This window comes from Rhea pennata, chromosome 9 (genome assembly GCF_028389875.1).
Source record: "Rhea pennata isolate bPtePen1 chromosome 9, bPtePen1.pri, whole genome shotgun sequence".
Classification (NCBI taxonomy): Eukaryota; Metazoa; Chordata; class Aves; order Rheiformes; family Rheidae; genus Rhea; species Rhea pennata.
Window position 1 is genome coordinate 4,159,509 of NC_084671.1, and position 72,089 is coordinate 4,231,597.

Sequence of the window (72,089 nt, forward strand, 5' to 3'; positions counted from 1 at the left end):
CGTGTCACTGGAAATGTAATTTCCTCTAGATTTGTGGAAGAGTTACAGACCTGACCTCAATCAGGCCCATCTCAGGCTGGCCTGTGGCCTTGCTGTCGTGCTGATGTGGGGGTCCGGAGCACAGCTCAGACCTTCACGGCTGTGCTGGTAAAAAGCTGCGGCACGAGCCACCGGCACAGCAGTAACGGTGTGCAATTTTCTAACAGCGATCATCAGGTAGCACCTGAAAAGCCGTCCTCTGGAGAGGTGTTCAGTGGGCATTTCCTCCCGATGTGCCACGCAGCACTCACATTTATTTATGTTTTAGAGGTATGTTATTCAAAACATGAAAACTAAATCCAGAGAGAGCTGAAGAGCCACCATTAACTTTTAAGTGCAATTGCTGTACTTTGCTAAGTTTTTTTCTTGCTCTTTCTACTGTATTCAAACATGCATGCCATTAAATTGCCGCATGCCAGTAATGGATCTTGCTGTCCCCATCCTTTCTAGCTCTCATCGGTCCAGGGCTCTCACCGTTAGCCATTAGAGAGAGGCTGAATGGGTATAATCATTCCACATACACCTTTAATACGCATGGAGAGTAATATGGAATATATAAATATAGGAGAATATATTTAGGGGAGAAAGAACATCATAACTTTTTTTTTTTTACAAAACACTCTAATTGTAAAAGGGAGAGGTAATGAAAAAATTCACTGATGGAGGCAACCTTTCTGCGTAGCAATGTAGCTTCAACCCCATGTCGATAGGCATTTAACGATGTTTGCTAAAACCGTGAACATAATTAGGAAATGATTATGCTTTAGATGATCGGAGTTACTTACATGCATGAACGTCTGCCGGAGGGAAACCTAAAATGAAAATGCAGTCCAGGGAAAAGGGAGACAAGGTTTTGTAGTCAACATGAGAAATCCCCAGGCTTTACATACAGATTAGTGCCTACTCAGAGCAAGCACCAGGCGTGTAACAAAAGAGGCTGAACGGAGGCTGAAAATGGGGAAATACAGTGATGGAATTCATTGACTTCTTTTTTCTTCTTTTTTTTTTAAATCTTCTTTCCACTTTGGCAGGCTAGCTTGTACATCCACATTGTCTTATTTACCATTCTAAATTCATGGTTTCTGCATGTACTACAAGATAACTACCAAAATTATACAGATAACTGCTGTACCATAATTGTGCACAAGCAGTTTTCCAAGTTCTTTGCATGGCAAGGTCAAAGAAATCTCAAGTCCAAAGTATTTATTTGTATAGCAGCTACATTCTTCCAAGCACACAACTAAGAGAGACAGTTTTATAAAGTCCATTAAACTGTTACTGGACCTTGATTTAATCTCCAAGCTGTGCTTTTGGTCTGCAGCAACAGATTCAAAGGCCATTTTTGCTCTGGTAAATGAAGCTTACCCATGCTGGGACCTGTGCCAGAGGTATGAGGCTCAAGTATTGAAAAGCAGACCTAATGTTTTAGAAGTAAATCCAGAGCCAACTGAAGCCATCAGAAAGAATCTCATCAGTGTCAGTGAGCTATGGCTTGGCCCTAGGATGAGTGAAAACTTGTACATTTTTTTGAAAACTTATAGTAATTATACTCTTCAGGCCCTCTTTGAATCTGGTTGCTGGTGCATCTTCTCTAGGGATGAGTCCCTCTAGGACTAGGGGGAAAAAAAGTATTGTAGCCCAATGGCCTGTCTCTGACCAAGCTCGGTGGCAGTTCACGAATAGGGTGCTTGTGGAGCAGTATTTTAACTACACCCTCCTAATTTTCAGCAGTCTGTTGGAGGGTTTCTTGACAACCACCGTTTCTCTATTGGCAATTAAAATTTAGTCCTCATATGTTATTCATAGTGTGACTCTAGTATTTTAATACTAGGAATAAGCTGGCAGAAAATTTTAATATACCAAAAAAATTGAGACTTTTAGCAAGTACTGTTTTCTCTCAACTTATTTTTTAAGTGTGCACAGAACAGCAGCTAATAAAGTTTAGAAGAAGGATATTGAAAGCAAAACTTAATATCTCTCAGGGAAAATGCTGTCTTCAGTGAGAATTTCTGCAGAGGAAACTGGTGCAATGGACAGCTGAATTACATCCAATCTCTGGGTGTTGCTATGCTATTTTATCTAAAATAGATTTTTTTTTTCTAAAGGATAGAAGGTCAAACTATCCAGAGAATGATAGTCTTAGTCAAAAATTGATATGCTGAGAGAAAAGTAAATACTTTTGCTAGCAAAGGTAGCAAAAGTATTATTTGTTAACCTGTTTAGGGACTATTAGTTTTATACGAGTCTTGCCCAGTACTGTGTTACTTTACTACATAGTACGGTGGCTTATTAATGCCAACATGCTCACCTTGCTGAAGCAGAGAAGATTTATGGCTCTTCTGCTCAAAGAGAAACAGCTCCTGTTTATCAGCTGCTGTTGTTCGGGATTCATCTCTCGCAAATGAACCGTGACTGAAGCGCTGCTACCAACAAGGACTCGTAGAGGGGTGGCTCTGAACTGCTGCGCGCCTCTGACATTGGGAAAGAGCAGCTCCAGCCACGTAGCATTTGAGTAAGTTCTCTGACTCTCCTCTTCCTCTGTTTCTTCTTAACTAATGAAGAAACTTAACTTATGGTTAAAACCAAGTACAGATAGCATTAACAGATCAGACTTCTGCTCAGTGTGAGAACTAAAAGTGACACCAAAGAAAATCAGGAAGGAGCCCATTCCAAACGGAAGAGGAGAAGGTAGGTCTCCGGTGGCTTCGCCAAGAGTTGTGTTGCTGAACTTCCAGCCACAGGATGCTATGCACACAAAGTTTAATAATTAATAATTAATAGAAAAGAAATCAAATTTCATTTCAAAATCCAAAATATAAATGCAGACCATAGACCCCTAAGCTGAAAATGTTTAGGAAGTGGAAACATTCAAGGAAAGGATCATATCTGCTCGTTCTGTTCTTATAATCATGCCTCGTTGAGGCAGAGACAGCATGCAGACTTGATAGACCTTTGATGGTCTCTGTAATCAGTCTTGAGTGTGCAATCATTCTGAAGTCAATAATTTGGGGTAAAGAACGCTTGTTTTTCCTAGTGAAAAGAAACACATACTTCTGTTTAAAATGTATACAAAAGTTGGTGACTCGTTTTTAAATCCTACAGTTTAAAAATGGAAGCGATCGCTTTTCACCCCAGTTGTACGCGTCCATCCTTGTGGTCCACTCAAAGCAGGCGCTTAGAAATGCTCTCTGGCGTGCAGACACGGGCTGTTACAACTTTTGTTCAGTTTTTGTTCTCATACCAAACCACAGCAGTGACCTCAGAAATACTAACTGTACCAGTGTTACCTCTGCACGGATACAAAGTCATCACAGAAGTTCTGTTTGACAACACAGCTTGGGCAAAGCAGCAGTTTATGTGGCCTTTCAGCAGGAGGTGTAAACAAATACAGTCGTGTCAGACCGGCTTATCAGCCCTGTTATAGAGAGGACAAGATAACAAGAAATGCTAAAGACTTTCCCTTGCGATCTTGAAGCCACAAAGCTAGCACAAGGTCACCGTCTCCTTGTCCTGACTCTGAACCCACACTAGTCTCAGCTTGGCCTGACTCAAGAGCTCAGACCAAAACATCGTGGAACAGTTCTGTAATGTGAAAGAAAAATCTTTAGGTAGTGAAAATAAATGTATTTTTTTTTGCCATGGATTAGAAAGGTCATTTTTGGATTATTCTGTGACTAAAATAGGGGAGGGGGAGAAAATGATGGCATGGAGCAGAAAAACAGTCTTCACCAGGAGCAGAAATGCTCTTGCACGGTCCAGAGACAGATGTCCTCGCTTTGGCTGAAGTAAGACTCACAAAATCATATCCTGAACACATATGTAGTATGTTTTCTGCTGCTCATTTAATTCTGTTGGAAACTGTCCCGCTGCTCCACAAGGCTCACTGGACTGCAATGGGACTGCCCGCAGAGTGAGATGTTACACAGCACGTGTCAGCACCTGACCCAAAGAGAAGAGCTGCGTAAAGAGCCACTGCTCCACCCGAGAAACGCGTCAGCGGGTTCGGTACGCGGCTGCCTTTATCTCCGGCTAAGGACAGTGGTGCTGCATAAATCCTGCATAAAAAGCTGTGGCCCGTGCTCTGCTCAGCTCCACGCCCTTGGACAAAACACGGCACGAAATGCCCGTTCCCTGGGCCCTACGGAGGAGACGCAGCGGGAAGCACCGCCCCGCGGCAGCTGGGGCATGTCTGAAGCTGTGATTTCTTACAGCCTGAACAAGTTCTTCGTAAATTGTTATACTGGGGATTGGGTAAAAAGACCTGCTGATGCCTGTTGGAACGTGGCAGCCAGCTCAGCTGACGTGCTGAGCTTTGTGACAAGGTCTCACAAGGCCAAGAAAATGGAAAGATGAGTTCTCCCAAATAAAACTGCTATTTAAAAAAAAAAAAAAAAAAAAAAAAAAAAAAAGAGGAAAATAAGCTCTTGGAAACCTTCAAATGTGCCAAATATATCCCACACCTCCGTCGGGTGGGCACAAAGGGCTAGGACATAACATAAGGCAGGGTCAAACGGCTCAGTAACCTGCCCGTCCCATCACCGCAGCGATGTGACACCTCCTTGCGCACAGCCAGGCACCGCTAGCACGAGGGGGAAAAGTGTATTGTGTTCCTTTGGACAAAAATATTTTTCATCATGGTGAATTTATACCCTGAATGATCAATCTTTTTCTGGATTTCCAATTCCTCTACTTTATCGTGAAGTTTTAATAAAATCTGCCCTATAATTACGGTGATCCAGCTATAAGATGTTGGCTACTTAGCTGTTTTACTATAAAATTTTAAAGCGGGGAGGAAGCATTTAAATGTTTTTTAAGCACAGTCACTAGGGATTACTACTGCTTCTGACAGGAGTTTATTCCCATCAAATTTAATTGAAAATATGCTTTACCAATCTGTTTGGATCATATGCTGCTCTCCTGGGTTACAAAAAAATCTTTAACATGAATTACTATAATAGTAAGCATACAGCATTTCCTTCAGTGAAATTAAAAACTCAGAGACCAACCTTTATTAGTTAACTTTGAAACTTTAAGTTTAATTTTACAGCTTCTGATCAAAACATTGGAGACCACAAATGCCTGCCTAAGGTCATACAAAAAACTTCAAGTGACCTTTGCAGGTACCATAGGGTTGTATAGATCAACAACAACATTTCATGTTAAATCAGTTATCTGGAAACATTTCCATTTGTCTACCCTTAAATACTTCTCAGTAATAGTAGCTTATATGGCACAATTAAAATCAAGATGGAAGCTAAGTAGGGTAGAATTATGGCCCCAAACACATGCAGTTAATGCCAACTGTAACGTTTTTTTATAAAATTTAACGAGCGTGAAGGCAGCCAGAACTTCTACTTAGGGAAAACACTGCATTTTACATTCAGTTTTTTAGTTTTGAAAGATGAAGTCGTATCAAAGTGTCATAATGTTTAAAGCACAAATTCTGCACTGCATGAAGAGCTTCCAGTTAGCCTTCAACATTACTAAAACATGACTTTTTAACACAAAGTACCTTAATATGAACTAACTATAGCTAACATTTTTATAGTACAAATTACTTTAGGATGTCAAAGAGGCAGTATGAAAATTGACAGCTGGTTTTAAAAACAATGAGAAAATTCAGAGATGTGGCTGATGTTATTTCTCAGGCATCTTAGCTCCATTGCACCGTGTAGTCTTCACCTAATTCAAGTTCAAGATGGGAAATTAACAGGACCTTTGAGAAAAAAACAAACAAAGAAGAAGTGAGTAGCCCTACTCTTCAGGATACACTGCTTTTGTGCACTTGATATCAAATATAGTGGATTCTCATTTTAGATTACAAGCATTTATTCCTCTTTCCCTGGTGATGGTATCTCTACGAACTTCAGGGACATGGCTTTTGGATTTCAGATCATGAGGCTCTGGTCCTTTCCCTTCCCTTGGATTCAGAAGCCCTTTGAGAACTGATGTTCCTTTTATTAAAAATGAATAAATAAATACAATGTGGAATTTTGTGCATTTGGAAAACTGACTTTTGTAGAAAGGGCTGTAAGATCCCAGAAGTAGGTGTTACGAGGCTGGCAGAACTACACGCGCTTCCCCTTTGACGCTGCCGGTGGGATGGGACGGCCAGGGCCACCTGCCCTCCCGGTGCTGCTCACCTGCTTCGTGCTGTTGTAGGACACGCTGTGCCCAGAGGTGATCGCTTCCCCCTTCTGCATTACCGTCACCTGCTGAACGTTCGTGCTCACCCCCAGGACTTTGATGTCCGTAAACATTAAGTTGTTCGGGTCAGCGTAACCACGGTGCACGACGCTGATGTCCAAAATGGTCTGGAAGGACAAGAAAGGAAAGGAAAACCAAGCAGTCAGAGGTTGTCATCAGGCCGCTACCCGGCAGAGTAAGCTTTTCTCAACCCGCTTGAGCTGTACACATTTTTCTGCTCATTCTATTTTTTTTTTTAATATCTGTATGTTGCAATTTATTTGACAAATGTTGAAGGTTTCGAGCCACTTTCCACTGGTAATCTGGCCAGCTCCCTGGCGACGGGGCCGGGAGGGAGGGCAGGGGGCTGCGTGTCAGCACTCGCAACGCAGCCGTGCCGTGCCGTGGGGCTTGCACTGCCCAGCGGTTCGGATGGCTTTTTGCTGAATTTTTTGTATAATTGTCTTTTACTGATGCAAAAAAAAAAAAAAAAAAATCGGAAGGACTGCAAGGGTCTGCCTTTCCGATCTAACCAAATGCAAGTGTGACCTGGAAGAAGCATTTATGGGGCGAGTTGGTGTGGTTTTGGGTCGTTCATGGGCAGTTTCTTTAGGTTGTACCCAATTCTACTAGGTCTCCAGAAGGACAGCAGCGTGCTCAGTCCCCGAAGAGGGGGTTTACTGGTTCAGATCCCCTGTGTGCTTCCATGGAAGTGTGATGCGATATAATTATGCATTTTTAATGCATTAGTAGTCAGGGTATTTATTTTAGTGTGCGCATTTTTCATTATTGCTTGATTCAGGACCTCTCTAATTAGGCTTTTTCTTACCAGCTTTCTGTAAGAGCAGGAAAATGTGTATTTATTTTATAATCTCCTTGCAACTGCTAATAGTGAATATTAGCAAAACAAGTTTGTCTTTCTCAGCAATTAACATCCAATTATTTGACAAAGACAAAATTAGAAAGAAATGAGGTAACACATTATGGCACCCTGGAAAACTGAAGAAACAAAGTGTATTTTCTATTACAATACAAAAAGCCTCTCTTAAATTGATAGTCCATATAATTACAGTCTAATTTAATTCTGAATATTCAGCTGGTCATACTAAAAATTAAAAACCGACATCTTAGAAGAGCCAATGCTTGTAATAAACACTGCTGCTCATCGACTTCAGTGGACATGTTCCAGACTGCCTGAGGAGCAGGAATTCAGGTTTATATCCCCTAGTCCTGAACTTTTAGTTTCTGGTCGATGCGAGGGTATGAGTAGGGCTCTCCTGGAGCAGGTGCAGCTCCCTCCTCCTTGTAGTTTTAGGAAGTCCTTTCCCCCGTGCTTGCCAGCGACCACGTATCCGCCTTCTTCCTCCCCAAACCAGCATTTACGTTTTTAATTGAAAATAAAATACCTAAGCACTGCAGTGAACAGGGGCAAACGGAGCACGAACCCGAGTGCCTCTTATTTTGGCCCCGTGAACTTGCGTCTTTGAGCAGCGACGCGGCTCTCCTCGCCCACCTGAGCGCTCCCGGGCAAAGACAGTTTGCTCGCTTTTAAAGTGCTTTCCCAGATCTAGCCGTGGCTCTAGTCATAGCCCAGATCTGTTTGTTTTTTATATATTAACAGTTTTCTACTCTGTAGTAGTAAACTTTGTGACATATATATGTGTTTAACTGCATAGCTTTAAAATATGCATGAGCTGTTGATCTAGAATATCTTCTTTTAAATAGATACTCGTAAATTTTCTGCAAAAGTGACACTGAATACGCAGCTGGCAAAATAATACCATTAGTCTCATACATAGCTGATTTCTGCATTGATACGTGCTTTCCCTTTATAAAAATCATTTATGAAATAAACTTGTATTTTCAGAATTATGTCAGAAATAATACCATAAATATATACCATACCTAATAATATGCTAAAATAGATATTTCTGGAATCAATTTTAAATTTGTTCTTAATGCAATCATATTAGTTATATTATATTCAGTCATGAACACAAAACACTCTTTCTCAGTTTCCTCATATATACCAGAAAAAATTGCAAATGTAAATATTTAGGATTCTTGTCAGTCAGCCGTTAAGCTGTAGACCTACTGTCATAGCAGGGGGCTACACCCGCCCAGAGAGGCTGACCAACACCTGCCTTGGGGGTTTTGGTCTGGGCCAACTGCTTAATAGGAACATGCACAGCTACGGAAGAACCTTACTGAAATAAATGAAGTTGCCCTGATATACACCAATATGAGTAACGTAAAATGCGTTTGTTCTTCTAGTCTGTGCTAATAGACGTGATGATTGGAATCCCAAAGAAAATTTTAAATCAACAGTTATAGACCCACCACAGTCTTCATTTGCCTGGATGAGGACTGGCCTATCACCAAGAATTAATGTTATGATGGTATTTCTAAACATTAAAAAATCCAAAATTAAAATGCCTGTATTTAAAAATATAGCACTAATCACCCAAAGTGATTATTCAAAATCTGTGAGTTAGTTAGCACTGCATACCTGATTAGCAGTAAATGATGTTAGCAGATATACACCGTCTTCATAGGCATCTGTTAAAAAAGAAAGAATAAAGTAAAATGCATTTACAGCGTGTCTCTATACAAGTAGAGCACAGTGCTGTATTATCCTAAGGCCTGCTTTTAGACATGAAATGCAGTCCTGTCGGACTGTATGCTATTTGTGTGAGAGCAAAGGCTCTAAGAAAGTTTTAGAGGCAAGCTGCAGAAGAAGGCAAGCAAGCAACGTCCGGAAGACCAGGGATGCTAAGATCAGCAAGTGGCACGGGATGATTTCCCCCATCCAGCTCTGTTCATCAGCCGATTACACATTATCGTGATAGATGGTGACGATGCTTTGGAATCACTGTTGTACATTTTATGAATTCCATTATTCAGTACTAAGTGAGCTCCAAATAGTGCTGATAACCAGAGGCATGGTAGGTTCTTGCCTTTCTGCACTGTAGAAAACAGATCACAGAGATCCAGGTGAACAGCACCTTGTAATCTGCGCTGATTTCATTTATCACTCAAACTCCCTAAACACAGCCATCACTTCTAAATCCCTGTGATAACAGGCCATGATGTATGTGAAGCACCTTAAAATACACTAACGGCATCCTGGAAACTTCCTTACACATCATTATGCTAAATAATACAATTTCATGCAATACTTAGAGTAATCTCAGGTGGTAGCTTATAGTTATTATGAGGATAATATGCTCTGGATATAAAGGATAAGAGGCATCTAAGTATGCCTTATCTGAAAACAATTTAAATATATTAATGCTGAGGAAATTAGTTAAAGTGTCCCACATGTAATCTATGGTTATCATTCCCATAGGTTTGGGAACAAATCTTTACCATATATGTTGTCCTAGGTCCAGGGCACAATTTAATTTATGCAAAATATGAATTCTATAAATAATAACATTATGTGGTTTAATATAATGTTAGCCTGAAAGCTTAATTTGAATTTTTTATTTGAAGACCTGTTCAGACACATCCTCCCAAAATGGGATTGCTTTGGCCAGCAGGGTCTGTCATTTCCACCTGCTCCTGATGTTCCTCAAACACCTTGCACTACCCTGGGGACCTCTGAAGGAGAAGCAGCAACCACTGCTTTTTTTTTTTTTTCAAAGAAGTGATGGCTAAGTAATGTGGTTTCTTATAGCTTGGAGTTTCCACACTGAAAAATGTGTTATTATAAGAAAACACAAAAAGTGGAGTAATAGAAAAGCTCCTTAATTAGCTATTTAGCACTATTTGTCTTTCATGAACTACTGCAATTTGTCTCATCTCTTACCAGCTCCTAGTCTTATTTCCTTTGTTTTAACCTGACAGTTTTAAAATTGGACTGTTTCTTCTGAGTGTCAATGTCTATGTGCTGCCACTGACTATAGGATATGTGCAGGGCTTGAAGAACCCTCACAAGAACAGTAGTTGAATCCAGAAGAAGCAGACTGAAGCTCTTTGGAAATAAAATCACAGACCGCGGAGGTCAGAAGGGGCCTCTGGAGATGGCCTGGTCCAACCCTTGGTCCAAGCAGGGTCACCTAGAGCAGGGTGCCCTGGACCGTGTCCTGGGTGTTGACTATCTCCAGGAATGGAGACTCCGTGTCCTCTCTGGGCAACCTGGACCAGGGCGCAAACACCATCACAGCAAAAAAGTTTTCTATGAAAGCAAGAAACATCCATGATACTTACCAATGCGAACCCCGTCATCCCAATAAAGCTGCCCATGTGCAAGCTGACTGTCATTCAAAGCAACAGTAAGTCCCATTGGGTTTTTTCGGCTATAAAAAAATAGATTATTTTTTCCTTAATTTCCTCAGGCAATTGCATTTTAACTTGCTCAAATATTATGATTTATTTTACAAATATTGTTGCAACTCAATTCATGTCTGACACTAGTCTTCCTGACTCCATAGTATTAAATTTAAAGGGGTCTATAAGAATGAAAGCTGAGGTGCTACCATACACATAGTTTTTCTCATGATTGCTAATATTTATATGAAATGGGAGATACTTCTGAGCATGGTGTACATCAAACCAGAGAAATTGCATTTTTCACAGATTGAAGCTAGGAATCCCGAGCCATACTGTCACTGTGTAATTAATATGCCATTTATTCTCCATACCAAGAATTAAAGATCTTCCTTTAAAAGAAATGTAAAGAGGAAAATTGAATTTTAATTTTTTGCTTAATTTTATCATACCTGTAAAAAGTTGTATTAGCAGGGTTTTGCCAAGCAAGGATGTAACCTCCTCGGATATGAAGGTTGATATGTTCCAAAGGAGCTGATAACACACTAAATTGTCCCCTGAAGCCAGTAAGTTCATCCTAATTGTGAAAAAAATAGAGCAAAAAATAGCCGTCTATGGAACTGGTCTCATTTTGCACTTTTTAGAATGCTATACTGAAGTTACAAATATATTCATTACTTTTTGCAAGATCAATTAATGCTTTTATAAAAAGATGTTATTGCAAATCCTTTTTTTGACGCAGGTGTAAGTACATAATACTTTTAAGGTAAAAATGTGAAATTCTGCCTATGTAAAAGAATGACCCAGCCGTAGCTGACAGTGGCTGAACCAAAGGGATCAGCCAGGTGAAATACCAACTAGTGATAAATTAAGTGACTTTCGATGCCTGTTGTTCCTTCTCCCAAGCCTTCTCTTAGTTTCTGTGAAAGGCTGATGCAGCTAAGAGAGTTTTGTCTTTGCCCACCCCACCCTTAGCAAAGAAATTACGTCTACTATTCAAGGGGGAAAAGAGTCAATGGAAGCGCATGGAATCAAAGGTGTTATTCCACCTTTTAATTTACCACCGCTGTGGCCATGTAAAACATTATTACATTAAAAGGAACCAACGACTTTGGTGAGAAGCCGGCTCAGGAGGTGGGATTGGTGCCTCGCGGAGCGCTCGTCCCGCAACGCCGCTCCGCGCACCCTGCTGTCGTCCGAACGGTATGGAAGGATATTTGTAATACTTATTTTCTTAGGTGACTTACTGTGTGGTAATCGTACCAGCGGGCGTTGGGAAAGTAAGCGTTCACCGTTACGGCACCCTGGAATTAAACACAGATGTTTTAGGTATATCAAAGCAAAAACTGAAGTTTAGCAAAAGTGACTTCTAATACTTTTATATGCACTTAAGTATATTAAGACTTACTTGGTCCAGTACAGGGCTGATGAGCAGTGCAGGTCCCCACAGAAACTGTTTATATATTTCCCATGCAGTTCTGTCTTCCACAAACCTGCAAGGTAACAAAGCCACTATTAATATTGACCTTTCCCAAACTGTTCTTTATTTAAGACTTTTTGTCAGTAGCCGAATCGACTATTTCCTCATTTTTATTTCTGCTGCTTTTGCAATATTTACTTTTTCATTCTGAGGGTCTCCAGCACCAGATAGCACTTTGTTGTTGCCTACCTCCAAAGAGGCTAAAGGCGATTTTTATAACTTCCCTAATTACGGAATTTTGATGAAGATTTAGTGGAAATTGGTGTGGCATGGAGAGCAAAGGACTCGCACTTACTCGTGGAGGACGGGGCGGATCACAGTGCTTCCGTGGGCATGGGCTTCGTACATCAGCGTGTAGAAGTAGGGTAACAGGGTGTATCTTATATTCAGTACGTGCCTGGAAAGCTCTTCAAACGTTGAGTTCCAGGAAACAGGGTCTTGCCTCTGGAAGAGAGGAGACTTGTTATTCAAACCGGATATTGTTCTGGAGAGCTGGGGAAAAAACGGGTCAAAGAATTTGCTAGTGTTCATAATAAACTTCACGTTTAGCATCTTTTTTTTTTTCATTTTGTTTTGCTGATAAATTCATACAACCTTTCAGTAGCAGCAATTGTCAAATGGGCATCAAAGTCAACACAGCAGAACATTGCTGAGGAAATCTCTGCAGACTCTTGCAAACTCTGCGTCTTCCCAGAGCACCGTTATTTATTTCTTAATTAAGGACTAAGTGACAGTGAAAACAGTAGGTGTCACTGTCAGCACTAAGCAGGGGAATTAGAAAGGAGGAAGGTGAGAAAGACGTAGGGAGAGTATTGTAAAAAAATGTTTAATGCAAACTCTACCAAAGGTGTGACACATTTGGGTGTACATAATTTATTATCCTTCTTTTCTGCAGGGCAGCACTCAGGACTTGCAAAAAAAGAGAACGAAGCACTAATGACTGATGTCAGGGAGCACGTCCAATCTTTATTAAATGTATCGAACAATACCTTGGCAAATTGGGTAAGACTGGAAGCAACGTGATAACCCTGAATCTGCATTTTTAAAGGCTTTAAAAGTCCTATCGAAACGTGTGCTGCTGCAAGATAAAGCACACTGTTTTTTAAAAGGAGACTTTAATCCATTAGATATATGCCATATAAATAGTTCTACTCTGCTAGACCTGAAGCTCTAACTGGAGTATAAGTGTGGTTTCAATTTTTTTTTTATTTTTCTAGTTATCTTGTTTTACAGCTTTCTATAATATAGTCCTTAGCCAGCACAGCCCTACATTTAGGTAATTATTTTCCTTTATTTTTAAAAGAAATACAATATCTGATGGTGGCAAATGTGCAAAGCACAGAAATTTGAGGTGCTCACTCAAGAACCTAATTACACTGCTCCCTGCGCTGATTTGCCATCTAATTCGGAGCGACGGGGGATGAGAGCACCCGGGCCAGCCCGGCTCCTTCAGGCGCCTCGTGCTGGCTTAGTCCGCTGGGTTTGGGCTGTTTAAATAAAAATGGCACGTCAGGAAAGCAAACTTAGAATACGCTTGCTTGCTGCGGTCTAAGGGCGGGCTTGCAGGGGAGCTAGGCTGCAGGGGAAGGCGAGTATTTCTCGCGTGCCGCGGGGGCCCGGGCGCCAGACAGCGGTGCTCACCCGGGTCCCTTTCTGGTTGTGGTTCCTCGAGTAGGGGTAAAATGCCCCCAGCTGCATCCAGCGAATGCACAACTCGTACTGCGAGTCCTGGAAGAAGCCGCAGATATCTGCTCCGGTCTGAAAATTAAAAAAAAAAAAAAAAAAAGAAAAAAAAAAAGATCCGGTTGGAGTATTGCTAATTCTTGTCAGGGTAAGTAAATATGAGGTGGTAACTTGTTAGCTTACATAAGAGATTCCAAAGAGGCTGAACTCCATCATACCTGCAAGGAAAAAATGATTCAGCATTAGCAACTTCTTTATTTTCCCTCTGGCACGCTCAACGCCGCACGCGAGCACGATAGCAAGCGAGAGGAGAGATTCCACGTTTCTGCAGCGCGTCGCACTTTTCTGCCGCGGAAGGACGGGGAGCTGCGAGGGGACCGGCCGGCCCCGGCCCCGGCCCCGGCCCCGGCGCCGGCGGGAGCGCTGAGCGCCGCAGCCCGTCTCGGCCGGGAGCCGCCAAACCCAGGCGAAGAAGTTACCGCCCGGCACGAAGCTTTTCCCTTCCGCCTACCGATGATGGACTTGGTGAGCTGATCCCAGGCGGCCGTGTTGTCGCCCAGCCAGTGCCCGGCCCACCGCCCGCTGCTGGGGTACGTCGAGCGGGTGATGACGATGCCGCGCTCCTTGGTGACGCTCTGCAGAGCCCTGGCGGCGAAAAACGGCAGGGAAACCCGTCACGGCAGAACCCACACGGTCTACAACAGCCCTTAGGCCAAGCAACCAAAGGAAAACAAAAACAAAAACGAAAACAAAAAACCCCCCCAAAAAACGGAGGCAGGAGGAATCGCTGCTTCCCAACCGCTCCTTTTGGAGGCACGCTGCTGCTCGGCACCGTGTGGCTCAACTAGATGCATCACCGGGCTGATTTCTTGGAAGAACTCCTCTGCAACTGTGCACACACACTGTGAATCATTACAGAGAAATACTAGACTGAAATACTAGTTAAAAAGCTACACTGATTAAATTGCACTGCTCTCTAACGATATCTCCGCAATAATTGCTCTAACAGCTGCTTCAATAAGGCACTATTTATTTATTTTTTTCTGCAGGATTTGCAGCTTAAGTGACACTATAATTACAGCAAAAATACACAAGTCACTTAAATTACCATAGTAATTAAGCTAGACTAATGTACTGTAATTAGTTCTTCCAAGATAAACAGCAAGTTTGCTAGTATCCTTTATTTCTTTGTAATATATTATCAAGCATTTTCAGCCCCTGCTTGGTTTACCCTGCTGAAACGCTGCTTTGGAAACTGCAGCTGACGTTTGAGACGTGCAGAGAGCGTAGGTGCTGCTGCGGGAGTGGGAGCGTGGCCTGAGCGACCTGCTGCCGCGCCGCGGCAGGACCGAGCACGCGGCCAAAGCGGCTCCTTGCACCCCAGCGCCCTGGTTTCTCTCGCTGAACAGCTGCTACCTTCACTTTTAAAGGTTCTGGCTTTCACGCCTGGGCAAAGAGCGACATTAAGCGAATATCAAGGAATTACTTGTTGAATTGGAAATGAAACAACCTATATATATATAGATATATGTATGTATATATACTATCATTGTAGTATATACATTGGATCAGAAGTTGTCTGCAATAGGCTAGGATACTATTCGGTAAGGAACGTATAATAAAGTGTGCCTTGATATTGCAAAAATAAGTCCTTAAAGGGAAAACCACGAGGCTTGTGTGCGTAAGGACACAATTTGCATTTAAAAAGTCACTGTTTTCCCTTTTCAGCACTACTCAATTTAATTTAACAATGGTAATTTATGAATGTCTGCATTGTATCCTGTATTTAAAAACTGTATCCTAAAACTCTTGGTGTGTGGCTAAAACAATATCTCCACTGCAAATAAAACAGGTTATCAGCGCAACACCTGGAAGCAAAAAGTATTTTGTGTGTTAATTACAGTGATTACTGAGAGTATCGTTAAGTAATTTTCGTAAGAGCTGATCAAGTGTTCGGCGCCGTTCTCCCTCCCGCGGCGCGCCTGCGGAGCCGAGCGGCTTCCTTCCGTGGAGCAGCGGTGTTTGCAGGCAGAGCGGCCTGGCTTGCTGCCTCCTAACGGAAATCACTGCAGAAAATGTGCTGGGACAACAAAACAGCCCACGGCACGTAATTAGCTCCAAATTAAACCGCGTTAGAGATAGCGCCGTGACCGTCTCGCCTCATCCCGTCGCGCCCGCGGGGCGGCGGGCAGCAGGACGAGACGGCAGAGTCACGGGCAAGCTCAACGGAGCGATGGAAGTTTTGGTCCTCAAGCATAGAGAAACGGGGTATTCGTCAGCAGCACGTTTTGGAAATAACGAGCAAGTGTGAAAATCCAGCTTACTCGAGGGTAGGTCTTGTTTGGGACCATCCGTACAGGCTGTGGACATCGTAGTGTCTCACCGGCGTGTCGTCCGGAAGATGTTGCTGCCCTTCCATGCACGGAGTTTTGAAAATTAATCCCTCTGACCGGTATCCTAAATCTAGTGGGAAGGGAACGAAAACACTTGTATCTGAATAATGAATATATTCAATAATAATTTAAATGAGTAACTTTTTGTTAGTTCTCATAATCTCTTTTGGCATTCTTCTTCTTTTGTGCACGCATACAGCCACTTGCTTATTATTATAAAATAATATGCCAAGCCTTCTGAAGGGGATTTTTCCTAATATTCCCATGTAGATATTTGGGTCTGCAAGTGCATTTATAGACGTGTGTATGTCTATCTACCTACATGCATCTATACATCTCCATAGATATACATATACATGCATAACTCAGTTATGGATGCTCCTACTGAAGAGCCTCAAAGAGTAAACAGGGCACATCCGAGCCCAGCCGAGCTCTGTGAACGTTGCCATATCATCCGTACAAACAGAAAACTGGGAGGAAAGAGGCTATCACTGAATATCAACTTCCTGACAAATCCTAGGAAAGGACTCACAGGAACTGAAGACAGAATTAAGCAACAGGAGTGCTCTAATGAAGCGTTAACGAGTCATTACCAGTTAGTACTGCCGCGCACCCGCACTTAAGCAAAGCCGAACCAAAAAAGCTAAGTATTTCAAGGGTATTCCTCAAATTAGGCCTTATATTTTTACACATAGATAACTGCTAATGAGAGGAACTGCTAATGGTACAGGAGATTCTGTGAATTTTTAATCATTGATTACATTATTCAGCTGAGAGAACCCTGGAAAGCGCTGAAAGCTATGGTCTTTATTTACCAAGCCTAAAGCCAAGTATCTACACAGGCATCAAAATCCATATGCAGGCAACCAGCTAAAGATGGTAACTTTGTAGTCACTATTCCTCCTGAAATAGGGGGAAGTGTGCTCGTAAGGGCTGAAAAGGGTCACTTTTAGTTAGGAGTTCAGTTATTTCTTTCTAAACTTTAGGCATTTATGCCACCTACACCATGAAAGAAATGATAGATTAACCAGACTGACCGAAGGCTGTTTTGAGCAGTGATCAGACTTACGAGGTATATACGGTGGGAAATTCAGGTGGTCATCTCTACAGCCGCCAATGGCACCGTTCATAAAGGCTGCAGGTTCGTTCATGTCCTAAAAACGCAAAGCAAAAACTGACTGTATTTGTTTCAATCATAGAAAACTCATTTAAATACTAAATTGCAAAAACAAAAATACTAAAACAGGGGGGGAAAAAAGAGCAGCATAGTAGAAGTCCTCAGGAGCATTTGCAGCTGCAGCTTGAGCTTGCTGGTCTACATTTCTCCTCGAATGTTCACAGCTAGTACTTGGCGGGGGGGGAAAAGAGAGAAGAGCAAAGTATTTGCTCTTGGGATATCCACGCTTGCGTTCAACGGCTGCACCGCTCGGTTCATCCCCCTGGAAGAGTCCGGGGGGCAGCGAGGGGGGCCGGCGCGGTGCCCCGTCCTGCAGATGCCTCCTGGACCTAAACGGCGCCTGGAGGAGGAGGAGTCGGAGCCAAGCTCCTCTCCGCTGGTTTTGCTCCAGGGGTCCGGACACCCCGGGGTCCCCGTAGCAGGGCGTACTCTGCCGTAGCTGCTCTCTGGCGTAAGGCTGTGGTTTCTTTCCAAGGAGCCTGAGGGAGCTGGGTGAAGAAATTTTGCGGAAATCTGGGCGATTAGCTCCTTTCGGCTATTTTAGATTGTGCCCTAAATATTTAATTTTCTCTTTCAGCAGGCTGACTGAGTAAATTAACCGAACTGGAGAGCTCTGGTTTTCGGGCTACATAACTGCATTTCTTTCTCAATCAGTGTAAAACTACTGTTTAATAAGTAATTTTTCTGATGAGAAACTCCCTTAATAGGCTGATTCTGCCTACCTCATTTCCGAGATAGCAGAGTGTCTAATCCCAGGAGGTTATTTGAAGGTACTAGGATTCAATTTTACAAACTCTGTCTTTATCACTCATATTCACTAAAAAGGACTGTTTTTCCTATGTGCAAAACTGAAATCAGTACAGAAGATGGAGCTAGATATGGATGCACAAACTGCTAAAACCTCTGAACTTTGTTTTATTTAAGTAACAAGCTAAGACCTCTTATCTAACTCCTTCTGTCCTGTGGAAGTAGCAGTTGGACAAAACAGTTGTCTCACGCTGTGAAAAAATCATGCACTTTAGGAGCTAATGGAAGAGTGAGTTCATTGCAAACAAGTATTATGAAGGTCAAAAGTAAATAAGGAAGATTTCATAGAAAATGAAATATTTCAATAGGGAATGATGCTATTAACAAAAAAAGATATTTTACTTTTTGGTAGACCATTCATACTGTACTATCCTGAAACATCCGTACGCTTACTTCCTTCAAGGCATTACAATTGAAAGGCAGTATATTTACTGGCTGTCACGGTGTTTAGAAAATGTTTTATGATAAAAAGATGCAAAAGCCTCTCAAAAATGGAATACATTTTTACACTTACGATCCATAGGCCATCAAACTTCAGGCTTCTGGAGGCGTTGGTGGGGTTGTTGTAGCATTCCGCGATTTCCTGCTTCCACCACTCAGCTGTGGAATTGCGGAAGAAATCTGGGAAAGCGGCGTGCGCTCCGTAGAGCTGTGCAAGCAGTAGGAAAGAAAAACAGATACAGCACTGAGAACATACCAGTATTAAAATGCTGGAATTTGTAAAATAAAAAAAATACAAATCGCTTTTTTGCTGACTCTAGTTGAAAGGCTATAGCCAGTTTCTGCATCTTATTCTTTAAAGTACGCTATACTTTGCTACTATTTTCCTTAATTAATGTACTTCTCCCTCTATATTTGTGTTAATAACCAAACCGTATCAGGATTTACCTGTATTTGGGTTTGCTCAGGTAGTGTCTCATTAACTTCTACGTTGGGAAGAAACGGCCAGACCTAACAGGACAAAGGACATTTCCAAATAATCAAACCAAATTAAATATAAAATGAGTACCAAGAGCCGACAGATAAAACCGTGCATCACTGCTACGTGTGCCGATGATACCACAAACTGAAGACATTCAGTTTGTGGCATTTATTTAATATGTCATCTACTGTCAGGAATGAATTAAAATATTAGAAGTCTTTCCTCCTGGAGACAGCACTGAAGTCTAGGCTGGCATCTTGCTTGCTTGTATACAATATATCTCTGCTGTTCTCAACGTTTTAAGAACAGTACCTTTGAATATATAATGTCATTGGTGTTGGGCCATTTCATGAAGACATCCTTCTGCAAACCTCTGGAGAAGGGGGGGTAATTGGTTTCATTCCCAGAGATGGTTGGATCCTAAAATTAAAGGGAATACAATTTTACCCTTATGCTCAAAAGAAAAATAGAAATGCTCTTAAATATATTCCGTATTCAGCAATAATATGTTTCTATTTAAAACTTGGAATTCACAACTGACCAGGATAGGGATGAATCTCATTCCTTCTTGTTTTATTTTGTTAATTAGAGCTGGTAATCCAGCAAAGCGTGCGCCAAGGGTGAAGTCCAATTGCCGTTCCATATAATCAATATCTGCGTATTGAACATCCTGCAATTAAAAAAAAAATAGACTGTACAGAGCCCCCCTTTTTTTTCTAAATGTATGCGTATAGAAGATATGCCAAATTAAATATGGAATTGGAATCAGCTGTTTTCAGGTAAGGTTATTATATCCTCAATAACCTATCAGCAATTACACATGCTGGAGAAAAACGTCCTGGATTTGTATGCGTAGATATACACATAAAGTACACGGAAACGGCATACTTTTTTAATGCTTTCAGTTAATACTCTGCAGCCAGAGATTCAAGCATCAGCGCAAACTTTAGCTGCTACCAGCGTACATGGGGAATGCCGGCTGCCTTCATTGCCGCCACCAGCTCGGCGATCTCCGAGTCGTTTCTGTACCCGTAGCGGCACAGCTGGAAGCCCAAGGACCAGTAGGGTGGCATGACCGGTCGGCCGATCAGCTGCAAATAAGAAGGAATACTTGTAGCAAATAGAAAACAAAATAAAAAAAAAAAAAGCCCGGTTTCAGTTTGTAATAGAACAACAGTCCTACTGCGGTGTATTCCTGCACCACGCTCTCCGGCGTCGGGCCCAGAACCATGTAGAAGTCCAGGATCCCTCCGATCGTGCGGTAGGTCAGGGCCGGAGTGGGCTGGAACGTCACGTCTGGGAAGGGGCAGGCAAAACGAGGAAATGAGCGCCCGGACACGCTGCCACGGCGCAAAGCTCAGCGTAGAGCTGACACAAGCTGGGAAAATGGAGTGGAGTTTTTTTTTTTTTTTTTTCCTTACCCATCGCATTGCTGTTCAGCAGGAGAACTCCATGGGCATTGCCATCTTCCTCAAGAGCCATGTAAAACGGATGAAAACCATAGGAATTCATCTTGTACTGCAAAAGAAATATGTCGTGAGCATTCCCTCCTTTACATCCGCTAATAACGTTAATAAAGGGTCAGACAACTGCCACGCAAAAAGTTCGGCATCACACTGTGGGTAAATACTAGCATTCCCACCAAAGATCCTTTTCAGCTTCATATTTTGAGGTCTGTCTTGTTCAGACAGCTCCAGGGGGAAGGAAAGAAAATGCACTGCAGTCTTTGAAAGTTGCTTTCTTGGGACAAAACTTCCCCTTCTTTTCAAGCAGTAGCAAAGTCAGTACGGTTGAGGCATGCTGATGACATTCAGTGATTTTTCATTTGCTCAAAGACGTATCAGAACTTACTTAAACTGGAAATTGTAACTGTAATAAACAGCCACTATTTTATTGGTAATCCCCTGCAAATTGCAGAGATGTATTGTCTTGTAGAAAATAACACAAGCATACACATAGACATAAGATGTCTGATTTACCTCGGTAAGTACTAATTTGATCCCTAAATTGTGAGTTTTCCTGACTCACACCTAGCTTTCAGATTAATTGGCGGAAAAGCATAAAAAAGCAGCAACGAACTGTTTTTTCTGGGCCATTTGTTGTCACCTGATGTCTGACTCAGACCCTGAGCTCCGCACTGGTCTTCAGGGTCACAAATTAAAAACAGGCTTAGAGAAGACCATTGCCATGGAGACAGTGGACAATCCGGATAAACTGTAAGCCTCAACAGATATGACCAAAGCCAATAAACGTGTCCAGTGCCAGCTGACTTTAAATTTCTGCTGAACACCCATGTTGATTAGGTTCATTTTTCACTAACACCAGGCCCGGTACTCATAGGAGAGGACTAAAAAGCCACAAGAGCTGTGTGGGGTCTTTATGGTCGGGAAACATGAATGGTGTCAAGGTCTGAGCTATGGGCCACAGACAAGTTTTGGCTTGGACAACAGATCAGTATCATACAGGTTGATACGAAGCAAAAAGAAGCCAAATAGAGAGAGAGAGAGGAAAAAAAAAAGAAATCTAGCGTTGTTTTCACTTACAGCGGGAGCCTGGTCTCTCGTGAATAACCCCCAGGTATGCCAGCTCATGTTACGCCGAAACATGGTATGTTCGGTCTCACCAAAGCCATATATATATTGCGATGCCAAGCGGGTAGAAATCTGGATGAACATGTCACTGAACGTGAAGGTGGGTAGCTGAGAATCCCAGCTGAATCGGAGGAGGAAAATGGAAACAAGCATATACCAGTTTTCATCGCAATGTTTACCTGATAGTCACTTTTTTGAAACTACTCCTGTTTTTCCTTCTCAGTCCTTCCCTCGAGTCAATACTCTCATAGGTGTGGAATGGCCTAGCAAACCCTGCTGGCCCAAGGTCTAGCACTTGCTAGGAAAGCTAGCATGGGAAGGATGCAAAAATTCATCTTATGTCATTTAAACGTAATTCACAAGAAATTTGTTTGACATGAAATGGTTATGACCTGGATGAGGGGACAGAGTGCCTCCTCAGCAAGTTTGCTGATGATACCAAGCTGGGAGGAGCGGCTGACACACCTGAGGGCTGTGCTGCCATTCGGAGAGACCTGGACAGGCTGGAGGGCTGGGTGGAGAGGAACCTCCTGAGGTTCAACAAGGGCAAGTGCAGAGTCCTGCACCTAGGGAGAAATAACCTGAGGCACCAGGACAAGCTGGGGACTGACCTGCTGGAGAGCAGCTCTGCAGAGAAGGACCTGGGAGTGCTGGTGGATGACAAGTTGACCATGAGCCAGCAATGTGCCCTTGTGGCCAAGAAGGCCAATGGTCTCCCGGGATGCATTGGGAAGAGTGTTGCCAGTGGGTCGAGGGAGGTGATCCTGCTCCTCTGCTCTGCCCTGCTGAGGCCTCATCTCAAGTCCTGTGTCCAGTTCTGGGCTCCCCAGGACGAGAGAGACATGGAGCTACTGGGGAGAGTCCAGCATAGGGCTACGAGGATGATCAGAGGGCTGGAGCATCTGCCCTACGAGGAACTGCTGCGAGAGCTGGGCCTCTTCAGCCTGGGGAAGAGCAGACTGAGGGGGGATCTGATCAGTGTGTACAAGTACCTGAAGGGAGGGTGTCAAGGGGACGGGGCCAAACTCTTTTCAGTTGTCCCGTGTGACAGGACAAGAGGCAATGGGCAGAAACTGAAGCACAGGAAGTTCTGCCTGACTGGGAGGGGGAATTTCTTCCCTGTGAGAGAGACGGAGGCCTGGACCAGGTTGTCCAGAGAGGTTGTGGAGTCTCCTTCTCTGGGGATCTTCAAGGCCCGCCTGGATGCAACTCTGTCTAACCTGCTCTAGGTGACCCTGCTGAGCGGGGAGGTTGGACCAGATGATCTCCAGAGGTCCCTGCCAACCTTACTGATTCTGTGATTGTATGAAAACAGCCATTGAAAAATCAGTGAAATGGGGCTTACATAACCGTCCCTGTGCTTTTGCGCCGAATCTGTATCCCAAAGGGTTTTCTCTGAACAGAGACGTCGTAGAGTCGCTCCTCAGCGGTGCTCGTCGGGGCGCTGGGGAGGTTGAGCGGGACTGGAACCTCGTATCGTTTGTTTTGGTAATCATAAATCTGTGAGTGGAAAATTCATCCATTTCAATGCACATCTACAAGCACGTAGCTTGCACTAGCAGTAGTTACATTTTCAAGACTTCAAGATAAAAATAGTTTAAGCACTGTTTATTGCATTTGTTATAGACTGACAGAAACACTCCTGTAGTCTGGCACACTCCAGGTCTGACACAGAGAATTGTTTGAAATGTTACCGGTGATGACACAAATCTGATTGATTAGCTAAAATGAATACAGAAAATCATTGAATAAATTTGACTGCATATTAAAAAAAATACTCATCACAGCATTCTCAAATTCCTTCAAAATAATTTGGGTTGGAAAAAAAGAAAAAAAATGTATGGATTTATTCTGGCTCGGGAACGGCTTGTTTAATTATTTAAATATACTGATTTCTGTATGTGTACATTTATGTATGATTCATCTTTTAGCCAACTTTCAGAGACTATTTTTAAAGTTTTCTGTATTCTGTAAGTTGATACAAGGTAATTTAAGACTTGATGCTTGATCATTTTAATAATGCATCCAATTCATTATAATATTGTTAAAAATATAGTAATAAATTATAGTCTAAACAATAACTTATTAAAAATTTTATAATGTATGTAGAATGATTAAATGACAGTTAACATTATAATTATAACATGTAGTGATAATTGCACCTGTATACTAATAAAATGTTTTTAGTTCCAGAGTTTCTGACTGACGTTACATGTATGTATTGACCTTTGATTCATTAACGACATTGTAAAACCTAGGACAAAATTCTAGGACAAGAGAGATTCGGCCTAAGAGCAGTAACAACTATTTGGTTAGAAGAAGAAACCTGTTCAGGCCAAAGTGCCGCTCTTCATGTAGTACAAGCTTGACTAAAACGCATGTGATTTCCATAAATAAAACTATTTTGACCAGTAAGGCACTATAAACGCCTAGGAACCCGCGCGTGGCAGCACCTTGAATTGCAGCATGTTGTTGTGATGATATTTCACCTCCAGGCGAAGGGTACCGATCGGCAGGGTGGAGTTCTCGTAAGCCCTGGTGCTGCCGCTGCTGAGGACGAGGTTAGCTGCCAGACCATCCGTGCTGTACTCCACTTGCTCGACGGCGTACGCGTTGTCGGCGCTGTAGTAGCAGGGTGGAATATCCGCGTCCGAGGTGACTTCCTGCAGGGGAAATTGGTGGCGGGTTAGTGTCTTCTGCAGCCGTCAGCAGGCATTCCAGAATTTGTATTTTACGGCTATTTAAGGTAAAGATTTGTGGGGGGAAAAAAAAACAAAAAAAACTTAATGCTATTTGTGAGCGGTAACGCAGCAGTACTGAACCCACCGATCTCTGTGCCCACGGCGGTATAATCAAACAGTTCAGTCAAGGCTACACGTATAGTTCAGCTGGGAAACGGGATCCTCACACCAGGCTGATTGATTTCCGCTCCCTATAACCATGATCTTCAGCTCAACGCCACTCAAAAAAATCTTTAGGCATGGTCCGCCAGCGTCCTAAAACTTCTCCCCTCCTAATCTCATAGTTCTCTGGCCTTTTGGATGTGCCTCGAACCCATTAGATATTCAGGCAGTATCAGATGAGAGCTTTTCATCAGCTCTTATATATCTTTATTAATATGAAAATACACATTTAAAAATGGGTTGAAATATCTGTTGAGAATTACATCCTATTTATCTAAGATCTCCTGACAGCAAGATCAAAATTGCTTTCAGCTTCTTGCTGTAATTGAACATAAACAACCAGTTATTCTGTGAGCAGAGGTAGGTTAATGGATTAGCCTTCCACCTCTGGATGCTCACCATCAATCCTGTCTAGTTGCCTGCTAATCACAGCTTCATTCCTACTGAATATTTATTCATCTGTTATCACCAAATTCAAAGCATCTTTCAACTTGAGTAAAATACATCCAGCCCATAACTTGGCCAGTGTTTGATTTCACGTGAAGAGCCGTTTCCAAATATCCAAAATTATGAAAATATTTCTAATAGTACAATACATATAGGAAAGTGCAGCAATCATTTCAGCTGTTGTTGTTTCACGAGTGGCTAACAGAGGATTTTGGACTTCTTACCCAGGTTCTAAGCTTTGAAATTTAGATTTCTATAATCATGAAGTAATGCAATGTGGAGGGAGGGGCCCTCTGAAGTTGATGCTTTCCAGGGCTCTTTGCTCACTTATGGTTATAGCCCTATGCTATCCAGAAACAAAAATATATCATAACGAACTTCACATCAGGTCTGATGGTCTGGATATAGCTCATAGACGGAGATACAAGCAATTAAATTCATATGTGGGTGAATATTTCCCCGGGGTTCAAGAGTTTCTTGTCTAACTGTGATACAGAGGGATCAGCTTTAATAAAAGTGTGTTTTAGTGAGCATGAATGTGAGAGGAAGTGGCGAAGCAAAAGAGTTGTTTGAAGACAGTGATCTCAAGTCTATTCTACCTCTTATAACTCTAGTATTTTCTATTACTGTCTTACAAAAAAACCCACATTCTTGCTCTATTCTTAATGCACTTTGGATGAACCTAAGCTGCTGCGAACTGCCTCAGTTTCAATGAGGCAAACAAAATCTGCTAATGCAGGGTAGAGAGTCCTCCTCCTCGCTTTAAAGGAGATGAACCTCCAGACCACCTTTTTCACCGTAACAAATCCCAAAGAAAGCTGTGATTCCTAAACTCCTCCGTTCTGCTTCGGTTTTGCTTACGCTCCAGACGCAGCCGAGCTGCTCGCACTGCTCCTTGGTTGCGTTAGGGCTGGGGTAGCAGTCATATCTTTCGTTGGCGCTGGCTTCTTGATTCCATTGTAGCTTGTAGGACCTTCCCAGCTGCAGCTGAAGCCCTGTTATACGAGCGACCTGCAAACATTAAACATTCAGCGGTTATTAAACCCTGCTTCCCGTCAGTCTGTCCTTCAGTCTGCAGAGACGCAGGTCCTCAGGGACAATAAAATTTTCCCACATGGCAACTCACAAAAAGGCGTCCTGGGATATTTAATGTATTCTCATTTTTACAAATTTGTGAACTGAAATTCTTGCACATAAGATCTGAAAAAATTAAGAACTTAAAATACGTAGCTGATCCCACGACTCCCTTGGAAGGACACAAGGAATGAAGGTAAGTGCACACCTCCTTAGCCTTTTTAACCTCAGCTTAAATGTAAGTAAGTGGTCAGAAAAGGTTTAAATATTTTGATGCTGATTCAGTAACTGAGGTAACAGGTAGTTCAGTCGGTTATAATAATTAAAGATAGTGCATAATGCAAGCTCCAAGCACTATCTTTATAGTGTGGTTTATGAAAATTTCCCACCTGCAGCAGCTTTTGCCTGCTTGGCACATAGGTCCATGAGGCTGCTGCCGCTCTGTATTCACCCTGAGAAATGAGGTATGAACTAAGAAATGAGGTTTAAAAGCCTACACTTGATTTTGTTTTACAATCAATGCTCAAAGTAGTATTTAAAATGTAAATATTCTTTACCCTCCTTCAACATCACATAAAATCATAAATCTCTTCCTCCCCTTGCAAGTCCAATGCAGCTACCTGAATAAGCACCTAAGCAAACCTCGTGGTGCGCTGAGTGTCTCAGAGCAAAACTGAGATGTTCGGGCTAGACAGCGAGGTGAAGGCAACTGCACTTTTATTCCGTAATAAAATACACGGCATATGCTGCGGGATCCACCACCGTGCTGAGTGTTATCCTTTGCAATATACAAAATGAAGATGATCCAGCTCCAAAGATGCTCTGCTTCAGGTTTGCTATTTGTATGTACCTTGGCTGAAGGATCGTAGCTGATATTGTGAGAAGAGCTTTGCACAACATTGTCCAGAGTCACGGTGACTTGCGTCGGTTCCAGGAGCAACCCCAATATTCTGATTTCTTCAAACTTCAAGTTGTTTGGGTCAGTGTAACCGTTGTTTATAACATTCATTTGTAGGCTGTTCTGAAAAAAAAATATAATAATCACATTATATCACCTAAAATTAAAAAAAAAAAAAAAACATTTTTCTAATTAATTCTTAACAGTGTAGTACAAAGTAAGCCAACACCCTTTCCTTGCTGTGTTGGTTGTTGCCCTGCTTGTTGCTGTCACTTAAATGACAGAACCACACCTGCTTCCTTATTTATACCGTGATTCATACTGGTGTTTCAGGCTCCTTTTTGGGCTCGTTTGGGCAGTAGGAGAGGGCGGCGGGGTGCCAGGACACTGCCCTCCCACAAGCTTCCCCGGCAGAGCGGGCCGACCTTGCGGGCTCTAACGGGCGAAAGTTTACTTTCACTTTTCCTCCTTTCACATCCCTCCTGCCGCCCATGTGAAAATCAACGTTAAGTTGTGACGGTCCTGTTTCTATTCCCGTGTTTCCCTTTCCATGCCCCTCTGCTTTCTCTCTCAGTGTTTGCCCTGGTATTTCATGGCGAGGGAAAAGAACCCTTTTAGCAGATATTATTATTATTATATTAAAAATATTGGAATCCTTATAGTGTGAAATCTCCAGGAATATTGAATAGAAAAGCCAGTTGGACTTTACCCTGCTCTGTATAGGCAATTGCAGTAAAAACAAAACACAACGTGAAGCGGATTCAGACATTTTCTCGCTTAGATCTTCCTCTCACTCTTTGGAGACATTCAGCTCAATTTTTACAATATACAAGGAATTTTTTCAGTTTGAGACTCGCAAACGCAACATTCCTCTCCGTTCTTACTCTGCTTTAACTGCCACTGATGCTTTACAGTTCTCTTGCTCAGTAAACATTGCTGCCGAGTTTATTTTGTGCAAGAAAACGGGGGTTCTTTTGTTAATAAATTAATCAGGAGAAGAAAAGCCAAGTGTAAGATTTACATCACAGTTAAATGACAACATTGCTAAATGACAGCATTGCTAAATGACAATATTTTGAGAAAGATGCTTCTCTAGCTTTGTCAAACACTTTGCTTCTAAGTAAACATTACAGGCGATTAAGGACTGAGAAGAGAAATTGGAGATGGAAATAAGATCCTTTAAACAAGTACTTACATTGGAAACTATAAACTCGTAGTAAATGTAGACTTTATTTTCAACAGTACCTAAAATATGAAGAAAGAAATTACACTGGCAGTACAAAACTAAGAAAGTATTAAAAGCAAGACTGTGTCACTATCAAGACCAATAAATTGCTAATTATTATCATTATTACATTCAGAAGGTGCAATGTATTAATTGCACATATTACAATGTATTAATTTTTATTAAAATGTATTCATTTTTATTTTATTGTTATTCTGTCATGCCATTTCTTAAATGTAAATGCACATGCAGTGAAGTTAATCCTTTAAAACCTATTAAGTAAATTTCTTAATGCCAAAGTGAATTTAATATTAATAAACTATGTCATGGAACTATAAAAGAGGAAATAAACTCACCACTTGGAAAAGAAGAAACATAAAAGTTGACTCATAAACAGTCTGCTATTTTTTTTCCACATAAGAAAAGAAAAATATTGCTATTGCAAGCAAATTGTAAACTATTTCTTTGAGAAGACTATGACCTGTAAGTTTTGAGCAGCAAATAAAATCATAAGATGTTTTATTGTTTTGTTTCTCAACAGAAGTGAGTACAATAATGGCTTAGTTATTTTAGGCCTTGACAAAGGAGTCCATATACCTGTCATATCAGCAACCACCCAAGGCTTTCAATATTTATTGCTGCAATAATCAGCCAAATCACAACTCTATTTCTTTAAAGCATCCCAAAGTTTCACAAAATTTAAAAAGTTGAGGCTCGGAAGTTCTTGCCTGAGATATGATTGGTAAAAGTAAAATGAGAAAACAGGATTACGACAGACAGGCAGAGTGCATAAATTTTTCTAAGCTTTTTCTTTCTATTAAATCTAATATTACCATCATATTACTTCTCGAGCACAAGTAGTCTCACTTTTTGGCATTTTCTGTAGTTGTCCTCCTAACAGACTGCCCAGTGACCACCACCAAGGTCTTGCTCTGCAGCACCAGGCTGCAGAAACCCTTCAAACACCAGAGTTTTGAGTGGATATAAATGCCCTAGCAGGAGATGTCTCACTAGGAGTTTGGCATCTCGAGGAGACTTACAAGGGAAGCTCTGAGCTTTGGCAGAGGCAACAAAATAGTGACACATACATACATATATATAAATATGTTCATCAGCTGGCAAGTAGCAAGGGCAGTGGCAAGGTCTGCTATGCAATCAGCATTTTAATTTGTTCAAGGTTCATTATCTGCAGAACTTGTTTTCAGCCAAAAGTTGTGGTGTTTCAGAAGACAAAAGGTAAGCATACACTACATTCAGTTATCACTTAACCATGGACAGTGGTCAGATTAGTTTGCACGGGAAAATACCTGTCATCTTCTGAACAGCAATGGTAACATTACTTCGACTTCTTCTTTCTTTTATATATTTTTGATGTTGTGGTTTTTCCTATTTTCTAACCTACATTTTATTCCAGTATAGCTAAATAAAGCACAGATACTTTTCCAATTCATGGCAGCCAATGGATATGATAGTATATGAATTAGAGAAGATCAGGTCTACTTGAAATGCAATAGCATTAACGTGTATATGCCATAAACCAAAGCCCTTAGCTCTTAAAGTTATGGTTGGTTGCAAATAAAACAATAAAATCTGTCAAATACAAGTCCTGAAATCGTTTTTTTAATATAAGCTTGAGTGTTTTATAAAAGTTCTTCAAAAAATCATTTCAGATTAAATGTTTAAACTGCTTTCTGGCTTTTCTAAAAAATATAGATTAAAGGACAAAGGCTCCAAAAGCAGCCTACAGGATTTAAGTACCTCAAATCCTTTTAATTTAATGGAACCTCGATGCCTTACTAATTCCTCAGATATACTGCAGAAAATCCCACAGTTTAAGGTTTTTCATTTTCCGAAGTTTCCTTCATCTCAAGATTAAAATGATGAATTACACTATTTTTGTTTGCAAGTTTCTTCCATTGCTCTAGAAGTATCTCTGTTTTCCTTAGACATGCAGCATTCCAAAATATTCCAAATTTTCCTCACAACCCAAACTTAAATCTTTTTTTTTTTTTTTTTTTTTTCAGTTGGGTTGAACTGTTATAACCTTAATACTACACAACCCATTAGAAGAAGAGGTACGAGTTTTGAAAAACACTAGCGAGGAAGCGATACCAATCCCAGTTCGTCACAGGAGGTGAGGCTGAGAGCCTTTGGCATGGTCACAGTGAATGTTCTGGTGAGAAACAAGCTTTAATAAAAGGCGAAGTTGGCAACGTAACGAGTATCGCCGGCACACGCTCACTCGTGTACGCAGGCAGGGATATGCTGCGGGAACCAGATGACATAAAAATGTAGGCTTTGATACCACTGCTGTTGCGTTGACCCAACTTCTACTGATTTCACAAGAAACATAACTAATTTCTGCAAGTCCATAAGCAGTACCAGATATACTTAATGTACTAAAAATGTAATACTCATACATAAAACCTGAGTAGTTTTTCATCTTCTGCTAAATCTTAATGACACACTGCGGTTATGGGCACTCTTGCACCCACTGAAGCAGATCTGGATACATACACGAATATACATCAATCTCAGCAGTATGGTTTAACAGTCAGTGTGCCAGTGTACCCACTTTATCTATGTAAGGACACTGTGAAACCTGAACAAGGGAAAAAATCACCAAATTAAGAACCATTACATTTTTCTACTTAAAAGTGCTGAAAAAGTGAATGACATATGAACAAGTATTCATAATTTGTTACAAATTAAAATCAACATTCCCAGTGGCTTGCTCTTCCTCCATTAAATCAGCTGGACGATTAAAATCCATAAGTATTAATAGTTTGATTATCATACCTATCTCCCCATCGATAACTGCTCACCTGTGGATTCTCCGTCATCCCAGAACAAGTCCCCGGATGCTCTGTTATTGTCATCCAGGGCGATGATAAGTCCCATAGGATTCTTGCGGCTGTGAAAGGAAAGATTTATCCTAGACTTGTAAAAATACCTAGACAGTCTTAATACATCTTTCATGTTCTTATTAAAAATCTGAAGCTCAAATGAGTTGCAAGACTTGGAGAATTACTTTAGATTAGGCTTGATTGTCTTTCATTTTCATATAAACGGATTAAAATACCTGGGGAGTTTACAAAATGCTGTGCAAATAAACCTGTAGTTAATCATTAAACATGTTACATGTTCAGTCGTGGAAGCGATTTGTGACTCTCAGTTATTCCCAAGTTTTCAAGCGCAAATGCTAAATGCAACAGCCTGCTTCTGATTTGCAACCTGACAGTCCCGAGCCCGTTCTCGAAATCCCATTTCATTCCAATCTAGCCAGAAACACGCTTGGTCTTGAAGCTCACCTGGCGACCGTTGTGGTAGCTGGTTGTTGGAAAGGGAAAACGTAGCCTCCCCTCAAATGAAGTCCCAGTTTGTCTGCCGGCAGGTACATGTCAGCCCACTCTTTTCTCCACGATATTTTTGCCCCCTTATTAACACGAAGATAAGGGAGAAGGGGTATGGGGCATTACTCGCTGCTATGCTCTTAAAGCCAGAGTTTCGCCTTAATTCTTCCTTTTAAGCTGGGTAAATATCTATAATCCTGCTGGTGAAGATAAAACAAGACGGGCCCTTTCCACCCTTCTAAAGGGTCATCCCAGCAGTAGGGGTCTTATTTGCAGAAATGAGACTAGTAAGAGACAACTGGAAAGTCTCACGTGTTATTATCATTGTTATTAACAACAATTATTATATTTTGCTATTGCAAACATGACCTTTGCTTAAGTTTCCATGCCTCCCCGCCCCTGCATTGCTCCGGCCCTTTGGGACCGTTCGTTGATCCTGCCCTCACCCATCTCTCACCGTTTCCTTTACGTTAGCCCACAGGCTAAATCTGCCCCTGAACAGGGCTGACAACCCTATTTCTTCATGGAGACGTGTAGAAAACCGCACCGCACCATCCTTGGCATTTACTTACTGTCTCATATTCGTACCATACGGCGTCAGGGATGTATGCCTGGATCACATCCATGCCCTGGAAGGTGATCAAAGAAACAACCTTCGCGTTTGAAGACAAGTCAATGCAATTAAGAAAAAATGTCAAAAAATCGTAATAACACTTGCAATGAGAAGATTGAGACTTCTCATCCTTTTTTTCTTTGCTGGCTTTCTGCCACGTGCGCAGCCCAAAGTCACAACGCATCGCGCTCGCTCTGAGAGGATACTCATAAACATCACTAAATCATCTTCACTTCCACATCTTCTGGACTGGCCTGTTTCGGATACTTGCTTCCCATTCAAGTATTTAACAAATGTTTTGTGTTTCTGCATAGCATATGTGTTTCTGGAACTGACTATCATTATTTACAAAATTTTGCAACAGGAAAAACCATGATTTATTTGTTTTTCTTGCTTCACTAGAGATGAAGCGAAATGAAGTGAGAGAAGCTGCTTCTGAATGAAATTCAGAGATGATACAAAGTAGAATGAATCAGAATATCCCGCAGAAGAATTAGATTCCCTAGAGGACGTGAAAATAGAAATAGGATTTAATAGCACAAAGTGCAAGATTTTCCATTTGGATAGTGATAAAAATACTTTGTGGGCTCCCTCACTGGAAGCAACAAATGAAGAAAAGAAGATAGGCTTATTAGGAGCCCCAAGACAACTATAAGTCATGAATGTGATGCATCCATGAAAAATAAATATAATCTAAGGATATATCAAGAGAAATATTTCTGCTGGAGATAGAGCTATGTTAATGCTAATTAACAAGATCTCTAGGACCAGGGAGAATTTATTAGGCTCATCGGGGAAACGGAATATCCTATTTTTGCTGTTTGGCTCATTCAGCATAAGAAAAGGAGACAGAGCACAGTTTCCAGAGGAAATGTATGTATAGCAAGTAGAGGAACTATAGCCTTTAAACTGAATAATGCAACCACCCCAAGACCGAACGGCAGAGGCTGAAAATCATGTGCTTTTTAATTAAAGGAATAAAGGAATGGCAGGAACAGGGACCAGGAAATGCAACTTGTTAGGGATGTTATGCTGCAGTCGACAAGAAATAAAGAGCTGCAATGAGCAACTCATGGTGTCCCTGGTCCCTGTGAATTCGTTACGAGAGAGATAAATATGAAGATGGCCATAGCTACCTGCTCGAGCACAGCCGTGATGAGCAGCCCGGGACCCCACAGGAACTGCCTGTCAATGTCCCACGTTGCTTCGTCAGAGTAAAACCTAGACAAATGGGAAAGAAATAGCACTGACTGTTTTTATTAACTACACTGTCACGAGTAATCCTAATATTTCAAGGTACTGATGGTCTAGAATGGCTCCTGGAAAGCGCCATAGCACAACTGCGTGAGGTTATTGTTATCTGAGGCAACCTGCAGTTGAGATCGTAAGTTCACAGGCTTATTGGTTTAGTTAGGATTGATTTTATATATATATATATATATATATATATATATATATATATGTTTGTATGTAAGGGATTATACATACATGCAAGGGTTCAAGAGTTTCAGGCAAAGAATCATTAATTCCAAAATGCATGTCGTGATGGGGAATAGTTTCACTAACTGGCAAAGACACTTCACAGCACCTCTTGGAGTAACCGGCAGTAATACACGCACATGTGCAGAACTTACAGATGGTTTCTGATTACTCTTCGATTGCTTCAAAATGGTATTTCATGAACTTACAAGTTGTGCGTATATATTCCAGTGTGCACTGTCACAAGCTACATATGTGTTTGGATAGTTCCTAACAATGTTTAACTGGTCTGAATTTTGGATTTCTTGATAAAACCATTATGAAGCTGGATCAGTAAACTTACTCATGCAAAATCGGCCGTGTGACTGTGTCTCCTTGAGTGTGAGCTTTGTAAAAGAGCGTATACAGGTAGGGCAGCAGAGTATAGCGGATATTCAAGTAATGCTTTGAGGTTTTCACCAAAACCGAATCAGCCCCAAAGATGGCTGGATCCTGAGGCTGAAAATAAATATTAGAATATTATTGTCATCATGCAGAGGGAGTTTGGATGGTGCTATATGTAAAAAGTGGCCGCAGTCTCTGAGGAGCTGAAAGCTGATGGTGCACATCTGCACGGCATCTGCCTGGCACGGGGTGACCTGCGGTCTGGCCCACCAGAGCCACGGACCACCAGGTTGCTTTGGGGCACAGGTCCTTCCCTGCCCACACGCAGGGTGGCAGGTCAGGGCTCTCCCAGGTTGCATCCTAACGTGCACTCGGGATACCAGGGAAGGGGGCTCCCGAGGGTCGGGCCGGCGGGTCACGCGGCAGCGAGTGCTCGCCCTTCGCGGTGGACACAACCGACAGGCACAAAACTGTTCCGCAGAAAATGTACTCTCAAGTGCTTACAACTAACCCGATGAAGCTAAAATTTTTAGAGCTGGAATTTCGGAAAGAGTGTGTAAGTTTTTGCCAATTTCCAAGTAGTCAACTATGTAATTACTAGTAATACAGTGTTAAAGGGAACATGGTAGTATAATGCAAGACAAATTTTGTAACAGAAGGTAAAACTTACTATGTACAGTTCAGCGTTGTGATTCCTGCAAAATGGATAAAATGCTCCTACTTGCATCCACCGTCTGCAAAGTTCTTCTGTGGTATCATCAAAGAAACCGCAAATATCTGCCCCAATCTTAAAGTAAAACCAGAACATGTTGGATGGACGGTACATTGCTCCTCTGCGCTCTACACAGATCTTCAATTATTGATTTCTAGAGATTTCCTAATTCATCCTTAACTGCTAGCCAGGCTGGAAGAGCCATTCAACACATTTCTACCTTTCTTCTTTCAAATTTCTCATCCATAAGTAAATTTGCCTGCTGTATTTTTCTTTGATTGAATCTCTACCAGAATTACTGAAGTTTCTAAGCTATAATTTGAAGCAGAAGTAGCCAGGCAAATACCTATTTTCCCATAATGTAAAAGGTCTGCGAACGTTTTTACAGTCCATCATCTGCACTATACAATTAAGTTAATGCAAGTACGGGTTGCACAGAAAATTCAACTAACTACCATCTAACATTGCCCATTGCTCTTTCTTCTAAACCTTTATTCTCCTGTTTGGTGCTAATGAACATACAGTAGGAAAACAGTTTAAAAGTCATACAAATGCTCTTTTGTTTATACATGGGTGCTCCTATTAAGTCTGAAATGCAAAGGAAAAGACTGAAATATTCCACAACAGTCACTGATGAATAAAAAATACTAGCGGTAACAGGCAGCCTGGAATATATAAAATAGTACGACTGAGGTACACGTGCATCCTGCCATACACACGCACACCACACCCACAGAAATCAACGTAAGAAAGTGGCCTAAACCAAAAATCAATAATTACTGGGGAGAAAAATGTTAAAACTAGATCCTTAAAGGATATTAATTTATAGCTAAAAAGACAGTACGGTTATATAGATAGAATTTAATTAGATAATCAGATATTGCAGATGCAAAGAGTTTACGCTTATCCGTTTGTTCTGAAAGGATGCCACAAATCAGTATTATTTCTTACGTAGGGTATCCCAAAGAGGTTAAACTCCAGCATCCCGGGTATTGACCACCTCAGGTGATCCCAGACGGCCGCGTTGTCTCCCAGCCAGTGTCCCGCATACTTTCCCGACCCAGCGAAGGTGGACCGCGAGAGAAGGAAGCCCCGTTTTCCCGGAAACACGGTTTCAATGGCTCTGAAAGCGAAGCACAGCTGGAATTATGCAAAGGGAAAAAAGAAATCTCAGACACTAACGGTTTCATATAAGGCAAATTCATACCAACTAATTTACAATAATCCAAGGGACAGGGACTCCTTTACTGTTATCTGGGTGTCTTTTAACTAAGTTCATAATATTAATCCTATTTAATCTTACTAAACATTTCTGACTATTGGTGTTTGGCCCAGGGTTGTAATTAGTATATTTTACCATAGCTGAAACTTGAGACACCCAACAAGATGAAGACATTTTAAATGTTGTGATAGTCCCTAGCACTGTGCTAGCAGAGCTCTGAATCATTGCTTTATTTATTCTTCAATTTGCAGTAAAATTGATTTATACAGGTTTTCAAGTAGTTCGATTAGTTCAAAATTATTAAAACATAGCTGGCAGTTCACTACATCCTTAGACATAATTTTTGTATTAATTTTCTAATGCAAAGACAGTATCCTTACCATCCTTACTAGCTGAAATTTAGATAATAAAGCTTGGTATTCCTTTGAACTTTGCATGTAATAGGGTCACAGGCATTCTCATATGACTAGAGTTTTCTGCCTTGTTTGGTTATTTTGGATGCCCAGTTTCAGCGAATTCTGGGGTTGCAGAGAGACTGTTTTTTCAGGAGTGTGGTAACTCCTGCTGTCCAGGAAGCAGGACCCTTTAGAAGTGAAGTCTCTTGCTTTGTTTGAAGATGTGGCCGTACGCTCTCGTGTACCTTTTTTTTGCGAGGATGTTGGGGAGCACTGCTTACCGCTGGGTTGAGAGGGTCATGGAATAGCCGAAAAGGCTGTGGACGTCGTAATGTCTCCCCCACTTCTGCACTGCATCCATACAGATCGTCTTGGAAAACATGAGCCTGTCAAGAATATCTTCAATAAACGGAGACAGGTTTCAGTTTCCAAGTATATTTTGATTCCAAACATCCTGCAATCTTTTGTTTAAGGCACTTTCATGAAATTTAGGCCCTTTTTTGGCTTTTAGTATTTGCATGAAGCCCTCTCTGACTTGCACAAGGTCAAAATACCATTCACGTAACGCTACTATTGGTTGCCAGTTTTCTTCTTCTTTGCTCTCAAACTGAAGTTCCCTGCGCTGGAGCTTTCCCTGCCTCCTGGCAACCAGCCCACCAGCAGCAGCAGAATTCCCCCGTTCCCGCGCCCAGAAATGCACCTTTTCTAGCAGAGTGGATTTTAGCACACCCATGTCTGACGTGCTGCAATTTGCTCAGAGCATAAAATGATTAGCTCACGTACTATATCTTTGTCTAGGTGCGATTAAGCGGTAACCACAGGCTGCCGTGGATGCCAGCGCTTTCTGGCACCGCTCAGAGTAAATCTTAGCACAAATGGAGCTCGCCGCCGGCTCTGTCACGAGTCTGGCGTCGGCCTGGAAGCAAGGGCACGGCGTAAGCGGGCTCTAATTTCTCCGCCTTGGCTATTTACTCTGCTGTAAAGTAGCAGATCAAGGCTGCGAGGTCACCACTGAAGCACTCTTCCCTCTCCGTGGAGCTCCTCGGTGGGCACGTGAACGCCGAGAAGGCTCCCAAATGCTTTTTAGTATTTTTTTATTTTATTATGTTTCTTTATTTAAAGTTGCACCTTTCAGTCGACCAACAGGTAATCCCTTTCTAATTTCCTATCTTAAATACAGAACTGGAGGTGCTATAGCTGCAGCCTCGGACAGATGGGAACTTCTTGAATTCGAATCGCGCCTGCACGTCTGAGGTCAGGGGAAATTACATTTTTACTTCCAGATAAGTACTGGTCATAACTGACTGAAGTCATCCTCGTGCCAGCTGGATCCCTCATGCAAACCAGTCCACCCATGCAGGGAGGGGCTGCGTACCTACACCCTAAATTTCTGAATCATTTGATCTGCCAACTTCCTGGCAATGCTTAGTTAAAGCTATTACTTAATAAAAAAAAATCTGAATTCCATTTTAGCTCTGCATATATCTCTGAAACTGTTGATGCTGAAAGAAGATCAATATGTTATTAGACATAATTAAGGCAATGATAACATCCAGTAATAATTGGAAAGGGAAAGAAAAAGCCATTTATTCTCGTGAGTTACACAGCCCACGCTGCCGTCCAGGGCCCAGGCATGCTTGTATTTTCTGTCAACAGGAATAATCAAACCCCATCCATAAAACCTATATTAAAATCGTTTCTTATCCTTGTAGCTGGCAACACAGCAGTTCACAAATTTTTGGAGAAAAGATAGTATTTTGCTTCGTGGTTAGAGACCACGGACTTACTGGGCGTGAAGGGAGGGTAGTTTAAGTCGTTCTGCTCACAGCCACTTCTTGAGCCCTGAACAAAGCTGGACACTTCGTTCATATCCTGAAAAATGCAAGAAATCGTGTACAATAAAGTTTCCTCAAGCACGTTTCCTGACAGAACGTTATGTTTTATTCCTCAGAGCCTCTAAGGAATAACGAATTAGAAGTGCTACAGCGAGGCCAAGCGATACGACGCAGCGGCCGAGCTGCTCCGTCCCCACCCGGGGGTGGGGTTTTTCCCCTAGCTGTGGGGCAAAATTCCTATTTTCTTTCCCCAAAGGCATCTATTTTTAAGCAGAAGGAATTCTCGCCTGCTTTATCATGTTAACAGCAGATTACCTGATGCACCCTGGTGACTGTCAGCTACACATTGTAATTCCCTCATCAAACACAAAGTACCATGTTGGTTAAGCATCAAAAAGAAAAAAAAAAACCTGAATAAACTAACTGAAGTAGGTGGCAAACTTAAAATACATTTGCAACCTCACTGTGCAAGGCTGTATTTGCGCACTGGAAGTGTGAAAGTTTTTGAGCACTTCTGCTCCTACTTGCAAATACTTGGTAAATAAAATTCCTTCTTCTTTTCTGAGCTCTCTGGCTTCAACTTTTATTAAACAAGAAATGACATTTTACCCTACTATTTCGCTGTAGGGGTTAAGAGTAATAAGGCCAAACTATGCAACATGGTTACACAGAATTCTGCCCCCAGGCTCAAAATTGTATCAGCATAAATCAAACAGAATTTGCTGAAATGCAGCAATATTCTAGGCTATTTGAAGCATATACCTGTGCTTTGCTTTGTGAGATTAATGCCATTCTAGGGTTTAAAATTGCAGCCGTAAATCTGGAGTTCGTTATGATGAAAACAACTAGTTTCTTAGGGGATCAGAAATTTTTATGTAGCAGACAAGAATGAAAACAGTCTAAAAATCTATTTTCTACCTAAGGAAAATTTACATATCTGGATTTTGCGAGTCTAAGAACGCTCCATACTTTCAGCCACAGCACAAGGAAAAAAATTAAGATATCGTACTTAAAAACTACCTTCAAAGCTCGGATTTACCAGTACCTCTGATATGAGTTCCGTGCAAAGGCAGAATGCTATAGAAATGTGCGTTAGGACCTTTAATAAATGTAAATGTAGACGGGCATTTCCAGAGTGGGTCCTGGTGTTTGGTGTCCGAGTCTACACTTAGATGCCTCACTATAATTTGAGCTGTCTCTCAGAGCAGTTGGAAATCTATAAATCTTTCCAAGTCAAAATGAGTTTTAGGTGCTCTATATCTTTGAAAAAGAAGTTAAATCCCTGCTCAGGTGCTTAAACATGGATTAGGAAGTTTAAATACAGATTTCCTTCTGGCACTCACTTTTAAAAGCTTAACTACAGCATATTTTTGTAAGAGACTAATGGTTCGTAATCTTACCTCATTTCCATGAACTAAGCCTGAAAATAACTACACCACATTCCCTATCAAATCTGCAGTGGGAGAACCTGTTTAAAAGAGCCTGACTTTTCCAAATCCCGATCCGGAGCAGCAATTGCAGATTTGCTAACCTGAACCTCTGTAAGCCACCTGGAGAGCAGCTCCATGGATTTTGTGCATTACAGCCCGTATTCAGGATGTGTCCGAGATGCCTTTACTCAGCGTGCATGCAGGGTTCAAATTCAAATTCAGATTTAAAATTCACATTTGGACTGTAGATTCAACAGCAAAAGACATACAAATCCTACTACACTGATTTCCAGGTTAGTAGCAGTGAGCATCCCCTTTCAAACTCCATGCAACGTCTAGCCAGGATTTTTTTTTTTTTAAAAAAATGGGAGTTCTGGGTTACTTACAATCCAGATCCCGTCATAGGGCACCGTATTGTAAAATAATCTGCATTCCTCCACCCACCAGCTGGTGCAGTCGGGATTAGTGAAGTCTGGGAACACAGTTACTCCTGGCCACACCTGCAATATTCAAAGGAAAAAAATTGATTAAACCGTTAATTACGTTGGAATTATTAATATTTACACGTCACTACAGTTCCTTTAGCTTCTACTTATTTTTCCAAAATATAGTTGACGTCTAGCATTACAGTAACTGGTGTGTATGATAATATAAGAACAAATAAAAGTGTTTTTTGCTTGTTGCGGTGAGAAGCGGAAGCGGCAGAAGGAGTGGTGCCGCAGCAGGGCAGCGCCTCTCCTGCCGCCGCCGCGAGGGCTACGTGCTCTCTCCCCCCCGCGCAGCGCGTCTGCAAAACCCACGTTAGCATCGAAAGGAGAAGAACATGTGTGCGTGGGTGTATATACATATACGGCAGATTTACGAGGGATTTCGAAGCAGACAAAATCCTAGCTTAAAAAAACGTGGCGAGCGTGCAGCTCTCCCGCTTCAGCTCCTCTCCCCAAACCGGGCGCAGGGGCGAGGTGGGTTACCTCCCCAGTCAGCGGCGTCGCTCCGTCCGACTCGTTAATCCAAACCTTTTTGCTCTCGCCCCTGGCATAGCTGCCGTAAGCGCTGCCGTCCGCGAGGTTGGCCGTGCTGATAGCGGGATCCTAACGGGAGGGAAAGGGAAAGCGAGACGTCGAGAGAAGCCACGAAACGCTCCGGCGGTTGTTGCCCAGCACTGCAATGCTAGGCAAAAAATGCAGTAATCGCACCAAAACAGGCAAAGGACGACAATAAACAATTGTAATGCCAGCATTTAAAATGGAAAAAGAGACAGTAAAGCGCTCACCAAGATGATAATGTATTTTTGTCCATAGTCGTGCATATACGTCGCGAAACTGGGGAGATCTTTAAAATTCACCTTGTCATAGGTAAAATCTTTCATTTCCTCCATATAGTCGATGTCTGTGTACTGAGCGTCCTGAGGGAAAAGGGGTTTCGGTCTCAGCACGCGAGGCGGCGGTGCGGGCTCCGCACGCTGCCTCCCCGGCACCACCTCCGGCCCGCGGCTCCCGTTCGCCCTGCCCGGCGCTCCTGGAGCCAGCCCCTACGCCACACCTTGCTTCTTAGAGTCCAGCTTAAAATCAGCTTTTTTTTTTTTTTTTTTTTTTTTTTTCCCTCCCCTTTGAAGCCATTAGGCTAATTTAACTTAAAATCTAATTTTAGGATTTAATTGCAAATTAAGTCGTAACCGGCTGTTCCGCAATTCCCTGGTCCTCAGAACAACGATGACAAAAGCTAGCGGATTAGATAACGGGTCAGAAAACAGGTGGATATAGCCAAAAAGGCTTACTGCAAAATCGTTGCAATAAGACGGGCAAATGAAAACCACTGTGGTTAAGTGTCTCCCACAGTCTGGCGATTGGTCTACCATTAAAAATCGTAAAAACTTTTCACCAGGGATGTCTGTGTGCGTTTTATGGGAAGTTCACGGACTCGGAGCGACGGGAAAGGCGCCCGGCGAGGAGCACAGCGCTGGAGCCGTCCCCGCAGCCCTGCCCGGCCCCACTTACGTAGGGCAGGTCGATGGCCCGGTTCCTCTCGACGACGGCTTTGACCTGGTCCAGCGAGCTGTAGTTCCAGCGGCTGAGCTGGAAGCCCAGGCTCCAGTAGGCGGGAAGCAGCGGCAGCCCCACCAGCTGCAGGGCGAGAAACGGGAGACACCGCTATGGACGCCCACCACTGCTGCCCTTATAATCCCCCCCTCTTCGCTTTATTTTCTCCTTCTCGGGCCTCGCCCCTGAAGGGCAATACTGCTGAAGAACCTACACGTGCTTTCAGGTATCACTGAAATGTCATCCAGCTGCGAGAAGTACACACGAGGAATATCCGTGCTGCCTTTCTCCCATAAATTGTAACATACCATAAGCACCCAATAATCTGTACCCACCCCGTAATATCGCAGTGCAAACAAGGACTTGTCCTTACAACAGGGATCAGCTCCAGCAGGCAAGTGCAAGCCCAGCTGACCACATCCCTGCCCCAGCTTAACTCCTGCCAGCGATCCCTGATGGCAGCAGTCGCGTTAGGGACACAGCAAGAGTTACGCAGCTAAGAGCGTGCAAATACCACGTTATACCATCCGTTAATAAACAACGCGGCGAAGATGCATTGTTGTATAAAGAAGGGGAAGAAATAAATAAAAAAAGCTAAACACTTAAAAATTCTATGTGCAGTTTCTCCAGGTAGAGGTACCTTCAGGTACTCCTGCACCACTTGCTCCGGTGTGTCCCCCAAGAAGACGTAGAAATCGAGGATTCCCCCGATGGTTCGGTAAGTCACTGCCGGGGCGGGCTGCACCGCAAACTCTGCCGGATGAGAACAGCCACTAAATCTACCGTAACTCGGTCATGCTGATACTGAACATAGGAGAACTTGCTTAGGGAAAAAAAAACATAACATCAAAATGCCCGAGGAACCCCAAACCACACACTTGCAGTGGAGGGGAAGCGTATTCACATGACTCTTCATAAATGTCCATAGGTCCCACATAGAGAAGAGAAGCACTAGAAACCCAAAGGCACAGTCTTTTCTCATTAACTTTTCCAATGATGTCCTTAATAAAGGACATCTACATTAGCTCAGATTTGATCACAGTCCCACGTATCATTTTAAAAGAAATTTAACTGCAATACTTGGAGTGACAGAGAAAGCTTTCTTACCCATGGCATTGCTATTCATCAAGAAAACACCCACAGAGGCTCCAGTGCTGTCTTCCAAGCACAGGAAGAAAGTTTGAACTCCGTATAAGTTATGCATATCCTTAAACAAAAAAAAAAAAAAGATTATAATTTAATAAATATCTGTATTTCAAAAAATATCATAGATACAACTTGAGGCTTCTCAAAATACAATAATAAACAAAAATAAAAACACTAACACTTTCCTGCAGCTTTGGTTTTTACTTCCTGGCTTTTTTCTTGTTTATGTGAATGTTTTCCATTAAGCAAAAAATCTCTGGAAATATGTAGATAACATAAGCAAATAGATATGATGGAATTTAGATGTAAAATATAAATATATCTAGATGTAAAATATTGGGTATATTGTTTACCTGATATGCATGTATATTACCCAGAAATAATATTGTAATATATGCAGACTTACTCTAATCTACGTTACTATTAATCCTACAAGGCAACTATTTTTAAATCTAACCTATGTAAATAAGAGAATGCCTGGTTTCTTTTTTGTCTTATTTCTCTTCTTTTTTCCTTGTACTTTTAGCAACAAAAACTTTATAAATGATAACAGGTGTTGTCATAGTTGTTTATTTTCCATGAAAAACAAAACTCAGAACAAATTAACGAGGAAAATAACCATATCTATTTGAAATTAGCCTAGCTTAATTTTGTTCACTCTTAGTTTAACTTAATTAGTCTACATCCAATGGAGCCCACTCAGATAAGAGCTATCTTCAAACCTCCCCATGCTAATTATTAAAAAGAGGCGGTTTATAAGCTGAAAATTTAGTAGCGATGGAAAATCAATGTGATGATTTCTACAATAGAGCTTGTCTATAGTGAGACAAAAGTGAGATAATTTAGATTTCGGTTCTGAAAACAAGAACTGAGCTTCACGACGTTTCCCTGGGCCAAATCACACCCTACGTAGCCATCTCCAGCAATTAGACCAGAGGGGGTATAATTAGTTTCTCCTACCAAATTCCCACGTGGTGACCAAGTTTCCCAAGGGGAAAAAAAAATTTTCCCCAACATCTTGGCAGGGAGCTCCCTCACCCGCTAGCTAATGGACAGAGAGCTAGTGCAGCTTAAAGTGACTCAAATCTCAGCAGCTCACTCCCTGGGGTCCCTGATCAACTTTAACATTAACTCTCATGATGGAAGTCTCCAGATAAGAGGTGCTAGTTTCAAAGCATTAATTAATTACGTACAGGGATTCGGCTAGTGTAGCTTCTATTTCAGCGAAACACTTCAGTGCTCCCTCGAAATAAAGCGTATGGATTGTTGCCTTATTAAACTGAGGTAATAGGGACAAATTGTGTTTATCAGACGTTCATGAGCTAGTTATAAATAAATTAGTTCAGTTTAACCGCAGTAAAAATGAAACCAAAAATGTTATTAGCAAACATTCATTCTTAGTATATATTGATTTCTTTTTCCATAATGTCCTTAAAGTTGATTACGTACCACTAGACATATAGGGTTTTCAACGCCTCTTTTTCTTTTTTTAATAACAGGAGTTCAATTGAGTGCTTACAAGCTTTAGCAAAATTTTCCCTTGTTCAAAAGCTTCTATTCAAAGGAAAAGATATTAATAAACATAGCAATGAGATTTGATTGCTTACATCCCCAACGTACCCAAAAAGGTTGCGTGGGGGAATGCAGAACCAGAAAAAGCAGCAAGCAGAAAACGAGCATCGCTGTTCTCACCAGCGCCTCGCCTTCGGCGCGAGCGGTTCGAAACCGCGTGCGCTCGGCCTCTCTGCTAACAAGTCCCTGGAGCGGGGCACGGGCAGAGCGACGCGGTGCATCGCCGCGCGCCAGCGCTGCCGCAACCTGGACCAAAGCCCAGGGAAGTCTCGGCGCACGTGCACGGTTCTTCTGCTACAGTCATCGGAAAATGGGCGCCTTGGAAATCATTTTGGAAGGAGGCAGCCATAAAGACTCGAAACAAATAACTGCCGACAGACATACTTTATCTCGTAAGGAAACAGCTGTTAAATGGAATTGTGCCATTATTTGCTGAGCTGCGAAGCCATTAGCTGGAAACGCACGTACTGAGTTTTGCGCACAGCGATGCATTTAGACATATTGTTATTTATTGTGTGCATCGGTGGGAACTGAAGAGACTCGTGTATTAATGTTTATCGAGTGATTTTCAACACTTCACACGAACATGCACCCGCACAAAAAAATCAAAATATTTATAAAAAGCTATTCCTCGGGGAACTTTCATCAGCAACATCCTGCTTTTAGCAGTAACATGTGGTGCCTGACAAGTCTTCGGGGAGCAACTCAATGGATATTATCAACGTGTCTGCTGCATAATGCATCTGGATTCCTGGACTGACGTGCAAGGAATGAGGCGCGGCGGCGGGAGCCCTTACCCCGGAGGGGGCCGTGTCCCTGCTGAACATGGGCCAGGTTTTCCAGTTGACGTCATGCCGGTACTGCTTGTGCACGTGCTCGCCCACGCCGTAGATGTTGCTGCTGGGCAGTTTGATGGACAGCTGCAAGTACTGGTCGGCGTACTGCAGCGGCCCAATAGTGGTGTCGAACCTGATCAAACAATAAAAAAAAAAAAGAAAAAAGAAGTATTTTAGCAATAATTACTCCTATTGGTTAGAGCAGAGCGGGGCCCTGATGGAGTTGGACCTGGGCAGAGGGCAGCCAAAAAGGTCTTGTCTGCATGACCAAGCTGTTTTGGGGGTTGTGTCCCCAAAACTCCCAGCACGATAGCCAGGCAGGTGGAAAATTTCCATAAGGGGAAAGAAACACAGAAATAATCCACTTTTTACCAGATTTTTCAAATCAATGGCAGCTCGTGCTTTAGGGGAAACCACGGCCCCGTGCTGCAGCAAGCTGGGGGTGGAGGCAAGAGCCTCCCCGAGGACGGATTACAGCAGTGATTTAATCCTTAGCAGGGCACAGTCCCAACTGATGACTATCACGTCTCCCATGGGAAACCTCGCGTAAGGCAGCCGCGAAGGTTTTAAACCTTAGGAACGGGAAGTTGGTGGTGTTGAAAATAGATATGGAGCCTCTTTTAAATATATATTTGCCCAAACGGAACAAGCCAGAGATCAATAATCCTCCTTTACATCTCTCAGCGAAACACAAAGTAAAAGCCAATTTCATTAATAAAGTATCTTTTGTTAATTTAATTTAGTAGCTTTCGCCAATCCCTTTCATTACTGACAAACTCCTAATCTTCCGGTCAAGGATTAGCAGAGCTTTATATATTTAAGAAAAAAAAAACTAATTTCCTTCCTCGTTTCTAGGGGCAGGACTCGAGACCCGGCGGGGACCTTTGCACCGAGCCGGAGCGGCGCGGGCGCGTTAATTGGTTTTCCTCGCTGAGCCCCGCTGCCAGGCGCAGCGCTGGGGCCGGCTGTCCCCTGCCACCGAGCGGCTCTGGTGCCCGTCCGGGGCTCCCTACCCGACCCTGTGGACCTTTTTCGGGTCCAAAACGTGGGCATTTCCAATTGAGTTTGCCAGACCCCGCTCTGTCTCCTGGAGCCTTTCTTTTCTATTTTTTTTTAAACCCTCAAAATAGAAATAGGTTTGAAATATTTACTTTTTTTTCCTTATGAAATGACCAACTAGAGAGCGAGAGAGAGAAAAAAAAGAAAGAATTCCGATTAATCCAAACATTTAATTTCATTAATTTTGAACTTATCGGTGTTGGGTTTCCTCTTTTTTCATCCAAGACTTTTAGCATTCCCCATTGAGAAATGCATTAAAATTGACTCCTGTTCAGAAGTAGTTTTATTTTCCCTCATTCATCATTTTTTTAAAATGAAACAATCATAAATAGAATGTAATTATGATTAAACCAGATTTAAAGCTCAAAGCAATTGGAACGAAGCTGATCCTGAGATTTGAAGGTTATCTTCAGCTTTATTAAGCTAAGAGCTTATGGGGATCTACAGAAACACAGTCTTTCACCAAAAGCAGAGAAAATGACTGCCTTTGAGATGGCAAACTGCTACCTAGCTATGTTTCAATGTCATGCACAATTTCAAAGCGATCTGCTTTTGTCTACTCACTTCATGCATTTTTAATCAAACAATCTGCCTTTTGTGTAATATTTGTGATAAATTCGACAATCTAGAAGACGTAACATGTTAGTCATACGAAGGAGAGCAATATAACTTTCTCCTAACTTTACACAAACACACCTATATTAATTTTAATGAGAATTTATCACTCTAGATGGGTTAGTGGACAATAATTGTATTTGTATAACTGTATTATATATGACTTAGCTGTATTTCTCACTATTTTATTATTACTAGAATAAGAGGTCCTTAAACTAAGCAAACAGATAGTGTATTAGTAGTTACAAACATTACATAAACAAGTTACAATAACAGGGGAGTCGGCACTTTCAGCAATCACAATCCACTTGTGTTATCTCTTTTTCTGTTTTAAATTAAAGTAAAAAATACTGATACTGTAAAGAGATTTCGTTGGTCAAACCCTCATCTGATGTACTTTTGCCCAGTTTTAATGATTAGTTAGACTAGTGATACTGGAAAAAATCTATATTTTTTATGAAATTATGATAATTTTTGGTGTTGTCTTGCAAATGATGGTGGTGATTGGTCTATCAGAGGGCTAACTTTTGGGGAGGGGTTCAAGTGTAACGAATGATGATGCCAGTTGGTAGGCTATATTGCTACCAATTATCCTATTGGTAGGATAATTAAGACTTTTGTAATGAATTGCAATAAAATATTAATTTTCACTCTTCCTTACCCAAGGGGCCTCCCTTTTCTCTGGATGTTTAGTCACTGGGGAAGGGTGCTTATTCTGTGTAAACAAATTTAATCAAGGATTTACATCCAAGGGGCTACTTTTATCACATTTTAATATTGGCTTACTTCTAGATACTCACAAAGTCACAGTCAAGCATAACTAATTTTTTTTTCCTTTAAAGACAGAAAATGCAATTTTTTTTTAATGAAATTAAATAAATGTCTAAGGACAATACAAGCAGTCTTCCAGAGCCCTGGATCAAATGATCCTATTGAACTAGATTGCTTATTCTCCCCTCCATATACCTACTTAATCAGTCGTAGACTACCGAACACCAAGTCCATCTATAGCGCACTCTATAATAGCAAATCAATCGCTACAGAGGGTTTTAAGTAAACAATACTAATAACCGCGCAAAAGTAATTGCTAATTAATTAAACTTGAAGAGCTGACAGCAATCCCACGTAGCAGTCTGACAGGTAATCATTCCTGGATTGACTGAACGGGCGTGCTGCTTCCGACACTTCCCCCTTTAAATGGGTCTGAAAGCTGGGCAGCGAGCTGCAAGGTAGGCTTGCTCTACTCATTTATTTTCAGGAAACGAAGGGGATGAAAGCATTCAATATATAAGGATTCCCTGAATCAATCAAAGAAAGCAGCTGTGAAGATTTTCCCTGGTATTAAGAGGAAAGAGGACAAAGAACCGGCATGGCCAGACCTAAAACTGCTCAGAGAGCTCTCCACATCGCAGGAGCTGTTTTGAGGGCCCTCAATAGAGTCCTTTCAAATTATTCCTCGCTCAGAAGAAAAGAGGCGCATTACATGCCCCATATACGTGCCGTCTTGGGCACGCATCATTTGTGCTCAACACAGACTTTCAGAGAAAACAGAACACGTCAGCATTATTCATCAAAAGCACCAGAGTTACTTACAGGACTTTTCCATTGCTTAGTCTGGTCACCACGATGCCAAAGGGATTCTGCTTAACGTCAACTTTATACTTTAAGTTGGAGGCTGCAGATCCGCTGAAGGATTCTACGTGCTCGTGGGGGACTTCAAATCTTTGTGCGTTAGGATCAGTGATCTGTACATATTAAAACAACAAAAGTTTTAGGCTTTTAGAAATTAATGTTCAGTTCTTATGCCCTCCAGCACAAACAGATACTTCTGACTTACCAAAAACAGACATTATCAAAACAGCATTAAGACAATAAAGGGCTGAAGTCAATAAATGGCAGAATTAAGACTGTGTAAACCTATGAACCCCTTTGTTTATATATACATTAGGATATTTCCATTATTACTTGATCTGAGAGGATTTTTCCCATGGAGTTCTACATTACCCAGAATTTGCACAACTGTATTCCCAGTGGTTTCCCAGCCCTTGAGCTCCTCAAGGGTTTTAATCTTTCTCCATGACTAGACACTGGCTGAGCACAGACTAATGTAGCCTGCCTTCCAGATGTCCCACTTGGCAGTCCTACTTTTGGCAAACCCCCTTCCAGTCCCGGTCCCAGTCCACCACATATTTCCATCCCTATCCCAGTCTTCCACTGTTGTCTTCACCAGTTCTCTCTTCACACTTTCCTTGCTCTGTTTCAGCTATTTCCATATTTGTCCTCAACCCTGCCTTTTCCTTGCTCAGTAGGAACACATAAAAAGAGGAATTTTTCCAGCAGGAAAAGTCCAGCTAACCCCTAGAATCCAGGGATATTACATATTCACAGACTACTGAATTTTCCATAAAGAACAGAAAGCTTTAGAAGTACTAAAGCTTCCCGACAAAACAACTACGAGATATGGCCAGGTCATAAATAAAAAGTAAATAAATACATTTGCCCCCAAAATGTTTTCCTGTGATGATGAGGAAAAGGTAAAGAACAAAAAAGTTCATCTTTTCAAAGGTACTGGAAAATTTTTTAATTTGAAATAATTGTCATTTTTCATTTTCATCATTAGACCTATGCAAGAACAAAGAAAGAAAGGTCTCGGCACTCACCGAGGGGCTGAGCTTTCCCCCTCGGTGCTGTGGCCCGGGAAGCTGTGCCAGCATCCCAAGGGATGGGCCTTGTGCCATGAACGGACCAGGAAGCAAGACAGCAAGGTCCGGAGGCTGGCTGTGTATTTTGAGTCCAAACATTTCTAAAAGAAGCTTTAAAAATGGTTGTCAACCATAATTTGAGCTTGCCTGGCCGGATAAAAGGTTCTCCTGGCCAAAATCTGCTCTTGGATGCACCAAGACACACCTCAACAGGGGTCACGAGAGCAACGCAGAGAATTAGTGCAGCCCTTATGGCCCTTATGGCCCCCCTATGCCACGTTTCTCCATGATAACTGCCTGTCCGAAATGTTGCGCGTAGCCTGAACCTAAAGAAAAAAAAAAAAAAAAAAGCATAAAAAAAAATTAACCTTGAACCGGAAGCGATTTTGCGTCTGATACTCTCCGGTGAGGAGGACGGTGTTGATGTCGTTTCCGAAGAGGGAAGGTGACGACAGCCTTCTCAACGACGCCTGGAAGCCTTAGAGGACAAAGACACGTGTCGCAGAGCGGAACGGGCCGTGTGAGCGCGCGCAGCCCTCGGAGCCGGGCCCGCAGCTTACCCGCCTGGGTTGTCCGCACGGATCCGTCCACTTGGTAGCCGTGGTTTGACGAGAAGTAGCACCAGGGCACGCTGGTGTCGCTCTGCGGCCCCCAGCAGCAGCCGCGCAGGTTGCAGAGGTTCTGGCGCGTGAGCGGCACACGTGAGCGGATTTTGCACAAATAAACCCCCCGCGCTACAATAACAGAACGCACCAGAGCTGTGTTTTACCCCAGACCCAGAAACCTCTAAAATATTTACCTATAGCCTGCCTCCTTCTATGAAAATAAAATAATCTATCAAGTGAATTTGTTGGCACAGAATAAATAGAATTTCTGGATTCAGAGTACAAACTTGCTTATTGGTGCTGGAAAAAATAATGATTTTTAAACATTCGTTCTTTCTCGAAACCACAAGATCCTCAGGTAAAATGAACCTTTAAAAAAACCTATTGAATTGTCTGAGCTATGACAGATAGCAGCATAGTCTGACCAAAAGTCACATTGTGCAGAGTGGATAAAAGTTATGGATGTTATACTTATAAAATAGTTTAAAACTATTTAGGTTAAATAATTGTAAAATAATAATTTGTGTATAAAACCCAAACTAACGACTTCCTGCACTGCCTGCAAACGTCTACACTGCTCAGCTGGTATAATACACATTTTAATCTGATGCTTCTATATCACAAAGGCTGAGATACTTCCCTACAGCCTCAACCTGAGATAATCAATTTTTTTTCCAGAAAACCCTGGGCAATTAACCCTATTGTTTAAAATACATCTCAGTGTAGTGGGACTAAACTTTACACTGCATTGCAGTAGGCCAGTAAACCAGAGCACCTGCACTTTGTGGTTAGAAATTAACTCGTTCACACATTCTTTGTGTGGATTTTATACTCCAGGGTAAGATTTGGGTAATATATCACTCTAAGTGTCCTCACACTGTCTCTTACTACAGAAATAACTCACGACTGGGGTCAACAGGCAGTAGCAATGCAAGAGGCTTCACTGGGAGCAAAGGGCTACCTCGGTCCATGAAAGATCTCAGGTGCCCAAGTCCAACCTGCACATCTCCAGGACCTCATCCCCCCTGCGCATCTCCAGGACTTCTACCTCCACCTCCCAGCTCACAGAAGCTCTTGAAGCTGCTTTTGCCTTCATCCATCTGAGATCAAATATTTTTGGCGTTTGTGCTGTGTTTATTTTAAATACACCACAGAGCATCACAGCTGGAGCTGGCCCAGGCTCTCTGCTGCCGCTGGCCTTAGCCCCGGTGGCCCTCACTTCTGGGTTGTGGGGCACAGGGTGGCCAGTGCTGTGCACATGCTTTCTGCAGCCTCTGAGCAGAGCCAAGACAAGCGGCACGGTCCGAGGAGAGATACCAGTGACTCACTTTTCCCCCCAATCATTCACAAATCAGTGCATTTAATAGGGCTGTGAAATAGCTGTGTTCACTCCCCACCTTTCCAGCTCCCACTAGAAGAGACTTATTATACCTTATAACCAGTTTCGCAGGTTATAAGCTATCTCAGATAGCTTAAGAAGCACCTATCCCTTCTGTCTGAAATTCTTTTTTTGTTGTTAACAACTACATCTTGCAAAACTCAGATCTTTGTTCCCTTCCCTTCCTATGTCGGGGAGCATCCTACGTACGGAGCACCAGAATTACTCCCACAGTCTCATTACCCCTTCCTAGACCAACGACGAAATATCCCGTGCAGAGTACGATAGTTTGAACAACAGATAATATCCAAAAGCCTGATGGTTACCGTATCTCCTTCCTCCAGTTTCATAAACACACTTTCTGTTTCCCAGCTGCCTCCAGGGAATACTCCCCGATCAGTGTCGGCAGCCGCTCTGCAGTGCGGTGACACCTTTCTAGCTAGCTCTGCCTCTAGCAGGTTTGCAAGCCGCAGCCGTGCAGTTTCTTGACGTTTTAAGCTTCAAGACAGAAGTAGGTGCGTGGGGTGCGAGACCCTTCGCACCGAACGCCGAGAAGGAGCAGAGTTCACCCCAAGAGTGTTGGAGAGGCCTCTATAAAACCTATCATTTGACGCAAATAAAGATGAAAGCTGGCCACAGCCCCTGAGCTATAACAACGGCATGACAGATACCGATACCCAATAAAGCCAGGGAGAGAAAGTCAAAGCGTGATTAGAGACAGTCTCAGATACGAGGAAGCAGTTTGTGACGGCGAACGCTCTGAGATGGCTTCTGCACGTCGACCTTGGCACCCAGGACTAAGAGAGTAGCTTGCCTATGTGCTTAACTACAATATTTCTTCTACGCAAACCGAATAGACAAGCCTGTGCCAGCAGAGTATTGCTAAAATAAGATAAAAAGAAAAATAAAGCGTCAGAGGTATCAGAGTAATGCTGAACAACTCTAGCCCTAGTCGTGGTGGCTCGTTTTTTATTGGTATGTTCCTCTTCTCTAATCAAAGTTCACTATAGTTTGCCACAATAGGGAATAGTTAATAAATGTCTGCTTTCTCTCAGAGTTTCTATCTTCGGCAATCCTGTGAACAGTTAATAAATATTTATTTTCTTTCCATACTTTTACCCTGTACAATCCTACTTATAAAAGCTCATTTTCTGGCTTATTTTAGAATGTCTTGAATGAATAAAAAAAAATCAAGACAGATACTAACCTACGTGCTACAAGAGCCCAGGTAAATCATAATTTTCCCAACTGCTGCTTATCCTGCAAGCTTGTAATGGAAACCACTACAGAAGAGTTATCTTCTTCCCTAAGTAGGCATCTGGGGTTTTACAGCTCTGCCTCTGGTAGTATTAAAAATAAGCCTAAAGAAGGACAACCAAATGTTTGCAGGAGAAAATGTGCAAGGGAACGGGTGGCGAAACGGGTGCAGTTCTGGGCTATGCAAGGCATGCACCTAACGGAGCTCGTGGGGCGCGGATTAAAGGCAGTATCTGTCTCAGGAACCCCGTGAAATCAGCTCCCCAGTGTTCATTAGGGAAAGAACGGGTTTGAGAATCGTTTTTTAGCTCCCACTGTCCAAACCACCCCAAAATGAAGAGAGTTCAAAAACACATTGCAGAATAAAACTGTGCCAAAATATCTCATTTTTGAATAACCCTTGCCACTATTTTTCCTAGCCCGTGCTGGGGAGTAGGAGGCGCACACAGGCCATTAATCTGGGGTGCAAAAGATGAAGATCTGAGCAGTATTTCCTCCTCCAGAGCAGTTTTTGCTCCAGACAAGTGATGTATGGCCATGCTCTAAACCACAGTCTTCCCAGCAGAAGTCACTTCCCACTTTCTCAGATGTAGGAAAATAATTGCATGGTGGAGGAGGAAAAGGAGCAAAATTGGGAAGGCAAGATCGCAAAAAAACAAGCTTTTGCATGGCACAGAGCTGGGCCAGACCCAGGGCTCCGGCTGAGCAGGGCTCGGAGGCTTCAGGGACCAGCGAAGGAACCGGCTCCTTCCAGCGAAAGAGAAGAGGTTCAGCCTCCAATAATTTATCCTCCTGCAGGATTTTATTGAACTATACAGCATAACACGACCTGTGGCATGACTGTACCATTAACAACAGTCCGTTCTGCAGTTAGCTGGGGGATTTGCTCAGAGACCGGGACAGCCAGTTAATCATTTTTGGATCTCTATGAATGATGCAAGCACCAAGCATCATGATATATTCACTATTTTTTTTCTACTCAACTTCCCCCCCCCCCCCCGCCAAATTAAGCAAAGATGGCAGGTACCCATCACTTTCCATCAGAGTAAGAACATTTTAAAAGATGAAAAGTAACGATGATAATAATAATAATGGTAAAAATGTTTCAACAACAGCCACTATACAAATGTTCTGAACGGACTTTGAAAATTTAGGGCAGTTCTTTCCACTGGGAAAGAACTCACAGCTTCTTAAGCAAAATCATTTCTACATTCTGTGCTCCATCAGAAGCCAGACGTCAACTGAGCAGGAAAGAGATTGAGACTAAAATTGGTTCTGAAAGGAAACTATGACAATGTCTATTATAGCTGAAAAATCTTGAGCAGCTCAGTAAAGTGCATCCTGACCGGCTAATTCTAAAATATACCTTATTATAGATGTTAACGCTTGGCCATCCCACAAGAAAAGAATTGTTTCACCAAACACAAATTCACATAAAAAACAAGGACTGGATTTTCCAAACTGCTTCCCTTGATGCTTCCCTAATTTTGTTCCCACCTATCTCAAGGGAAGATTGATGGGGTGGACTTTGGTGGTGGCCTTCAACCTTTGACAGCAAACTGCTGTCAACGGGCTGAAACTGATAACAGCAGGGCTACACTTCACTGTATTCAGGCATGCACAGATCGAAACTGGCTAAGGAAACACTGATCTAGCAAAGACAAGTTAAGTTTTCATAACTAAATTTAAGGCTTTACAGAATAACACCCGTTTTATAATTTTCTCTGTAATGTTTCCAGACCTTTGTTGCTACTTGGTCCGGGATGCAGTCAATCCTCTCTGAGGATGTCAGAAGTGTGCATTGTGGAGTGAATTCTGTTGGGGAAATAAGTTCATGGGTTATCGTCAGTATTTCCAAATTATAGGAATATCTTGATTATCTTTTCAGTCATTAACTATTTCTGCAACCTTTACCTCACAAACTTGAAACTGTGCAATCATTAAAAGCAATTCAAATGAGCCTAAACTATTGCTACTGCGATTTCTCTTACCGTTAAAAAATTGCACATACCTGTTCCAGATAAAGATAGGAGAGCTTCACTTTTCAGTTTTTAAGCATATGGCTGGTGCTTTTAGTTTTATTTCTGAAGATACGCAAAAACCTACCTTTAAATAAGCCTTCTAACAAATTTACTTCCTATAAAGTGCATATGCCAAATGAAAATTTGAAGGTCTTCCTCTTTCTTACATGATGTTATGCTGTTGCTCTTATATGTGCCTCTTCTGAAATACCCTTTGCTCTTCGGCACTTGACCTGGAGCAGCAGATAAAAGCACCCAAAGGCCAGCAAGATGCTCAGATATATTTCAGGTTTGTGAGAGCAAATTAAGGTGACCCTTAATTTACTGCCATTTTCACCTACAAGCTGTTTGCTTCGATCTCCATATGCAAATGGTTACTCAGAGAAAATGGGGTGTAAAGCAGGATGCTCGGAGTTAGCATCTCTGCAAGACAAGCGGCTTCTAACGCACTAACACATTAGCAGGAAATGCTGCAGGTTTTCGTGATTACAGAGCTTTTTTCCCACGTAGTTTGGCTACTTCTGCACACTCCTCCTCCTTCCTTCTCTTTCTTTCAGCCATGCCTTGTATTCAAGAGCACTGAAATCAAATTAGCTCTACGTTTAGAAAACGGAGGGAGACGAAGAGAAGCGTCGGCTTGGGAGGGAGGGATAAGGGTTGTTTGCGACGCCGGGTTATGAATCACCCTACGGCTTACGTCTGCGCCGCAGCGCGGCGGCGGGAGCGAGTCCCGCGGGGAGCCGGGGCCGGCCGGTACTCACGGGTCGTTTTGAGGCCCGACTGCCCGGTGGCGAAAAGGCCGATGAGGACGCAGGCCACGATGAGGGCCAGGCAGAACAGGACGATGAGCGTGATCTCGAGGCTGCTGAGCGTCTTCTTGCCCATGGCGGCGCGGAGCGGCACCGGCGCGGCCGGCGGCACTACCGGCGCGGCCGGAGACGCGGCGAGTCGCGCGCGCGCTGAACCACCTCCCTGAAGCCGGGCGCTAAAATAAAACGGCTCCTTAAGGACGGTGACGCTCACGTCGGGAGTAACCCCCGTGGCACAGGCGGCTGCGCTGTTAAACATCTGGGCAATCACTGAGAAATTTATTTTGCTCCCTGCAAACTTTATCCAGACATTCGTGAAAAAACATTTCCTTCCAAGTTTAATTCTGGTGATCCTTACATTTTACTGCAACTGAAAAGAAATCCCTTATTCTTGGGTTCTGCAAGCTTTCTTTCTGTCTTCAGGACAACCAAAACCCTAGCTCCTATTTTATAAAGGAGGATGTTGATTTTTTTTTTGTTTTTTTTTTTAATATATTTGTCAGAGCCCCTAATGCACTCTGGTAGCCCGCTGTGATCGTGGCACTTGGGAAGGGCACGGCACGGGTCACAGGGAAAGTCACTTATTTGCCAAGCAGGAGCAAACAGCGCGAGCTCAGCTCAGCGCTGCAGTTTAGCGAAGGCGAAGTAACCCCCGCGAGCAGCACGCTGGCAGCTGCCCGAATCACAGCCACAGCGACGTGGGGTGCGGCGGTGCCTTAAACCACAGTGCAAAACGCATGCTTTTTCCCCCTTTGTGGCTGAATTTCTGCACCCCAGTTCTGCTGCCAGCGGCCGGCGCTGCTCCGGGAGCAGCCGCAGGGACACTCCGCCGCGTGGGCTGCTCGGTCTCGCCTGACCGTTAACATTTAGCTGGACACCAGCAGTAAAACTAATTAAAAGTAATCTCCAGCATCCAGATCAATATATACTGGCAGCAGTCACTGCGTTTTTCATTTGGTTAAGAATGCCTAACCTTGTGAAACAGCCTTAAACACTACTAATTTACTGCTGTTTAGTTAAAATAAGAAAAAATGGGAATCTGTATGCATTACGCTGGCATATCAAAGCACTTCTACATGTTGTAGTGATAATCCAAAAAGGGAAAACCACCTTTGAAATTTTTTTTTTTTTTGCAGAAAAGTATAAATCTGCTGAGCATCCTTACCTCCAAGTATCTCCCATTGCTCCCTCTGCACCCTCAGCCACATGAGTGAGTGAACGAATGCATAGCAAAAGCAATAGTAATAAAAAAAAAATCAACAAACCCTGGAGGAGTAAAGCTAGAACTTAGGCTAAAGCACTTTTCACTATGGTGATTAATAAAGAAGCTTTGACAAATAATACTATTCATATGTTCCTCATTAATATCAAGATTTGCAGCTCCTTTTTAACATCTTGAGTATTGTCACTCCCCCAGGGAATACTGTACTTAAAATCTGCAGCTGCATAGTTATACTGAACAGTATGCATTTGAAACACTGGTCTTTGCAATAGGGAAATGATGCTGCAGCGGTTCTTCCCTGCAGTTCCCTTCAACCTTGAATACGTGTTCATCAGGATCCCTAAAGAGTAACATTCATTTTGGGGAAAACTAGAATATCATCAAAGTTTCTGTTGTTAAAGAAAGCCCCCAAACAACCATAACAGAATATTTGAGTTCTTTGATTCTCAAAGTCTCCCCAAGTACTGAGACTTTGAAGATAAGGATTTAGAAATGTAAATTCTCCCGTGTGACATATACACAGTGGCGAGGTAAAATTTGGATGCAACAAGCAAAATTACATACCTTAAAGCCCCTTTGTGTCCTTCATTCGAGGCTGCTGGGTGTAAGGTTCAACTTCAAAACCCATGCTTTATCCTGTGCTCTTATCAGCTCATTGCATCGGTCATTAGTTAATCTACCAATGGCAGGTACAGCCGTAATTACAGGCAGATTGCAGAGACACTTTGAGCTGAATAGAGTTGCTATGGTTATTGCAGGCAAGGAATGGCTAGTTAATTAATAATATTTTGGTTCAGTGTCACACATCAGGTTCCATAAGCAGGAGAAAAGCAGCGGTGCCGTTGCAATACGCGTGGCCCACGCTGCGCCACCGAACGTTTTTGTCCTGCTCGGTTCCTGCACCGCTGTTGACAGCAGCTTTGTGGAGCCTCCATGTCCGTTGTCCGTCCCCACTGCTTTAATCACCACGGAAGCCATTAAAAGTCCCCAAATGCAGAACAGAGCTATGAAAATAGTTGTAGGAGGGAATCAAATGCAGGCTGGTTACAACTTTTTCAGGACTTCAGTATAAATTACCGATTTTAATATCAGTATATGCAGATTTCATGAGATTCTGGCAATAAATGTCAAAAGCATAAGAAAAATATAAATGATTAGCATGAAAGAAGTTTTACAGGGGCCTTTTTCTCATAATATGAAAAGTAATTGGGTTTTGTATTGTCCTCATAACATATCTGACCTTAAATCTTCCTTTTCTAAAGGAAAACCTTCAATTCATACTTACTAAGACCTACTAAGACTTTAAAAAAGTCTTTGCAAGTTATACTGAAGTAATTCAGAGATGGCTGGGAAGAGCCACTTGTATTTGTGGAACTGTTCACAAATTCACTCAACTTCTCAAATATCTCGGCTCCCACCGGCAAGCGCGGGAAGGCGCCTGGTCCCCTCTGAGCACGAAGGGAACGGCTCTTTTTCTCCAGTCAGCTCTTAAAAGAAAGAAAATCAATCATACATATACAGCTCCATCGCTCTCCTGTAACCATCCATCTCTACACAGAGGAATGTCACCGCTCTCAAGGACCCTGTTTTTGAAATGAAAGCCGGTATTTGGCAATCTCACCCTCTCCATTTCATTGCAACAACATTATGCATTTGCTTAGGTGTGCAAGCAACCTCTGGAAGTGTAACGCTAACATCCCCCTCTTAATATTGCTAACTACACTGCTTTATGATTGCATATCGAGACACAACGGCTTCACAGGGATTGTGAAGGTGTCGTGGTTTAGGTTGCTTGGATTCTTTTTTTCATGCCTATTTATTTTCCAAGATTTATATTTTCACTGAGCTGATTTTGCAAAATTCTCAGTGCAGCAAAGCACATGGTCACGTGCTTCATCTGAGCGCACCAGCAGTCACACCGCCGTCAATATAACCATTTGCTAAAGTGCTTCCCTGTGCTCGCAATGCTACGCTCTCGTATTATCAATCACCTAACGAACATTTTCTGTGCAACTGGAGAAGCTAAAAGTACAAAACAAAAAGGTCTCACAAGAGGGTTAACCAGCAGGTTTCCTCGCTGAGTATATTTTCATTAGTCTCCAAAGGTTCTCAACAGCAGCGCTTTTGGGTTGAGATGCGATATTGAACGAGAAGAAGCAGGAATGGACAATGCTGCGCTCGGGGACACCAAGAGATTGTAAAGACAACTGCGAACTCAATTAAATGAAAGCTGGAACAACATGGTCTCTGCTGTGTCCTGATCTGGTTTCCAGGAATTAAGAGCCAATTCTCTTCCGCAATCAGCAAGAGGAACGGTGAGAAGCTCTTGAGTTTAGACTAGACTGTAGAGAATAGTCTAGAAAAATAAGCTGGGAAATGAGGTACTGTTAAAAATGCAGACATTTAAGAGAAGACATTTTTCTCCTAGATTTTAATAGTCCCATTTTTAATTAAATCATATGCAAGGCTGGATGATTTTTAAAACTTGTTAGCTGGTCACCGTTGTATTTGTTCAGGGAGTTGCGCTAATAATTGAGCTTTCAAGTTAAGGGGCCTCATCAGAAAAAAGAATAGCTCAGGCTTTTGCTACAACTTCACAAGAGTTGTTATTTCACTTTATCGGTATCAAACATTTACTTTTAATTACACCTTGGAGCCTTTAATTTCTGCAAGAACCAGCAACCAGTTCATGCAGGGAAATAATGATTAACTGAGGCGGAGTGACGTGTGTCAGAGATCTGATGGGAATACGCAGACCTTCCCATGCACCGTCTGGGCACTTCTTGGCCTTCCTGTTTGGATAATGATGGTAATAAGACTTCTGTGAGGGCTTCTGAAATCCTTAAGTGAAGGAAGCTGCATGAGGGCAGAATAATGCTGCTAGCACCATGTCACGGCCCGAGCCAAAGCCGGAGCAAGCAGAGGACATTTCAGTGAGAGCTGCCAGGATATTCTGGGTGGGTCAAATTCACTTTAACCACTGGTATAGTGCAGAGATGGACATATTTTCATTACTTTGGTGGAATGGAATATTACAGGGTCTCCACAAAACATGAGGTTATATTAAGTGAATAATGTTTGATTAGATATTAGAGCTTGATATTAGAGCTTTCTATCCCAAGATGGTGCTATTTTCCTAAGGGGAAAGTGGGTTGCGTCCAGGAGGACATTAGAGCTTTCCAGTGGTGATGTCTCCTTGACTACTATGGCCAGGACCTCACTACTGTGAGAGGACCTCTGGCTGCTCTGGCCTCTTTCCTGGGAAGCCCAGGTCTGGGAACAGGAGGTACACGTACTGGCTGTGCCCCAACAGCAGGACTCTCCTATCCTGCACTGGCATTTACTTAAGATTGGGTTTGGAGCTTCTGAATCAAATCAGACTCTTTTTTTTTTTTTTTTTTTTTTTTAGTTTGGATGAGATCTTTGAGTGGACGAATGTGCAGCAAATTGGGAAGACATCTCCACTTTTTATAAAATTTACATAAAGAAATGGATTTCTGTTTGGCACAGACATGCTTTTTAATGCAAAGGGTTAAGTCACTGACTGCAAGTTGTCTGGGAACTCGCCCCCGCCCCAGCACCACTCCCCAAACCTTCAAAAACACATTTGACATAATCCACGAGATGCGACTTTTCTTCATAATCAACACTAGCAGGGCTTAGAGATGACTGAGATCCCAATATATTTGCTTCTGAGGCCAAGGAGGCTGAGGGCAGGATGGTGGCTGACATAGTGACTACCCAAGAGAGAAAAGTGTGAGCAAACTGAGAGCTTTCCAGCTCATACTACCCATCACCCTCTGAAGAGCAGCTCTGGCAGGTGAGCCCTTGCCCTAGACCTGCTGCCCTGCTCTACAAGGTCTTGTGGTTTTCTGAGCATCAAATCCAGGAGCAGCCTGCATATACCTGAATCATAAATGTCCTGCCCAGTTGGGCAAAAGTTGTCTAATAGGGTCAAATTTTGGTCAGAGTCTCAGATTCTACATTACATGATTGTTAAAACCCAGTCTGCTCCTGCTGCAGCTCTGCTGCTGTAAGTTAGTTTATACTAGTGATGAATTTGGTTGCAAGAATTTCAGGATTTGCTGGCAAATGAATAAGGCAGAAGCATGCAAGCAGAAAACGGGTCTAAATTCAGTACAGCTCTTACACGTTTCCTGGGAGCCCCTTGGTAGAAGCCCTCAATCCGATCACATGGATGATATTCCTGCCCCCGAAACCTTTCCTTTTGACACTGAAATCACAGAAGACTTATCCCAGTGATCAGCCTAAAAAACAAACAAACAAACAAAAAACTTCGCAAAATTTCATACTGAAAAGATTTCATTTTGGAAACTCCACTGAAAAACTCCTAGCCCACAGAGAAAGCAAAGAGAAACTAAGTCTATACTTTCAGCATTATAATACTCATCTGGAGCACTGGGTGAAGACTGGGTGCTGTCAGGATCATTTTTCTATTTACATAAACAGAGAATAAAATTGAGAGTCCTGAAGCAGAGGACTCCTTAGTTTGAAAAGGCTCTTAGGCTGCAAGCTGAAGCCATTGCATGTTCTCTCTGGCTCGATCAGTACTGAATTATTAATCTGTCATGGCACTGTTTTAACAGAGGCAAAGGAGAATTTAAGTTGGTCCCTCTTCCCCTTTATTTTTACAGACTGTACTTTATTTTGGCTGTTTATCACATGAATAAAGGGAAGCCTCCGTAAATCCACTAGACCTTGGCAGAGCAGCATGAAGCAATGCAAGGTCTGATGAACTGGGTAGAATTCATCCTGAAGAGGGGTTTAGCCCATGCCTTTAAAAAGCAGGTTTTTGCACTTTGGTCAGAGTGGACTGAACACTGGGAACCAGTGACGTGGTTCAGTTGAGAAACCATCTCCCTCCAAGGCTGTACTTGCACTTGTGGCTGGGTAAGGAGATGCACTGCAAAGGAAATGGCTTCAGCAAGTTCACCGGTGGCTCTGCAAAAAGTCAATGCTTGCTACACCACGGGCGTCCGTGTGCTTCTGCTGCGGTTCGGTTACCAGCGTATTCTGCAGGGAGCTTTGCAAGTCAGTGCAAGGCAGCTCTTTTATGGACATTTCTAGACAGAGACCTTAACAGACACCCAGGGAAGTTTTGTGGCAGCTCCAGGTGCTGAGGGCGTGCTGCCGTTGTGCTCTGCAGCTTGTCCGTCAGCTGCTGAAGAATGTGCAGAAGAACTGGAAAATTCCTACATTCCTGCAGACAAGAACTGGGAAGCAATTTCGGGGAAAAACTGAGCCAGAAAGCTCCTGATGAAATGAAAAAATGTCACTTGCACTGGAGTTTCTTTCAGACTCTGAATGGAGATCAGTGTGAACCCGGCCCAAAAAGGCCAAGAGCTGGGAACGACCCACAAGCATCCTGCAAAGGTTCGGTCCCAAAAGAGGCTCTGAAAGAAGGAATCTGAATTATCTCTCCTGAAAGTTGTCTTGTTTTCCCAAAGCACCTCACAGTTCAAGATCAGTTCCTGTGAGTTCAGTCTCAGTCAAAAACAATTTTCATTATACAGCAACTGCCAGCTAGAAGATTCTGATTTTGCTTGCTAACTACATATAGAAGTAATTTCAACCGAATAATTTCATTGTCATGGAAAAGCTGCACATATTTGAAATTTATTTTCAAAATACTTACGGTTTCCCCAAGAGAAATGCAATTAGGCATTGTATAAACTCTATTCTTTTATATCTAAATAGATAATTATTTGAATATCAAAAATGTGGGCCTTTATCCTGCCTCAAATATCACTTCTGAGTCAATAACAAATCACAGCAAAGGTAATGAACATAGCCCAAAATTGACTCAAAGCGTTATTTATGAATCTTTATTACTTTGAGTTATAGCCCTGTACAAGCCCTGATAGTGGTTGTCATGATAACCTTCCCAGCCAAGCACACGCTGTGTGAAAGAGGAAGAAATTTTGCAGCTTTTAGTGCAAATGAGGAAATGACTTGTCGTGAATCTATAAAGATAGCAATCATTGCTGAAAGTCTCACTGTAGTTAATACAGTAGACATCTCTCAGGGGCTTGTGATGATCTGATAGTTGTAAGACATAGTATCAGAGCAAAAATGTTATAATAAAGCTTCTAAGAAAAAAAATGGTGACTTTTTTTCCTCCCTAGTGAATGTAGAAAGCAGGAGCTGAGAAGGTGTCTGATGCAGAAAGAACAAGTATTGCTACAGTTTGAAGCATAATCATGAATATAAATCACTTGATTATGTCTGTAAATTAATAACTGCTGTTTTCCAAGATAACCAAATGATACATCTTTGCAGACCCAAATCTTATGTATTGCCAAAAATTTATTATCTACCCTTTCAGCTGAAAAAAAAAACAATTAAAAACTTGCTTGAAAAAAAGCGTATTTTCTCTGTAGCCGTTCATGCTTAAATCCATGGAAATATCAAAGTGTATCTGACAGTGCTACATGATCAAAATCTATTGTTTGCTTTTTTATTTCTAAAGCTGTAACGCAATCACTTTGGGAATATTTAAAAAAGTAGAAAGTGTCTTACCGGCAAATTATCTGAACCTGTCATCTGTGGCTGATCATGTTAGTCTTAACTTCAGGATATACTTCTTTGCTTATACAGAGGGGAAGGAAAAGAATTAGTATTTGCCTCCAGCTAATTGCTAGCTCCTGGTACATAACGCTCAAAAGCACCCTAGCGGCAACTCAACTCACAGTTTCGTCCTCATGGTTCTGCTCTGTCACTCCCAAGGATGCTCCGTATGAGACAGCATTGTCCACACCCATGCCAAATCCTTCAGGAAGCCTTTGGGCTGCTGTAGCATGTTCACACTGAAGCCTACTGAGGTTGTCCACAGGCATGTAAGACCCAAGAGCCTCTGTACCAGGTCCTGGAAAGAAGCTTGACTCTAGTATTTATTCCTTCTCCAGCATGTGCAGAGGCTTTTTCTAAAAAATAATGCTGGCTTTTCAGGAAATACACGCATTATTGAGGAACTGAAACTTGGCAAAACGTTGGATATTAATTGTTTGCATGAGGGATATCGTAAGGTGACAGACTGAGTGCACTGTGGGCGCTGTCTCAGGAGTCCTATCGGCAGCTGCTGTTTTGTTCTACTCTCAAATCTTAATTCTCTCAAGAGTTTAAACCTCGTGTGAATTACTGTGTTCCTTCCTGTGTGAAATGTACTGCTGGACACAGAACGTGGCTTCTGCTAGGAGATCTGCAGACATCAGAGACATTTGCTGGACATGGACATGTCGAGGATAACATTCAATTAAAGTTTTTTTCTTGGGACGAAAAAAGTGTATTTCTTCATGTGAAACCCAACCGGCGAGAGATTCAAGAACTGCTTAGAGAAGCACCCAAAGTCCAGTTTGAATGAGGAAGTGAAATGCAAGGATGCGATGGAGTGTCTGAGGCAACACAAACATGCACAAGAAGGGAAAAAAATCACAGTGTGCCTGGGGAGGTGCATGAGGAACCTTTTCCTGCAGCGTTGTCCCATAATTTTCCCGCAGGACAGAGGAGGAGATAATTCAGCCTTGGTCGAGGCACGTGAAGGGGCAGGCGGGTCGTGACTCAAAGATATGGCCTTCACACCACCACCAACTGTGTATACTCTAATAATTCAAATATAGGCAAAACAGAGCCTGGGATGTAAAAGCCTAAATCAGCCCATTCTGTATTCTGGCAGTCAAACTGCACATTAGCGTAAAATAAACACTCGTGTGACTACCTACTTGGGCCAGTTTGAAGACACATATGCAAGGACCACCAGGAAGCCCACGAGTCTGCCAGCTCTGAAGACCTTAAGTTATAAGTCAGGCAGGTCCAAAATTATGATTAATGCTTGCCATTTCCAAAATGCTCCCAATTTTGGAAACGCGATTTCCAAAAACGAAGGAAGCAGAATCTGGGGGCACCTTCTAACTTTCCTGGCTTGTGAAACTGCATATGCACAGCTTTTATTCTTTTCTGCAACCAGGAAGACCAGAACCTTTAGTTATTCTTGTAAAATGAAGGTTGATATTTTCACTTAACTGGAAGTGTAAAAAAATAACATCAAATATTTTAAGATGAAATTATGAAGTTAAAATATTGAAAATAACCTAAGAGCACTAAAAACCCCCAGGCAGTAAATAACACTGAAAACATGCCTTACTAAGCCTTAATTTTGTGACTCATAATTTCTAACCCATTGCATTTTTGCAGGTCATTATTGACCAAGAGCTGAAATGACAGATTGGCGCCCTGCTTTTGGAGCGAGGACGAGATATTTCTGAAAGCAGCATCTTAATGAAATCGCCGTGTTGACCCTTTGCATTTTTTGTCGAGGCTCGTGTGCTTACTGCTTCTGTGACTTTCCTTGTCCTTGCTGCAGATGGTCCTCCTGCCAGCACCGGTGCTTCTTGCTGCTACCGAGCAGGAAGCAAAGCAAAGCCACTGTCGTTGCACACTGATTCCTAGCCAGCTTTTTAGGTAGGTAGTTAGGCATTTAGTTACTGCGTATTGCTCAGCTTTCCACTTTTTGCAATAAAATAATATATGTTTGTGGTAAGAAAGCAAAGACCAAAGGCTTGGGAGCACTTTTTTTTTTTTTTTTCCTTTTTTTTTTTTTTTTTTTGTAAATAGGTGAATATTCAACATTCTTGCTTTTTAAAACACCATGAGGACTTTTTTTTTTTTTTAACATATATAGCCTTACAAATCCTCATTGCTTCTGTTCAAACTAGTTTCACAAATAAAAATACGAAATATTGCCAGATTTTGAACAAAACTTTGGAGGCAATGCTGCGCGTCCCACCTTAGACGGGCGAGAATGCAGAGGGCAGTTAATTCGCACCAAAACCTGAACCAAAAAAGACGTTTGCACAAGCCTGCCTGTATCTGGCTGACTGCATTCACGTTAGCCGAGGACCTGATGTGTCTGGCAGATGCTCTGGTCCCTCCGGCCGGGCCGACCGAAGCCGGGACGCCAAGGGGCCAGCTCAGCACTTGGCACTGTCATGGACGTCGAGCTGCACACGCTGAAAACTGCAATAAAACCCTTGTGTTATCTCCTTTTAGAACAATCAGAAAGAAATTCAGTACTATTAAAATAGCTCTCCTCGCCTCCCTTTTGCATATAAAAATAAATCTCAGGTGGAAAATGTTATCTGAACTTCTTTTAAATATTTTCTGTGGTGCTCCGGTGGGCTTTCCCCTCCTCACTTTGAAAGGTTTTGCAGAATAGTACGTAGGAGGGAAAAGTTTTGTTGCCATTTTTGTTTGGTTTTTTTTTAAGCAAAAGGAAAAAACAAACCAAGCTGCTAAAAAGCTTTCTGCTTAAAACAGCCTTACGAGAAGGTGGTTTCCACTTCTAGAGTGTCTTCCCTTCAAAGTCCGACCTACACACATGCAACAACTCTCCCAGAAACACCCCTCCCGAAAAAATAAAAGAACCCCTCAGAAACTATTCTTAGTGAAAGAATTCACAGCCACAAAGAGCAGGTATTAATTTGAAGTTTTCTGGAAACAAGTACATGCACTTCTCTTACTCTGGTAACGGAGTGACTCATTTAACTCAGGTCAGTCCCAGAGGGGAGGAGGTGAAAAAAAAAACCACCAAAAAAACCCAAAACCCCACAGTAACTGTTCCCGATTTTATCTGTGCTTGCATGAAGGACATGAGGAATTAAAGAGTCTCCAAAGAATAACTCATTAATGTTACTTACAGGAAAGAGGAGAAACATCTTCCATAAATTACCAAAATATTCACATTAGCAGTGGCTCTGTGCTTAATAAATAGTTATCCTTGCCGTTAATATTGCTTCTGTAACAGTGCTTCCCAGATAAGGTGGTTCAATCTTGTATTAACACTCGGATTGAGCAATATTTGTTAATATTCTCAGAAAATCACTCCAAGAAGCAATGACATGGCTACCGGGATAACCTTGTGCTGTCTAAAGAGTTGACTACAGTTGACTAAAGGATTTCATTTTAGTTGATAATACACTTTTGTGGATGCATATAATTAACTAAAACTATATTAAATACATTTATATAAATAAATGCATTGGGAAATTAAAGTAACTGAAGTGGTTACTATAGTATTAAGAAGATGCATAACATTCCTGATTTATCCTGAAGGAAATGAGAAAGCTAATGTATTCAGTACATGGCATCTTTTCATAAAGGAGTAATTTTACTTAATTTTAGTCCAAGAAGGCTATTTTGTAACAGTTTTTGAAATGCTATTTCCTGTAATCCAGAGCCGCACAGACAGAAAATTTTACCAGAATAATTTTCAAAAGAAAGAATACTATATGACCTTTTTCTTCCTGAAGCATCACCAGAAAGACCTCCTCGCAATACTAATAGGTGTCATCATTGCTTTCTACATACATAAAGTACATGCTCTGCTACACCCTCCAAAGCAATTACCGTGATGCAGTACTCTTCCGACCGCCAGATCAAACACTGGCCGTTCAATTATTAACTTAAAGTTTCTAACCGGCTACAGTAATGCTGTTGAAGTTTTTTGCTTCGGTTCTAAGATGAGAAGTAGGACAGGCAAAGGCGTAGGGAGGGGACGCGGGCTGCACGAAGGAATTGGCTGCTGAATAATCCCGAGGCTGCCTCGAGCCTGGAGCCCCAAACCCCAGGCTGGCAGAACAAGCCAAACAGAAATACATTAAAACTGAAATTTCACATTTTTTGCCCACTCCACTCACCTCACTTTTAGTACTTTTGCTTCTGGTTATAGTTCTACATAGCATCGTTATCCAAAAACACGTGCAACTATGTTTTCACAGTATTTATCTCAAATCAAGCACATGACCCTAACACAGGTCAGTTCCTTGTATGATAATAGTTTTGCCACTCTCTTGCATGGTATTGTCAGATATAAGCCAAAGTAAAATAGAAACCACAGAATAAAAGTATTTTAAAAGGGAAAGACTACTCCCAATGGAAATACTGCCTGGTGTACTCAGGCTGCGTCTAAATTCTCATTTTTAATGTATATTGAACCGGGAGATTTTGGGTGACTGTGAGAACTGGAACAGATGAACCTTAATAAATGGATTTTCAATTTTAAAATACCCCAGGAGTGTGAACATGTGAACATTAACTGCACAAGTCTTGCCCCTTTCGTAGTAATTTGATCACAATCCTTCTATCATGTTAGAGGAACCCAGAGAATGAAATAAACCTTAATAAAACATTAAAGGTCGGTTTGGCTAAGAGGACCAGATACATTTCATGCAAAATTTCTGAAACATGCGTAGTGAGAAACTGCAGGACTAGCATGACAAGCATGAAATAGAAAACACAAAGAAATAAAGGAAAAGAAGAAGCATAAACAGTAGGAAAAATAAGAGACTACAAGAAAGTGTTGTCTCTTATTAGACTTTTGGAAAGGGCTATTGGAAAGGAAGTGTAACAAACCAGCAGAGAATAGGAAGGGAAAATGTCAATGGAAAAAAACATTGCATTCAATGAAAATGCTTCTAACTTTTAAATAACTTATAGCCCATTTTTAAAATATCTATATCTATCTATATAGATAACTAAATTAAAAAAAAATTATTTGACTGCACAAGTAAAAATTTATCCAGCTTAATACCAGTATGCGGTAGAAAAATAAAAGCTCATCAGATACAGATATGCTTGGAATCCACAAGGGCAATAGGAACAGAAATTTCTCAAAATCTTCCCAAAGGTGCCAGTTTCAGAGGAGCAGTAACGAGAATCACTGCATCCTCCAGCAGGACCAGGGACTCTTCTTGGTCTCCTTCGCTTACCGATGCCCCTTGTCCCAGCACAGCACTGCGTGGCATCGTGCCCTGCCAACGCTACTACCTTCCCGTCGTACTCTGGAACGAGCCAAGACTGGGAGGTCAAAAATACGTCCTCTCTGAGGGGCTAGTGATACTTCACCTGAAGAGGATAGAGGGCAGCTGAGATTGCAGATGGATAAAAACTCCTTTTAATATCAGCTGTAATGGAACTGGGATGTGGTTGTGACGGGAACACGTATCTAACATAGCTTAAGGGATGCATGCTGCAGACCGCTAGAACTAATCTAGAAGTACATAAGCACCTTATTAAAGTGAAAGACTTCTCTGGGTGCACTGGGAGAAGTTTAGCTAGTGAGACGGGTCCAAAGGAATGGAAGAAAATCTTAACAGAACCACAGTAAGAGGTAAAAAGCCAAAATTGGTGTGATACTATTGACAGGAAAAATGATTATCCACCCATAAGAGAACATCTCAAGACCATAGAAAATGTGTCACACACGCTTGGGTGGACATACAGAAATGATGAATAAGAGAGGGGAAGAGATTATCATGGCAAACAATGTCCTATGGACTTAAATGCCTCAAAAAGAAGGGCTGATGAAGGGATTTGTCACACCTTTAGAGCAGAAAGTCATAAAGCAAAGGACAGCAGTATACTTTTATACCATCATGACTCAAGATGCACTTTTCTATTCCCTTTTCCTAGTAAAGATCTACTTATTTAGAGCATCCAGTTTAACACATGACAGTCATATGGCACATGAATATGTGCCATGCTAAAGCAACAGAGAGGAAAATTTTAGCCACTTTTTATACACTATTGCATAGTAGGAGTATTAGCACCTGAGTCAAAACCTGAGGTGTCACCAAATCAGTATTGTTCACTAAAGTAACCCTTAAAATTGACAGTCTAGAAGCTTGTGCAACAAATCAGAAAGGGGTAAGTTTAGCTCAGGAATGAAGCACAGGCTTGTGGACACAATCTTGCTACTATCAGATAAATTATTTTTGAACGTATGAGCTAAGTTTCCTTTTAAAAATGCAGAATATTATAGCGTACTTTGTTTGAATTGGGGCATTACTCCACAAGCTTGTTTGTGTGCCAGCTACCACACTGCTCCCTAGGAAATATTATGCTAATATCTGAAGACACATACTTCCATACAAATGGCCCAAGAACCTTGCCAAATTCCTCCAAGGCTATAATTCAGGAAACACACAGCTATATATTCATTTTCACTTTGAACTGCTATCTGTTTTCAGCAGAACTTCCAAGATATCCCAGTATCCCTTCAGGTTACAATGATTCCGCCAAAAAAAAAAAAAAAAAAAAAAAAATCATTACAATTAAGTATGAGTAAATCGTTATGTAAATTAGCCTATTTATACCTTTATCAAAACCAAACATTGCCCAAATTTTCATTCATTAAATTCATATATTTTTAATAGCAGTATTTTATGCATCTTCGGAAGTTTGACTGCTTAGTATAAAATATCTATAATAACATGTTTGGCTATGCCCATTTACAGAAAATATGCCAAAGCAGAATAACCTTCCAACTTAAAAACAATTGATGGGATGCCTACAATTAATTTTGGAAAGGAGATTTAGAAAGAATAAAGATGTACTGCTACTTCTATGATGCTGGAATAGTTATAGGCCTCTGGTTATAATCACCTCTTCTAAACATCATAGAGGTAGCGCACGTGTTGTGTCTACGCCTTTTCCACGTAATTTGGAAAACCTAGGAGTTGAAAAGAATCAGCATCTAGTTTTTCAAAAAAAAAAAAAAAAACGTGTGAAATAAAGTAATAACTAGAATATGAGCAATAGCTAGAGAGGAACTTGGAGATCACCCTCCTCTGCCTTTGGACTGTCATGCAAAGAAACTTCTGAACTGATAGCTTTGTTAGTAAAGGAAAAAAAAAAAACCCAAATTCAGGATCATCTAAGTTGATCGGCCTTGACTCATGTTAGTCACCATGAGATTGAAGAGCCAGAGAAAATTGATACTAGGCCGGTGGGACCTATCCCTTGAACCAAACCTTGGGTGTAAACCCTCAGATATCTTCTTCAGAACTTTAACTCAAAAACCATTAAAAGATTTAAAGCTGGCCTTTGTGTCAAGGAAGGATTTCAGACAATATCAGCACAGCACTTGTTCTGAAAGGATCGCAGCTGGAGAAACGCTGTATTATCTGAACCGTCAGTTGAGCTGCAGGCTGATCACAAGCTGCATACAAAAGAACTGAGCTTTGAAAGAAACGGGATCATCGGCACATTCGCACGATGACATCGGCTCTTTCAAACATGCTTCTCTGTGCAAATACATTTTATAGATTTCTGTCTTGTTTCTCTGTGCTCTACAGCCTCAGATCTACTACTTTTATTTTCACAGACTGCGCCCATAATATTACTCCCTTAATTTTCTTATTATTATTAAAAGGAGGGAAAAGGGCATATCAACAGTTTCAGCTAAACTGTGTTTTCTGCTTTTGGGCTTCAGTGGAAACAGTCATGTGAAAAAAGATCTTGTCTTGTTTCAGTGCAAATATATTCCAGGAGTTCTTGAAAATTTCATTATTTTATTCTGCATAACCCATAAAAACAAAGTTACCCAAGTGCAATCTTTTTGCATGAGAAAGAAGATGATTCTCCACTCCAAGCCACACTTTCAAGTGCATAGATAAAGAGCAGGGAAAAAAAGTTTCAATATATTTTGAATGAGATTTCTCTTACAAAAAATCATATGCTATTTTGTTTAATCCTTGTGATTCTTAAGATATTACTCATTATAGAAACCACATCTACTGGTTCTGCCTGAATAGGGTAGTAACATGAAAATACTCTAACGATTTTATCTCTTTATCTATTAGCAGAGCCTCAGGAATCTAAACTAACATTTGATCTTAATTTATTTCTTTATTATCACTCTTGAAACAATCCCTTCACAATAAAAAGGACTCAATTTGAAAGTAGTTTATTGAAGTGCAAAGGCAAAAGCATTCAAGGCTTCTCGTCGTTCTCCAGTGCAGACAGCATCTTGAGGAAAACAGAGCTGGTGATCAGCATGGACCAACAAACATTGTGATCTGTAAATTCCTGTGCTGTAAACCAAAACTAGCACAAATCTGCAAACAGAATCAAATTGTCGAAGTCAGGTATGTATGAAAGGCAGGTTACATGAACTGCATGGAGAAATGTTACAGTGAAACAAGTAAGATTCAAGGGAAATCCTAACTTCAGGGGAAAAGTCAGTGGACAGAGTACACTGACATTCTAAATAAAGGGTTGCTGTATATATAGGTATGTATGTACCCACTTATGTATATGTTGAGTTTAGGTACTCCTGCTACAAATATAGAACATCTTTGAAAGAAAAAAGATGCATACTATAGCCAAACAGAAATAAATAACTATATAAACTTCTTATTCTGAAATGAGAATCCAAACTTAGATCACAAAAATAAAAAAGATTGTTAAATTAATCCACACCTCCCTCAATTCTTCAAACCAATTCAAATACT

General features: G+C 41.8%; 1 protein-coding gene across 2 annotated transcripts; it reads right to left on the bottom strand.

Annotated features, from left to right (window-relative positions):
* Positions 1–5,577: 5,577 nt before the first annotated feature.
* SI (sucrase-isomaltase) lies at positions 5,578–55,635 on the bottom strand. 2 transcript variants are annotated; one of them, XM_062582308.1, is made up of 48 exons: positions 55,512–55,635; positions 54,962–54,967; positions 54,471–54,544; positions 50,050–50,170; positions 49,858–49,967; positions 48,381–48,532; positions 45,075–45,246; positions 42,667–42,766; positions 42,200–42,312; positions 41,518–41,643; positions 40,794–40,925; positions 40,492–40,611; positions 39,907–40,020; positions 38,043–38,127; positions 36,537–36,654; positions 35,590–35,761; positions 34,597–34,713; positions 33,886–34,040; positions 33,200–33,284; positions 32,023–32,079; positions 31,409–31,533; positions 30,923–31,011; positions 28,068–28,117; positions 26,825–26,995; positions 25,762–25,911; positions 24,004–24,213; positions 22,896–23,050; positions 21,503–21,671; positions 20,381–20,477; positions 20,143–20,255; positions 19,925–20,050; positions 19,501–19,629; positions 19,272–19,379; positions 18,926–18,988; positions 18,552–18,686; positions 17,123–17,207; positions 15,985–16,123; positions 14,172–14,305; positions 13,844–13,878; positions 13,619–13,735; positions 12,273–12,421; positions 11,906–11,990; positions 11,745–11,801; positions 10,950–11,074; positions 10,438–10,526; positions 8,735–8,784; positions 6,183–6,353; positions 5,578–5,755 (listed from the first exon to the last, which is right to left on the bottom strand). In XM_062582308.1, exons 1-48 carry the CDS (start codon positions 55,633–55,635, stop codon positions 5,693–5,695), a joined length of 5,442 nt encoding a protein of 1,813 aa, XP_062438292.1. In that variant the 3' UTR covers positions 5,578–5,692. The 2 variants fall into 2 exon arrangements, with proteins under 2 accessions (XP_062438292.1, XP_062438291.1); XM_062582307.1 differs by lacking the exon at positions 54,962–54,967.
* Between the last annotated feature and the right edge of the window lie 16,454 nt (positions 55,636–72,089).

Excerpts from the sequence above, each read along its gene's own strand:
- SI (XM_062582308.1), bottom strand. The coding sequence starts at position 55,635 with ATGGGCAAGAAGACGCTCAGCAGCCTCGAGATCACGCTCATCGTCCTG. Across the intron at positions 20,478-21,502 it reads CGAGAGACCAGGCTCCCGCT|TACAAGATGAATTCCTATGG; the intron begins GTAAGTGAAAAC and ends TTTCTTTTGCAG. Across the intron at positions 20,051-20,142 it reads TGGTGCAGGAATACACCGCA|CTGATCGGCCGACCGGTCAT; the intron begins GTAGGACTGTTG and ends TCTTATTTGCAG.